General features: G+C 31.7%; 1 protein-coding gene across 2 annotated transcripts; it reads left to right on the top strand.

Moving 5' to 3' along the window:
* Positions 1-26,544: 26,544 nt before the first annotated feature.
* LOC127720461 (uncharacterized) lies at positions 26,545-69,979 on the top strand. 2 transcript variants are annotated; one of them, XM_052227045.1, is made up of 7 exons: positions 26,545-26,762; positions 49,196-49,741; positions 55,723-56,310; positions 57,830-57,928; positions 59,778-60,065; positions 60,884-61,078; positions 68,936-69,979. In XM_052227045.1, exons 2-7 carry the CDS (start codon positions 49,213-49,215, stop codon positions 69,751-69,753), a joined length of 2,517 nt encoding a protein of 838 aa, XP_052083005.1. In that variant the 5' UTR covers positions 26,545-26,762; positions 49,196-49,212; the 3' UTR covers positions 69,754-69,979. The 2 variants fall into 2 exon arrangements, with proteins under 2 accessions (XP_052083005.1, XP_052083006.1); XM_052227046.1 differs by lacking the exon at positions 60,884-61,078.
* The last annotated feature ends 2,110 nt before the right edge of the window (positions 69,980-72,089 follow it).

Here is a 72,089-nt window from a genome sequence, read left to right as displayed (position 1 = left end):
TAAAAAAAATTTGGCCATCAAAAGGGATAAGTTGAACGGCTATGCCCCCACCTGAATCCACTACTGCTGAAAGTGTTGTTAAGTTATTGATAATGTCAAAAAAGTAGTAATATCATAATTATTTATTGATATCAGAATCTGACTGAGAACTTGGTGAATATAAACAAAAACGAAAAAGTAGAATATGTTAACTTCAATAATTTATATCTGATTGCTATACTATACATGGATACATGGTTTCGTATAATATAAGAAAAATCCCTATTGATTTTGAGGTCGCTACGTGTAAGGTCATGGTTACTAGAAATAGAAATAAATTTTGGCCGAAAAGTTAGTTGCAAATATTGAGAGGATGATCCGATGATCCCTTTTAGTGGTACTATTAATGCCTGAAGTCAAGTTCATAGTTCCAAAAATGTATGCAGAAAAGTGGTTTTAGGGATGTTTAATAAAATAATACAAACGGAAGTGCAATCTTAATTGGAAAATACTATAGTTGCAAATATTGAGAGGATGATCCGATGATCCCTTTTGATATTTAGGTCACTTAGGTCAACTGGTCAAGATATTAGTTTTTAAGTATAGATTTGTGTTTACAGCATGTATAGATGCTACATCAAAAATATATATGGATATATGGTCACATATAATTAGAGTAAGATCCCTATTGATATTGACATCACTATTAATGCCTGAAGTCAAGGTTATAGTTCCAAAAAAATAGACTGAAATTTATGCAGAAAAGCTGTTCTAGGGATGTTTAATAAAAGAACCTTTGTGAGCACGCCCCCACATTGTCACTGGACAAACAAAATCTCACCAGATTCCTAAGTTCAAAGACTCAAAACTCTTCAAAAGTCAACTGATAAAAATTTTCTTGTGGATATGCACATTTACATATTATGTCCTCATTAACTACAAAGTTTCATGAAATTCTGTTGTGTGGTTTCAGAGAAGTTGCGATTACAAACTGTTGCAGTAGTATATTTCGGCCAAAATTCTAAGTTAAAGGGGCGTAACTCCTACAAAAAAATTAAATCTTATTTTGCAGTCGATATGCATATCTACATAGTACGCCCCCCTTTTTTTTTTGCAAAAAAAAAATATTTGAAGAAATTTTCTTTTTAATTTTTGAAATCTGAAATGATAACAAAAGAATTGCCCCCCCCCCCCTTTTTCCCTCAAGATATGGTCATAATCTCAATCCAAATTTCAAATGGAGTTTGTAACCATACTGAATTACCAATTTAGATACAACATAAAAGTCTTAAATAGATAATTTAAAAGCAGTGTAAAGGAGGTAATCCAACATTGTACAATTTTGTTTTTGGATTACCTCCCTTACACTGCTTTTAAATTGTCTATTAACCAGGAAACCCTTTTTTCCCCTTTTTGCCCCTAATTCCTAAACGGTTTGAGCCATAACCCCCAAAGCCAATCCTAACCATTCCTTTGTGGTATGGAAACTTGTGGTATAATTTCAGAGAGATCCATACACTTAAACACAAGTTATTGTCTGGAAGTTACAAAAATGCTTATTTTTGGCCCCTAATTCCTTAACTGTTGGTACCATAGCCCCCAAAATCTTTCTTTTGTGGTATTGAACCTTATGGATTTCAAAGAGATCCATTCATTTAAACTAAAGTTATTGTGCGAAAACCAATGTGTCTTCGGACGACGACGACGCCAACGTCATACCAATATACGGCCGCAAAATGTTTTTGCGGTTGTATAAAAACTTATCATTGACCAATGAATCATGAAATTGAGGTCAAGGTCAATTGAAACATGTACCCCTTACAATCATTCCATACACTACATATATGCTTAAAGTATCTGAGAAACAGAACTAATCATGTAACTGTAACCTTGATACTGTACCTGATCCATGAAATGAGGTCGAGGTCAGGAGAACTATGTCTGACAGACATGTATATGTTGCAAGGAACCTATATACCGAATAAAGTTATCCTATTACTCATAATAAGTGAGAAATTCCCATGACAAAAAACTATATTTGTGTTTAAGCAGTCACTGAACAATTAAAATGAGGTCAAGGACAATGGACATATGACAGACGAACAATTTCGTAGTATGAGGTATCTACATACAAGGTATGAAGCATCCAGGTCTTCTACCTGCTGAAAAATGAAGCTTTACAAAAAAAAAGCTTACACTGCCGACATCACCAGATAGTAATCCTAACATCTTGCATGCGGCGAAAGTGCATACGGCGACTTTCGCCGCGGGTGAAATAAAACATATGATGGACAGAAACCAAAGACATTAAATTACAAGCTCCTGACTTTGTTCAAGCATATACAGAATGTGGCAGGTTTTACTCAACCCTTTGCTATTTAAACTTGGACAGTGGTAAAACAGCACAACATAAGAACTTTTAAATTGAATAGAGCTTGACCTTTGATTATTAGATCGGTATAGAGTATGCGTAACAAAAAGACACAAAGTACCAATCGGATTTTCTCAATTGCCGATATATAAGACCTTGACTTTTGACATACCTACTTCAAAATCAGAAGGGAATCCGATGTTTGTCATCTCAAAGGTCATTACCAAATCTGACATTTTAAAGGTAGCGTTAAAAACCAAATTATTTGATAAATTAGTTTAAGATAAGAGAATCAACTGTTGACCTATTGACTTCTAAATTAATAGTGAGTTGGACATATGGTTAAAAAATCAAATCTGTAAATCTAACCTTTGTTCAAATTTCAATCCATCAATAGCTGCGGTGACCTTGACCTTTTACCCTAAAATCAATTGGGTCTTTTATCATGCTACTTTTTGTAGGGATATCGTATATGGCTCCAAATATTTTGTTCTGGAACCTAAGACGAGAGGATATAAAGAGCAAAAGCTCACCTTAGTACTAAGAAATCTAACAATCCAAGTAGTATCACTTTCAGTTCATGAAGTCACATACTTTAATATAAGTATATATATATATATGACCACTAAGTTAGTTAAATGTTCAATATTGTTAAATTTTTATTTCAAAATAATTTCAAACAATGAAATGTAAGCCATAAATATTGTCTTTTCATTCCTCATAAAATTTGATTTTATTTCTTGAATATTGGAACAGAGGTCAGTGGAATTTATGCATCTGATGTCATATTTTCCACCATATATGTACCACTTATTACAGATAATTTTCCTCTTCTTATCTGCATCTACAACACAGTAAAAATAAATATATTAGAGAAAAATAATTTTGATTCTTCATACATTATATCTGTTAAACATAATCTAAATAATGAATTCTGGAAGTCAAATTTTAAACTCCGGTCTTTAAGCTGTTTTTTACTTGGACAAACATTTCCTTATCAACATGGCCTTGTATACTATGTTTATAGTGTAAAATAAACTGTGGACACAAATATATGTCTTGCCTTTGTGTAATTTTGATAGTATAATACATGAATGCAAAAATTGAAATTTTAATGCCATACTTTAACATGTAAAGTATACAAAACATTCAAAGTCAATAAACCATCACTAAGGGGGCATAGCCAAATTACTTCAATGGAAATGAGAAATGTCAATACTAATACAACGCAGCATACCAAAACCAATTGACCTATCATAAGTGGTTCCCTTAAAACTGAAATAAGCACAAACTTTAACATGTAAACTATACAAAAGTTTCAAAGTCAATGAACCATGATAATATAATCTTAATGGAAATGAGACATGCAAATGCTAATACAACTGCATACATCATTGACTAAATTAAAATTTGTGGTTCATCTTAAACTGACTTTTCACAAATTTAACATGTTAACAATGTTAAATTTAATAGACCATGACTGAGGGAGCAGGCCCCAAAAATTTACCTGGAAATAAGCTGTGCCAATTATGCTTATATAACTGTTAACCAAATACAATTAACCTTCAACTAGTGTTTCCCCTTGAACTGACCTTATCACAAAGTAACACATTGTTGAAGCTGCCCCAGCTGCCAACCCTACCTCAAAAAACGTTATGCCTTGCGTCTTGCCTTGTTGGTGCTATACAAAAACAGCATGCCTTATTAAAGTCTAACTTTTTCAACTTTGTTGAGTCGAGAGACAAAAGATACATGAAGGTCACTGAGCTTGATTGTGAAGAATGACACATTTTGTATGGATTTTACAGAGATAAACCATCATAATGTGAATAAGTGTTAAACACATGTAGAAGGTAAACTAAATGATAGCTGGTTTGAAATAAAATAGCGAGAAGATAACTCTCATAAAATGCTTTCAGAATATCAAAAGGAAAAATAGGGTCACTGTATGTTTTTTTGATATGATCAATCTCATGATCAAGCTAAACAAAAGTGTTTGGCGTGCTGTAGAAACAAAGGGTACATAAATTGTAAATAGGAATATTTTTACATTTTTTGCCTTTAAGTATATGGATTATCAAACCTCTAGTTTTATTATGATTAACTAATCCAACAGTGCCAAAAAAATCTATAGGCTTGAATAAAAGCTAAAAGGAGATTTTGGGTGAGGCAGCAATCCAACAACAAATATATTTAAGCCATCTAGAGGGTTACATATATTATTCAACAATAGACAGGTGTTGTCTTACAATCTATGTCAAACTCTTAATCCAATGAGATGATTTTTGTTTTTGAAATAAATTATACTAATGATTATTAAAAGGAGTGGTTAAAATTAGATAAGGCCCCTATTTTCTAGCTAAAAAGTCGAATAATTATGTTTTTAATGTCAATGATTGCTATTATCACAATGAATCAATTGCTCACTATGATACAAAATATGCATTCAAGGTCTGATTCATCATTCAGGAATTATCTAAATATTATTAATCATGTCAGTGCTGTGCATTGACATGAAAAATGACCACTACTAACTTGGGAGAGGAACATGAAAATTGGGATTTTGAGGCACATTGAAAAAGTGGCCATACATATATGGTCATATTTATTTTCAAATGATATTTTCATTTTCTATTTTAACCTTAAGCTAATTATACCTGTGCCCAGTTTTTAAGATTTATATGTACATGTAGTGATGTGTTATTTAAAAAAAAAACAATACAGGGGATGGGGACTTTTACATAAATTGTTTTAAGTCAATCATCATGATGTACATTGAAGTTTGAGAGACTACAAAGATGGGCTAAATTTATATGTAATTGTTTTCTTTCATTCGCTGCTGGTAAAGAATAAAACTACAGGTTTCAAAATCCCATTTTCTACTCTTACTTTCAGAAAATAATCAATCCATCAGATTTTGTATGTCTGCAGTTTGCTGTTTCTTTCTTTGCTCGTATAATAGTGAAAGCTACATTACAATACTATATACCTGAGAGTAACCTGTGGCTGACAGATGGTGAGGTCGGTCTGCCATGATAGTCATGTTCTGAAGTAAATCCGATGTGCAAATCCTTTACTGAAAAGCTCCGTTCCGCCTCTGCATTCTAAGTTGGTTTGATATTAATTCTTCTGCACTTTAAGTTTGAATTTAGCATAAAATAATGTTCAGCATCAAAAGCCGCTCCATCACAGATTTTTGTTTTTTTTTTTTGGTTTAGAGGATTCCCGCCGATTATTTTTGGTTTGCAGACTTCTCTTTAAAAGCCGAAGATTTTATTATTGAAAATAATCGGCGGGCTCTAGATAAAAAGCCGAAGATTTTACTATTGATAATAATCGGCGGGAGTCTGACTTTTAAAAGCCGAAGATTTTATTATTGAAAATAATCGGCGGCCTTTTCAGTCAAATCCGAAGATTTTATAATAATAATCGGCGGGGTTCTGGTTGTGAATTTTTAAAAGCCGAAGATTTTGATATTGAAAATATTCGGCGGGGTCTTTATTTTTAAAAGCCGAAGATTTTTGAATTGATAATAATCGGCGGGGCCGTGAATTCTAAAAGCCGAAGATTTTATAATTGATAATAATCGGAAATTTCTAAAAGCCGAAGATTTATTTGTATCCATGTATTTCTAAGAGAAAAATAATAATAATAATCGGGGGGTTCACTGTGGCTTTCCATACCTTCTAACATATTTTGATTCTAGAATTAAGCAAGTTCATTACAAATCTTCTTAAAATTTACATTAAGGTGTTGATAAGCGATTTCAAAATCTTCAACCTTGAAGTAGGGTGGTGACAAAAATATTATTAATCGAACATCTGGTGAAATGTTTGAACAGATAAAAAGTATTCTTAAAATGTTTTTGTATCTCAGGAACATTTATTTCGTCCTAGTTAAGCCGAATGTATTGATGCATTCAAAACCTATTCATATCTGTAATCGTACAAACAAAACAGTTGGTTAAAGTTTAAAAAGATAAGAAAGGTTTATTGAAATAATTTTGAATATAATAGACATTTATACTAAACAAAAAGTTTTTAATATCTTTGAAATGTTAGTTTGTGAATAACAAGTCTCTATCTTGTGGCCACGATAATCATTATGTTAAAGATTGCTGATTGTAGCTAACACGTAATTGTTTTCACATTTTTTAGCTCACCTATCCCAAAAGATCAAGTGAGCTTTCCTCATCACATGGCGTCCGTCGTCCGTCATCGTCCGTAAACTTTTTCTTCTCCTCTGAAACTTCTGTGCCAAATAATACCAAACTTGGCCTTAATCAGCCTTAGGCTATCTAGTTTAAAAAATATATCCGATGAACCCAACCATCAACTAAGATGGCCGCCATGGCTCAAAAAGAACATGGGGTAAAATGCAGTTTTTGGCTGATATCACAGAAACTTAAGCATTTAGAGCAAATCTGACATTGGAGAAAAACTGTTCATCAGGTCAGGATCTACCTGCCCTGAAATTTTCAGACGCACCAGACAACCCGTTGTTGGGTTGCTGTCCCTAAATTGGCAATTTTAAGGAAATTTTGCAGTTTTTGGTTATTATCTTGGATTATATAATAGATAGAGGTAAACTGTAAACAGCAAAATTGATCAGCAACGTAAGAGCTAGAAATAAGTCAAATGATCAAAATTCTCAATTGACCCCTTCTGGAGCTATTGCCCTTTATAGTCAATTTTTCGTAAATTTTTGTAATCTTTTACAAAAATCTTCTCCACTTAAACTACTAGGCCAAATATAATAAAACTTAGCCTCAATTTTCAATAGAGTATCTTGATTTAAAAATGTATCCGATGACCCTGTCATCCATCCAACATGGCCGCCATGGCTACAAATAAAGCATTTGGGTTTACTATAGAAGTCCAAGTGAAAATTGTAAAAAAAACAATTTCAAATTATCACAACTTGAAAACTAATGTAAATAATGATAAGGGGTCTTCAGTAACTATTGTAAGACTACAATTGCATGACCTGCTTATATTTAACTACGGGGCCAAATTAAACCAAATTTGGCCTCAATCAATATTAGGGTATCTTATACTATTTATTATGATTTTATCCTTATTTTACATTATTTCCCAAAACACAGAAGATACTGGTGAGCGACACAGGTTCTTTAGAGCCTCTAGTTTAATAACATTAATTATCTTCAAGAACATTGCAAATTTCAAACCAAAATACTTTTGAACTGATTTTTTGTTAAAGAAACCACTTATTTAAGGCAGTTTAACCTACCCCTCTTTTTACTGTGGTAGTCATGACATCCAAACCTTCATTCAGGTTTAATACACTAATCTAGCTCGTTGGTCGATATTACGTGAATATCTTTTTTACCAGAATTTCTCGGCCATGTTCCGTTCCTTGTTGTATTTGTTTTCAATCTGTTCTTAGGGTTTATGATTCATTTTTCTTGTATCTAAAGTAAAAAAATCTTGTAGGTTTTGGACGATAACATAGTGACAACTAATTTAAAAAGGCTCTGCAAAAAAGGTTTTAGTTAGTTTATAACGATTTTATTTGCTCATAGATACAAAAAGGATCGGACACATGTTTAACCAACTTATGAAGTCTTCTTCTTTACATAATATTACAATAACAATTATACAGAACAATGCACAGTTCAGTATATATATATTAAAGGTAATAGTAAAATGAGGCATTTGCACAGTCAGAGAAGAAAAAGAGAGAAAAAAAAAGCCTAACGCAATTAACAAGGAAAAGGATAGAGAATTGAGAAAAAGAAAAAAAAAGAAAAGAAAAAATATAAATAAAAGAAAAAAAAGAAAAAATAGGAAATAATACAAATACAAAGAAAAAAAATAAATGAAATTCTGTGGACACGATGTTTTTTGTTCAGTCATATCTTATTTGATTATACTACAAGGAATCTTTTTGATTTTTTTTATATATCTAAAGACTTCTTTAAAGATTTCACAGTTTTCCTCGTATGTTAAAGTTTGGCTACCCTCAGTGAGCAACTGTAGATTTATTGTCACTTGTAGACGATGAATGTTGGTTAATAGATCGTTCCTTATAACGGCGTATTTATTGCAATTAAAGAAGAAATTAAATGAATCCTCACGCGGAGCGCCACAAGCACAATATGGACTTTGTATTATATTTGATTCAAATAGGTCGTTATTTAGAAATGAGGCTGAACATCGCAGCTGTGTTAAAATTACACTCAATTTTCGCGGACCATACATGAAATGCTTAGGTACAGTCTTTGCTTCGTATGTATTATTCAACAAATAGTGTTTGAACTTAGATAGGGTATCAAGTGTACGGATAGAATTATCAAGTTTGTTCCATTCTCTGATGGACGAGGGAATAAATGCAGAATTTGTTCAGGAGAGTCGACAAAAGGGGACTATTAAGTCATTACCATTACGCAGTGGATAAACAGTTGTACTTTGTATAGTTGGGGGATATAAATCACATAAATATTGTGGAGCTAGACCATTGTACATATTATAAAATAATTGGAGTTTTCTTCTGTGCCTCCTACTGTGAAGGGGTTCCCAGCCAGTCTCTAAATATAAATATTCGGTTTTAGTAAAGATTGGCAGTCCTGTTACAATCCTCGCAGCTTGCAGTTGAAGTTTTTCTAATTTGTTTGAATAGCAAATACCACAATTGTCCCACACTTCGCAAGCATACTCAAATATAGGACGATTATATACCAGATACATTTTTTCTAATTTCTGTCTTTTCATCTTAAATTTTAATTTTCTACGTGCTCATTCCACTTTGCGTCCTTGGAGAGAGTTACACCTAAGTGTTTATGACTTGATGTGTTAGATATTGATCTTCCATTGAAAGAAAAACTTAAATTACTTGGAATCTTAGTATTTGAGCAAATCATTATTTCCGTTTTATCTGGGTTAAAGGACATTAACCAATTTTTTTACCAATCATTGAGTTTGTTTAAATCATGATTAACTACTACCTCTAAGTCTGTAATGCTTGCGGTGGAATATCCCAGCGACGTATCATCAGCAAAAAGTCTAGTCAGTGAAATTAAATTTTCGCCAATATCATTTATATACAGCAAAAAAATAAAGGGGGACCGAGAACAGAGCCTTGGGGGACCCCTCAAGAAACAATGGACAATGACAAAGACGAATCTCTAATAACTACTTTTTATTTTCTTTGAAAAAGATAATTTTTAGTCCATGCAAGTAAAAAAAAGAATACATTTTATATAGAAGTCCATTATGCCATACTTTATCAAATGCCCTTGGAAAATTACAGAAAACGAAGCAACTAAATTCTTTTTTTTTTCAAGAGAATTTAATATAGTGTTATAAAGTTCAATAAGTTGATGTACAGCTGAATGTTTAGGTAAAAATCCTGACTGATACATATAAATAAGTTTGTTTCTATGTAGATGGTTATAAATATGTTTGTAGACTACCCTCTCCATTACTTTTCCTACACCGCTAATTAGGGATATTGGTCGATAATTAGATGGTAGGGATGCATCTGCTTTCTTAAATATGGCAATTACATTAGCTATTTTCCATGAAGAAGGGTATTTACCTTGGGACAGGGATTTATTAAATATAATTTTAAGGGGTTATGCAATTTTTTGGGAGGATATTTTAAGCATCCTGTGACTGATTTAGTCTGGCCCATATGCTTTTTTAGGATCAAGAGTAAGAAGTATATCGACTATTTCACTCTCTGTTTTTTGAATATCACTAATTATACTTTCCGTTCTATTCTCAAATTGGGGCATCTCAACATTTTGTTCCTCAAGTTTTGATATTGACGCGAAGTATTTATTTATTAGCTCACATTTGTCAGTATCGTCATATACAATATGGTCAAAATTTGGCTCATGATTTATATTTTGAATTGGTGGAATTGCGTTATTCCCCTTATTAGATTTTATCAACATCTTCATTATTTTCCAGTAATTTTTAGGACTGGAATTATCCAGTAAAAAATTATCGAAATTTTTTTCAAAATTTTCTCGGGCAGTTTTTTCATATTATTTACCTTATTTCTTTGTTTTTTAAATCTTATTTTATCACTTTCTTTATTATTTTTTAGAACTGTTTTCCGTAACCTATCGCGAATTCTAATTTCCTTTCTTAATTGATTATTGAACCAAGGTTTGTCATTACATCTTATCGTTATTTTTTTTGTGGGTATACATTCCCTAGCTATTTCCAAAAATATTTTTGTAAATTCATCACACATATCATCGACGTCCTCAAAATGTCCTATCTTGTCACTCCAATTAGTTTCGTCCAGATTGTTATTAAATTTAACCAAATCTATTTTGTTATATTGCCATATTTCTCTTTTGAATGTAGTTGATGTTCCCTTTGGGCAGTTAATGTATGCAATAACTGCATCGTGGTCACTTATATCTTTTGAGATTTTTATAACATCAGAATAAGCGCATATAAGATTTTCACTCAATATAATAGGATCTAATAAAGTACTTGAATTTTCCGTCACTCTAGTAGGCTTATCAATAACATTTAGAAAACAAAAGGAATTCAATATATCAACGAGTTTGTTATTGTTTTCACAAAATAAGTTAGAATTAAAGTCACCGACCAGCACGATATTTTCGTTTATCTGGGTGGCCAACTCGATTGCATATGTTAATCTGTGCCAATAATCTGGGTCAGTCCATTGTGCTCGATATGAGTTGCATAGTAAGAAAGACTTGCCTTTGGCATTTATTTCAACCCAAATAGTTTCGTCAATGGAATTTTCTAGTTCATGTTTTCGTACCATTCGAATCTCGTCTTTGGCATATATAAGCAGACCACCACTCGCATTTGTTCTATCTTTTCGCTGTATTATATTTGAAAAGCATTCTAGAAAAATAGTACAATCGTCAATCCATTCGTCGAGATGTGTCTCGGTTAACAATAGAATATCAATATCTTCAGCAAAGTCATGGAGAAAGTCTATTTTGTTCCTTATACTTCGAATGCTAAGATTACAAAGTGAGATTGTATTGTCTAAAGTATTATTTAGTGAACTGCACGAACTTGATCTTTCTGGACCCGGATTAGTTTCAATGTTACCTACCATAAGTATGAAATTCAATACGAAGAGAAGAAATACTGCATTTACATTTGGATTTAAGCTTTGTAGACAGAGCAGGACAGCAAACAGGAACGAGCAACGCAGGTTAGTTAATAGTATATCTGTATACGAAGAAGGAGGGTGATTTACAAATCTTCTTGATTGTTTCGTATGAGCCTGAAACATTCCTATGGCCGCTCTATATGTCTCTAGGCTCTTACCCATTCGGTAACAAGACTATGACTAAACATCTTGGGCGACCAAAGTTATGTTTCATTTTCAGTGTGATAAACAAGCCATCGTGTCCACAGTCGTAAAAAAGAATAAAGTATGAACAAAACGTTAACTTAGTAAGTGAACTATGTAAACTTTACAAGTAAATCTACAAAAAGTTGAAAGAAAATTTAATACCATTTGGTATGGAATCAGGTGTTTTTGATAAATGGGATATAATCATTTTAGTTAAGTTTTACTTACGATACAATAGTATGTGTATAACAGAAAAAAAGAGGTTATTTACCAAAAAAAATAGCAGGAGTTCAATCACATAAATTTACAAACTTACTTATAAACATGCATACATTCATCCACATTGAATACATACTCACATTCAGACGTACAAACATACAAATACATAGATACATTAATCGTACTATTATATACAAATTTCAACACTCATATGGTATTGATGTAAGTCCAAAGCTCATTATGGAAATGGTTTTCGAAGGTTCGTGAAGATAGGCAAAAAAGGTCGAAGTGATGGGCAGGAAATTAAGAATACTACTAGAAAATGAAGTTATACTGGATAGGAACTGAAATTTAGCCTTGTAACAGGTTACCTGAAAACCCCCTGGACCCCCAAGAATCAGTATTTACAAGAGTTTTACTGTATTCTTATTTTTGCTCATATGCTTTGTCTATTGAGTGTCTATACCCCATTTTGTTTTTTCTTTGTTGACATAGTGGTTTGTATTATAGTGATAACGATTCTGGCATTTTTATCCATTATGTGTATTTTTTTTAAATTCCGGAATTTTACACACCTGAACCATTTTTGTTATGTGAACTACTCAATTTATTATTAGTAAACTATATTAAGTATACGGGATCCTTCATTTACATAGTGTTCACCTGACCTCGACATTATAAGCAGAGCAGGCGAGACACTTGTGATAACAGCATACTAGAGCTAGTGTGTGGGTGTATTTAAATAATTGCCTTATATCTGATGGTTAAAGTCTTACTTTTATCAAATCAAACAATTGTTTATTTTTTTTTTAAAAATGATGCAACAATGTTCAAGTTATGGTACTTGTGGAATATTAATTTAAATCTGACATTTGATCTTGTGTCTGGGAACAAAAAAAAACCCCAGAAAATCATCAAAATAGAAATTGAGATTCCTTCTTTCAATTGTAACATCGGTGTTCACTTGAGAAAATTAATCCTAGCATACTGGACCCAATTGGGTGCGTAATTTGTAATAGAGGTTCAATTTGGCAGGAAAAAAGTCATATTGGAAAGTGTCAAAATTTTAAGTGAGCTTTCTTTCATCGATCGGAACATTGCATTAAGATTGCATGAGAATAGGTCAAAGCAAATTGGAGATCCAGATCCAGTATCTTATGGACCTTGGATTAATGAAAGCCTCTCCATGATCCAAAAATCTTCTGACTCATTCCTAAGGATTGAAGAGTCTTTAAAAAATTCTGCCCACCAGTTCTTGGTATCATCTTGTAAAAGGTCTTTTATGTTGTTTATATATGCCTTTACTTCCTCCAGTTCTGGTTTATCACAGTCAAGTTCAATAACTGGTGGTGTTCCCTGAGGAACCAGCTGGCTCCCATGCTTGTTTTCTTTAAACAGTTTCATACAGAATCCTACTGGTAGCCATTCCACATCTTTAGGTAAAGCTTTAAACTTCATAGCAACATGTCTTGGTTTGTTTTAAGAAATTATTTAAATCACAAATAATAAAGCACTGAGTTTATAATGAAGATAAATATATACCCATAGTAAACCTATCGCTCCTATTGACCAAGAAAGTGACCAAATCATAAAAACTAAATAATAATAATTTAACCAAGACTAAAGATATAAAACCAAGGACAGGTCACCTGAATTAAAATACACTCCAAATGGACAAAATGTAGTTGACCGTAGAATCATAGTTACCAACGCACTAGTCTAGACCTGCATACATTTTATTGAGGTAACAAAGAAAACTTTGACAAAAATTTTGTTTGTACAATAAATGTTGTAAAATTTTAAGCAAACAGTAAATGGCTGAACAGCAAATGTAAAATTTCTTTCAAGCTACAACCATGACAACTGACCATTTTCAAGCTCCTTACCAAATATAAAATTATTGGCTTTAATAGAAGCTAAGAAAAATTTGAAAACCAAATTTCATGTATAATGAGTGTTGTAAACTTTCAAACTATTGGCAAACAGGAAGTAGCTGCACAGCAGATGTAATAAATGAATAATGTGTCCATGGGATACAGATGATGCCCCCGCTTGCTTATATCGTTACGAAGGGATATAACTTGAGAACGTTAAAGTGACCTCAGCCAAATTCGAACTTGATCCGAATTTTTTGGGTAAGAAGAATTTTGTATAAGTTTCATAATATTTAGTTAAGACAAACTAAAGTTCGAGAACTGACACCAATTTCAGATCGTAGACAGACGGACAAGCATAGCACTCAATTTATAGAAACCAAGAAAACTTGGATGAATTGTAATGTTGCTCCGTTGATTTCCTATTATAGTTTATGTGTTTTTTTTGGTTTTAGTTTGTTACCCGAATTTGTTTTTGCTTAATCGAATTATGACTATAGAGTAGCGGATTACTACTGTTGCTTTTATTTCTAACCAGTTTTTGTGAACGGAAAACTACTGGGTTGAGATGTAGGCTCACATTTTAACATTAAAAATTCTACAATAAAATTGAAACAAAGATCATTTGAGCTCTTACAGATAAATGTGTACAACTAGACAACCATTCTATAGAGTTACACTTCTTAGTTGAAGGGGGCAATTATTTGTTTCACCAGTCTAATTGCAGGAAAAATTGCATTTAAAAGGTAAGTTTTGAATATACAATTTTGACCAGCAACCATACACAAATGAGTAAGAAATACTAATACAAGTGTAAACATAGCAAATAACAATAAATATAGTCACATAAGTGGTATCTGTTTAACTTTATTCAATGTAAATGAGCTGCAAGTTATACTATTCATATTTGATTTTCCTGCTATTGGTGTATAAGACGAGACACGTTTCGTTAACAATGGAAACTGGTTAATAAAAAAAAGCTTAAACTTGTTTGGACTAGAACTGTGAAAATAATTGTATGAATTTCAAGATTATATAGTCGTCTCAAAAAATCATCACTGTACTGTCGTTATTGGAAGATGTTCATTGTTATTCTGCGGTTTAAATGTTGTAACGACTATTATTTTGTTTATTTGTGCGTTTCTCTGTGCTGTATTCCTGTTACATAGTATCGTCAATTTAGCGATTTTTTTAACATTTCCATATAAGCGAGATTTATAAAGGAAACAGTAGTATACCGTTGTTCAAAAGTCATATATCGATTGGGAGAAGACAAATCCGGGTTACAAACTAAAACCGAGGGAAACACATCAACTATAAGAGGAAAACAACGGAACAACAGAAACACTGAAGTTCAACTAAAACAAAGGCCAACATACAAAGAAACGAACTATTTTATAACATATTATAATATTTTTTAACAGCCATATTCCTGACTTGGTACAGGACATGGTGTGTTGAACCTAGTTTTATGGCTAGCTAAACCTCCCGCTTATATGGAAATGTTAAAAAAATCGCTAAATTGACGATACTATGTAACAGGAATACAGCACAGAGAAACGCACAAATAAATAAAATAATAGTCGTTACAACATTTAAACCGCAGAATAACAATGAACATCTTCCAATAACGACAGTACAGTGATGATTTTTGAGACGACTATATAATCTTGAAATTCATACAATTATTTTCACAGTACTAGTCCAAACAAGTTTAAGCTTTTTAAAAAGCCTTGAACTGCTTCGCTCTACCCTAATTTAAGGTAATACGTGTGCATGTGGTTGTTGATTTAGTATTGGAAATGTGGTATTTTTAGATATTGATTGATGTAAAATGGATGTCTTAGACTTGGAATATCAATTTTTGTATATATATTAAGGTGAACTTTTCTAAAATTTTAAACTGGCTGTTCAGTGTTGTACGTTAGACACCCATGTTTTTAAAAAAAAATCGATTTAGTTGTTGAAATTTATAACATTTACAAAACACGAATCTCGAGGTGTGCCTTTCTGGAGGTGTGCCCAGATTGGCAGAAGTTATAAAATACAGATAATGCATGTTTGTAAACATTGTATAGGATCTTTGTATAGCTAAACAATTCGTGCATATTACAGATTAACAAAGCAAATACACAGGTGTTAAAAATTGATATTTCAATATTGAATTTCAGTGTGCAATATTTGCATAATAAAACGAACATGAATTAATAAGACTTGATCGGAACTGAAATATACATAGTTAATTTTCCGGCATTTGATGTCTTATCCTGAGACGAGAAAGGTCTGTAATTCTTTATCTCATTTAAGCTAATAACTCTTGCTGTATCTCAGCCGAATCATGAAGCAACCAATCATAATCTTTATGTGATAAGTAATTATTTCAAGATGGCGTGTAAATCGACTGAAACTAATAGCTCCTCAAAGTGATGCGAAGCAACAAATATCATGATTATGACGGTATTGAAAGGCTATTTTAAATAAATGCTGTGACGACGTCATACTTATTTGGACTAACACAATACTTTATCCATGGAAAATGAAAATTAACTCGACTATACTGATAAATAAGACATATGTGAAATGTACCGAAAATACAGAATTCAAACCACAAACGATAAGACATAACAATATCCAACGAACCATCAAGAGAAACATCATAACTAAATATATGAATGTGGGATTATTAATACCGAGAAACGTCGTATAGCAATGCAAATTCACACTCGGCAAAACAATCATATTCGGGAATAGTTCACGTACGGTACTTAGCAGACAGACGACAAAGATGTTAAACCACAATCTAAGACGTGGTAAAAATGTCGTTAGTTAGTTTATACACAGACACATCGTATAGATCAACCAATTCATGATGGTGTCTCTAAAATTTACGGAGTGTCAATTTTAATCTTTCCTTTTCGTAACTCTGTTGAAGCAGTTTCTGCGTAAGGAGCACACACCTGTGTATGAAGTCCGTATAGTGTATACATGCACGAGCATAACGTATCAATTGGGATATGCAAACACCAAATGACGGAGCAGAGGGTATGTTACTGCTGAGAAATGGGAAATTGATAATTGGTAAGTTTAAATCATCCCGTTTGTCATAGATTTTAGTGGAAAGTCGTCAATATGTGTCAATATTCAGGAAAAGACCAAGGTTTGAATCAGTCCTTCTAGTATCAGTTTGCTGGGATATATGAGATGTAAGTACAGATTGAAATATGGGTTATTCAGTGATAGGACATCATCAATATATCTGAAAGTAAAACCAAAGAATTTTGCAAGGTGCTTTTTCTTTTTGTCTTTTAGAAGTTTCTGAATGAATTCTGCTTCATACGAGTACAAAAACAAGTCGGCCAGAAGGGATGCACAATCAGTACCCATTGGAATACCGACTGTCTGTTGAAATATCAATCCTTCAAGCTCAACAAATATATTGTCGATTAAAAAGTCCAGCATTTTGATAATATCATCTTCAGTTTATTTTGTGAATGAATCAGTGTGGTTCTTCACAAAATAAAAATCATTATAACACAAAACAAGTAATGTATATCTAACATTTCAATTTTTATAGAAAAAGCTCTGTTTAATGTGATGGTGGAGTCGATTTTTCAATTGAGCATGGGAAAGGTGTAAAGCGTAGAAAAATCAAAGGTCTTAATATTGCTGCAAAATTGCAGAGATTGTGATATAAGATTTAGCAGTAGATCTTTAGAATTTTTGAGAATTCAATATGATTGACACCACTTGTTGAATATATCTCATCACAATATTTTTGAAGGCCATCTTTTACTGTAGAAAGAATAGTAGTCAGCACTTTAGAAAGATGTTTAGTCGAACACCTTAATGATTCAGCTATGTATCGTTCTTTATACGGAGTTTTGTAAAGGTTTAGTATCCAGTATAATGACGGTAGATTTTCTTCGTTTTCTTTGATGTTAATTCCAAAAAGAAGGAAGGACAGATTTGTAATTTTGTAAAATTTCATCCTTAGTAAATGATGTTAAAGAATATGCAGTGCTGTTTATTCCAAGCTCTATAAACCCCATTTATTCTGTGCTTAATAGCAAGCCAGTTTTATAGTTTGTGATGTTAGTTGAGTAATCACTGTTATTTACAATAAGCACAAATCGTCCAGTTGTTCATAAGCGAGTTATCGCTATACTATAAAAGAATTACAAATCGTGTTTACCAGAAGAAATGAGGCTCAATGTGTCCACTAATTATGGCCACATATGGTGTTAACCACTCTCTTATATCTTACACCTTATTCACTCCTTTAACTTATATTTTGTTCATCCTTTGCTGAACCTTTTCTGCAAATTCAGGAATGGATCGTGTAGGCTTGTGTTTCAACCTCTTTGATATAATGAAAAATTACTGATCAATATCCTCATGGGTATGACCATCCATTCGGAAGTTCACACCAATTTAAAAAAAAAACAATAATTGATTAGTTTAACTAGATGTAATTATTAATCTGTAATCATTATCCACCAGCAAATAAAAACAAAACACAAAGATCAAACAACCATTCTAATGGTTTTGCATATGTGATACACTATCCCTTAATGACTGTCAGGTTTACAATGGATTATGTTTGAGTTTACAGCTATATTGGAAAATCATAAAGTGGTTACTAATGTTGTTTGGAATTTCTTACCATTCATTTATTGGGTGAAATGTAAGTTTCTGGATGCATTTATTGTGAACAATTACAGGCACATTGTTAACACCTGAAGCATGATTTTTATTTGTCTCAAGATTATATTTTCAGGCAAATTTTCTATTCTCAAGGACAACGACTCTTGCAACAACAGCTGTATAAAAGTCAGAAGGACACGTCATCTGTAACCTCTTACAACAGGAGTTTATACCAAATATCAACTTGTTGTGTTGAAGCATTATAATAAAAAAGAAATAACTTTAATCAATTTTTATGTTTAAGATAAAAACTTCTAGCATGTAAAGGAAAATCGTTTTTGGACCTTGAAAGCTCATATGGCAGTGACCATAATGTGGTGTCATTAATTTTTAACTGTAAAAAAAGAATTGACTGACACAGAACAAATATATAATAACAACAAGAAGGTTGAGTGGGATGGATTCTCCAAGAAATATGAGCATGATTTCTAAAGATATAGAAAAAAGTTACACACGACTAACAAACAACAGCTTACAAACAGCTGCAGAGTTCATCCCAGTCAAAACAAGAAATTTTAAAAATAACAAATTTGCATTACCATGGTGGACAGCAGATTGTACTTCATATGTACGGGATAGAAATAAGGCTCGTTATCATGCTTAGCACACAGGGAAGGATTTAACTTCAATAAAGAAAAAGAACAAATATGCAGAAAAATAATAAAACACACTAGGGAGATTTACTGTAACTCGCTAAACATTGATAGCACACAAGTGTGGAAACAAATCAAAAGCATGCTCAGCAAAGCCGCCAAAACATTAGGTTTACCTAATCCCACTGTAGATGGCAATGAAATAAAAGGAAAAGTCAGATATTTTAGCTAAAAGTTAGGCTACAATCAGCAGTACTTACAACTATACTGATAAATTGAAGAAAAAAACCAAAAAGAGTATAAAAATCTTTTGAAAAATTACCAAGACAATTCAGATACTTATAACGGACCATCTAATATACAAGTATTGAAGGATGCTATCAGTGACACACCTGATATATCACCTGGTAAAAACCGGGTAACCTATACCATTTTAAAACATTTTACTAACAAGTCTCTTCATGTTATGTTATTATTTATCAGCAGAATATGGTTTTTGCAGAAGCTACCAAGTCAGTGGAAATGTTCCATTATCTCTCCTATAATAAAATACGAGAAAAACACAACTGATCCACAATCTTATAGACCAATGGCTTTGACCTCAAACTTTGATAAAATTGTGGAAATATTTGAATTTGGATTGTAATTAAATATTTGACATATTATAGGTTTCTGAATAAATGTATTCAAAGAACTTGAAATTGGTTATATGAATTTGTTCAATTAAAGATTTCTTGCTGTTGTGCAATACTTAATAAATCTGTTGTCAGACTATAAACAAATAAAGTTCAATTAATTCTCAATGTCATATTAGAAATTTATGAAAATAAAAAGGGAGCTTACATCAATACATACAAACAATACACCAAAGTTTCATATGAATTGCTGAAAGCATTTTTGAGTTTTTGTCCGAAAACTGGAAAATCCCCCCTTTTTTATGAATAAAACCCTGCAACTCGGAAATGTAAAATCTAAAATTTATAAAAATCGAAAGGGAGCTCATGTCAATAGATATAAACAATTCATCACAATTTCTTGCAAGTTGGTGAAAGCATTCCTGACTTGTTGTCCGAAAACTGGAAAATCCCCCTTTTTTTAATGAATAAAACCTCATAACTCGGAAACGTAAAATCTAAATTTTATAAAAAACGAAAGGGAGCTCACGTCAATAGATATAAACAATTCACCAAAGTTTTATGCAAATTGGTTAAGGCATTTTTGAGTTGATGTCCGACATGTTGAAGACGGACAGACGGACAACGGTATACCATAATACGTCCCGTAAACGGGCGTATAAAAATGGTAAGCAATAAATTGGGTTGGTATTTGGAGAAAAACAATTTAGTTACGCTTAATCAAAGTGGATTAAGAAAGAATATAAACACCATAAAAACAGGTCATCAGATTAGATAATAAAATCTATAAATATTTTTTCTGTTGGAGCATTACAGCTATATGGTTACTTCATATATTAGTTTATGTCTTGCTAGAAATTGATTTTTTTGCTATTTATTTCAGATAGTAGTCATGTCTAAAACAAAACCTGGACAGTCTAGAAAAGGCAAGAATAAATGCCAAAGAACGGAGTCTCCATCCGCTTGTCTCCTGACGCAGAAGAGGCTGTTATAGCCAGAATTACTAACTCAGTTATCAAGTCGATGCACAGAAGTGGGTCGGTAGCGGAAATAGAGGAACATATTTCTGAAATTGGTGAGCAAGAAGGGGTGGAGATGGATGACTCAGGCCTAGATTATACATTCCATCTTTTGAACAGTGGGCAGCAGCTTTTTAAAGATTTATGGCAATTTATAATGAAAAATTCACAGAAGCCATTGCTTACTTGGTTAAATATGCAAAAATTGTCAGGGATTTGACTTCCACGCAGTCAAGTAAAAAATAATTAAAACAACACGTTATAAGTTTTATGCGTCCGAAGCATATACATTCATTTTGCCACTGGAAGCTGAACAGCTATCATTAAACTTCTTTTTAATGTATTGATATGTAAACTTTGCCTTTACTCACCAACAATATTTGAATGAGATCTTTACAAATCAATAAATGTCTAAGCAACTACTATTTAAGATTATGTTAAGTTTTAATCCATCATAAGAAGGTTTGGAATGCCATTCCTCGCACGATTGATGGGGATATGGAATCAGGAGGAAGAAGTTCCCATTTGAGCAATTTAAAAGTGCCTTCATTTCTTCCAAACTAAAACATTTGATCCTTTTTTTAAAAAACTGGTCCTTCTGAAACACCAGATTTGTTTATCTTTATATAGTAAATATGATTGATTGATTGATTAATTGATTGTTGGTTGCTTAACGTCCAGTTGCAAATAGTTCATGCATATTAAGGGCGAGAACAAATAACCAATAAATACAATAGGTAGGTTCTGTAATAGCGGCGTGCGGGAGAAATTTAGAGTGCCACTGGAAATGAGGGTATATTGGATAAGGACAGAAATTTGGCGTTGCAACAGGTCACCACGGACCCCTCAAGGAGTTGTTGCAAGGGTTCTTAATGTGCAAAGAGCGTGGCACTCTCTTTTCACAAGGTATCGGATTTAACATCCCCATTCTGACCGGACGTGGTTATACAGCCCGCACAGCCAAACGGACGCCCCACTTTGTCGAGGGTTTTACTGCCGGTTGAAGGAAGACCAATGGTGACCATACTTCTATTCCCCAGTCACCTTTGGGGAGTAGTAAATATGTATCAATCACTTCAGGGTCAAACAATCTACAACAAAAATCGCATGATGTAGGATAACATATCCTGAAAGGCTTAACTCGGTGCTAACTGACCATCAAGACAATGAAAATGTTGTTTTACAATCAAAATCTTTTTTATACGAGAGCAAACAATTTGCGTTCGTATATTGCTATCACGTCGTCGTCCGAAGACATTTGGTTTCCGGACAATAACGTTAGTATAAGTGAATGAAATTCTATGAAATTTAAACACAAGGTTTAATACCACAAAAGGAAGGTTGGGATTGATCTTGGGGGTTATGGTCCCAACTGTTTAGGAATAAGGGGCCAAATAAGCATTTTTCTAGTTTCCGGACAATTACTTGTGTAACAGTGTATGGATCTCTCTGAAATTGAACCACAAGTTTCCATACCACAAAGGGAAGGTTAGATTGACATTGGGGGTTATGGCCCAAACGGTTCAGGAATTAGAGCCATGTGAAAATTTAATGAAAACATAGTTTATATGTCCAATTGGTTCAGTTAGAGAAGATTTCTATTGCAATATTTGTGATGTATTTGTGACGTCATCAACTGAGATGAATTTCGTAAAAAAACATTATTTTAGCATAATTTGGCATCAACAGGTAACAAATTTTCAATTTGGGTTGGTGGGTGGAGAGGTGCTCATAGGTAATCATGAAAATGATTGAAACAAATCTTATTCCTATTTAGGACTTATGCATATATAATAAGTATAAAGCAGAACTACACTTTTTTAAACACTTTTTCAAACCAAACATCATAAATGCAATAAACATTTCACAAAGTGCCTGTCGGTCTTAAATATTGCTGTCATTTGTATTATACAATCAGTCCTCAGTTAACAAATTTACTAATTTATGATATGGCTATTTAATTTTCTTAATAAAGTGCAAATACGGTCAGTTTTGGTTGATGCGGTCCAATAATTTTGTTATACGAGCCATCCTTAGTTATCAAAAGTACTAATTTTTTGTGACCAGATTAGATTTTGAATAAAAAGAGGACAAACCGGCACTCTAAATTGATGCAGACAAATTTTTGTAGTACTTGTCTTCCGATATTGCTGTCATTTGTATTATACAATCTGTCTTGAGTTAAAAAAATACTGATTTATTATGCAGCTTTATACTTTTTTTACAATAAAGTGCAAATATGGTCAGCTTTGGTTGTTGCGGTCAAATATTTTTCATTTACAAACCAGCCTGAGACGTTAAAAGTACTATTTTTTGTGATCCATCAGTAGTTTGAATACAAAAAGGACATGCTAGCACTCTAAATGTTGTAGTCATTGTGTTCCAATATTGCTGCCAAAAATATTTTAAAAAAAAATACTGATCTATTATGCGGCTATGTAAGTTTTCATAATAAAGACTCCATGTTATATCTAGAATTCGAACAACTGCTACAGATGGCATGTCCTATGAGTAACCACTAAAATGAGCAATATATGCTCCATCTTTTAGATGCATTCATCAATTACCCTTAAATTAAGCAAAATACATGGTCTGTGCATATCAGATGCATATTAACAGCTCGACATTCTGCCTAAAATATACCTGGATCTAACCAGAACTTGTTCATAAAATAGAAATACACAATGTGTGTTTTATTATTTGTTTCAATGGTTGCAACGTAAAAAAATAATCGAGAATACAATTTCCTGGAAATGATAAACTCGTAACTTCCTTACCCATGTATTATTTTATGCGATATTAAAAATATTGAAAATTGAACTTGAAACTGAACAGCTTATAGATTTATTCTGTTCCTACTTTTTGAAGGCTGATAATTTGATTTCAGAAGAGTTTGAACCTTCACTGTCATACCGTTCTTACAACAAGGATGCATGAAGGACCCACGGACTGGCGAAAAGTAGTAAATTTTTCACTATTTTTCAAAAACCTTCTCTAAATTAACTTGATCAAATGGATTTAAAAAAAAAATTTCAAATGGTCACAACTTGAAAACTAATTTAGATAATGATAATGGGGTCTTCAGTAACTATTGCAAGACTACAATGGGATGACTTTTTTTTTTCCAGGGAGTGCAATTTTTTCAGGGGGTGGAAAAGGGGGGGGGGGTGTGCTAATTATTCTCCTTGATATGTTCCATTTTATATCTTTTCTGTCAGCATGCTTATATTGGGTGAATAACCCCCAGACCCAGTGGGTTAGTCGGGGTCAGCGGAACCCCTGTCCAACTTTTTTTTGAAGGGTGTTCCATAAAAAACATTAAAAAGCATTTTCAGTATTATACACGCCCTTGGTGAAATAAGTTTTGGAGCGGAGGAAGAGATTTTTTTTATTTTTTGTTAATTATCTTGAATATCATTATAGATTAAGATATACTGTAAACAGAAAAATGATCAAGCAATGAAAGATCTACAAATAAGTTAACATGACCAAATGGCAATTAACATCTTATTGGAGTTATTGTCCTTGAAAGTTATTTTCTGCAATTTATTGGTAATTTTTTTTAAATCTTTTTCAAAATCTTCTACTTTTAATTTAACTACTTGGCCAAATTAAACCAAACTTGACATCAATCACTATTAATGTATCTATATGATTTTAACCGTATTTTACCTGATTTCCTAGACCACAGAAGATACAGGTGAGCGACACAGGCTCTTGAGTGCCTCTAGTGTGCAAAATCTGAACTAAAACTAGTGAAACTGCCATTAGATGTTATAACACATCCAATGTATTTGTAGTCATAAACTTTTTATTAGGTATTTTCCTTTAAATCTTAAAAAAGTTCAATTATTTTACTGGGGTTATTTTGTAATATCATGGTTTTAGATTTTTTTAAATATAAACTGTTAATTGCAATTTATCACAAAATTCTGAAAAATAAATCAAACTATTTTGCAGACCATTTTCACTTTCTGATAATATTATTAAATCATCTGCAAATAGGAGATAACTTTGTCTGAATTGATAGATTTTACAAGGATACAGTTTTGCTTTTCAAATATATCTGACTCAAGTCATTAATAAACAAGAGGCTGTCAGAGTGATAGAAAACCGGATTTTCCTGCAGAGGTCGAACCCTGAACAGTTGAGCAAGTATGGACAATACATTTAAGCTTAAAACAGCTCTGAATTTGGATTGTGATTGGATATTTGACACAGCATAGGTTTGTGACACAAAATGAATGTGGTCAAAGAACTGAAATATTTGAAATTGGACATTTAAATACCTATTATGGTCCAATATCCAAAATCTAAGTACATATTAGAATCAGCATATCAAAGAACCCCAAGAATTCATTTTTTGATGAAATCAGACAAAAGTTTAATTTAGGAACCTTTGGACCGCAATGTGGACCAATTTGATAAAGGAGCACACAATCCAAAATCTCTCAATACATGGTTAGATTCAGCATTTCAAAGAACCCCATAGATTCAATTTTTGTTGAATCAAACAAAGTTTAATTTTGGACCCTGATATTTTGGACCAACTTGAAAACTGGGCCCAAAAATCTAATATTTAAATACAGGTTTAGATTCAGCATTTGAAAGAACCCTATATATATTTAATTTATGTTGAAATGTAACACAGGTTAATTTTATCCATAATATTTTCTATGCAAAGGTAAATAACTCAAACTGGATAAATAGTTCTCTAAAATAAGATATGATGCAATTTTTCAAATTATAATCAATAATTTAATAACAACAACCAGTGATGACTAAGTTCTCTAAAATTAGATATGATTTAACACTCAAACATTGTTAGAATCAGCATATCAAAGAACCAAAGAATTCAATTTTTGATGAAATTAAACAAAAGTTTAATTTAGGACCCTTTGGACCTCAATGTGGTATTATCTTATTAATAATGAAAAGAAATACAAGTTTAGATTAAGCATTTCAAAGAACCCTATATACATGTATATTCAATTTATGTTGAAACCAAACACAGTTTAATTTTGGACCCCGATTTGGACCAACTTGAAAACTGGGCCCAAAATCAGTAATCTAAATATATGTTTATTAATAGACAATATAAGCTTAGTTTTTAAAGGAGTTCACTTCATCAAAAAAATATATATATAGCATTCAGAAAATTAGTTTTTACAGAATAACAAACAAACTTGCCACAAAATTCTTCAAACAATTTACCAAAGAAAAGAAGAAAAAAATCCAAAATCTTATTTATCATTAATACAATGTCTTTTCAAAATCTATAAAACTTATCAGTAACAAGAAATAATTGTAACAGGATGAAATGTTGCCTTCATAGTAATTATTTTATAGTGACTAGTTCTCATATACATACATGTTTAGATTTAATAGAAATGAAATTTTATCTTTTTAATTATAACATGTTATATCATTTTGCTGTTATGTAATAATGTACTGAAATCTGGTCCATTGCCAATAACTGTAATTGTGTGTATTCAAATAAATTTTATGTATTTCTATAATCTGCGTAGATCTGTTTGTATAGAATTGAAAAAACGAAAGCATTTTAAGTTGGGTGTCGCTGAATATTTATCTATTTTGTTATATCATTGGTATACGTTTACAAATAAAATCATGAACACGAAAATAAAAAGCATTGTAAAGGTATAAATATTCTTTTAAATATTTAAAGTCCATATTGTTAACGGCAGTCTTTATTATATACAGTGATATTATATAAACTAGGGGTAATGAACCATTCATTTTCAAATGTATATAATGTAATTTATTTAAGTGATAAAAAGGTAAACATGGTTTAAAACGCACATTAACAATACGTTTGCACAGACAGTCTTCAAACATTCAGGAGCGAGTTAGATATATTGACAGTGTAACGTCAAACACATAATATTTTACCCGTTCTTGTTTGTAAATTTTACGTCCAATTACATACAAAAAATATTATCAAATGTTTACTGTGTATATCGACAACCACATTTTTGAAGGGAATATATTATTTAGATAGCAACATTATTGGACGATCAAATATATAGGTAAGTATCATTATACAAAACTCAAAAGAATTAACACATAAGTGAATCCAATTTAACTTCCGATTCGGTACAATTTCTCTGTTGTACATAGTGGAAAAGGCAAATACTGGATAGGAAATGCATTTCTCCTATTTAGTATAATTTATCTCTCTTTTGCTTCAAATGAGATTTGGCCTCAATATCGTCTGTTACTGCTTTAATTTTTTTTTTTATTTCAATCGACTTTTCGTTTTCGATTATTTAATTTATAACATAGAGGGCAACACACTTTGGACTAAAACTTATTTTGCAAATAACTCATGCAAAGTTATTCCTGAAGCTTATACTTGTTTAATGTTACCCTTTTGATCCTGAATTGTCATATAACTTGTTAGTATTTGGGTTTTTTCCAAGTGTGATATTAGTATCCGTATTTCTCAAGGGTTATCACAAATGTCTTTGGTTTTTTTTCAACGATGTATATAGCATGTATAAAAAAGAGAATAAACTAGCCGCATATATTTAGTGTACATATTCCTTTAAAACACGTAATTTAAAAACGTTAGCTATTGTAATATTTATAGATCATATTGTCAGTTATATATTTTAGTTTATTGAAGATCTTTGAAAATTTAAAGAGCCATATATGAATGTGTCAAAGCACTCATTTACAATGTGATGGTAAATAAAGACCTTGATACATTTAAACCTTAAATACCTTTATGAATGTCAATGTTAATGACTTAATAGTTTTTAATATACGTGGTTTTTACAAGACTATCATGAAATATGAATGTTGTTAGGGAACTGCTAATATGTATTTTACAGGTATTTTTTTATTTGATTTATTTTTTAATACCTAAGCCGCCAAACTTTTCTTTTAAAATGAAATATTTGTGGACAATACTTTCACTTGTGGACGAGTTTAATGAGAAAGTAGTATTTATCGTTTATAAGTCCAAAGCATATAAAGTTTACGGACGCCATGATGGCTTTTATACTGTTACTGAAAATCTGTGTTAGAAAGACCACGAAAGTGTTTCATTTATAGGTACAAAACCGTTCGCGTTTCTTACGTTTCCCGAGGGCTACCTTCATATGTTATTAGCAACATGATGGGAACCTGTGGTTGAGTTGATAAAATAAAGAAAATAAAAGATATCTTAAATTTTTTTTTAAAGAAAACATCCTTATGATATATTAATTTAAATTTTAAAAAAAATCGACGGTGTTGACCGTCTTTGTCTAGATTTCATATTTCGTTGATAACAAAATATTTGGAAACTAGTTAGGTAATATACATCTAGTCACATCGTACCTAGATAATTACCTCCCTTCTATCAAATCAAGAAACTGAAATTGTCAGATGATGCCACGCACAAAGCCTGAAAAAGATCTTGCCTTTGAATTATATGACAAAATGTTGATGACTTATAAATCAAAAAGTTCTTCCAAACTACTTTTTAATTTTCTTTCTTAAACAATAAAGCTTTAATTCCAACATTTTTATAATTGCAATTTTGTGGTATGTATATCATACTGTTTATTAACAACTGCGTGTTGACTAAATTTTAGATAAAACCAGTATAAAAAGATCGAATTATAAGTAAGTTTCATTATTGAATACCCATTAATTTATTTATTTACCAGAAGATTATGTTAACAGCAAATATAATTTTGTAATTTGCTTGAAAAGGGTATACTGCGTTGAAAATGCTTGTCGTCCTAATTAAATAAGGTTAACATGGTTAAGCTGATGTTATTTCAAATATAAAAACCTTATCCGGTATTTTATATAATTAATAAGGTTAATGAGTACCTTTTGTAATATATGGTACAAAGGTGTTTAAAAATTGCTTGCAATTTGGTTATTTTTGCAAACGGTTACCTGTGTCGGGAAAACTCAGAGGCCTGAAAAAAATCTTTGAAACACATGTTTAGTTTCTTAGAAGGTTTTTTTTTCTATTAATAATATGATTATTTTATGCTACAATAATTGTCTCAGTAGTGATTCAAATATTGGAGTATATCTAACATTATTAATTATGTTGAAACATTAATCGTTGCTGACAATTTAAAATACAAATGTTTGATATCAAAAGCTAATAATTTAAACATAATTATAACTCTGGAGAAATCTATTTCTTTCTTAAAAAATTGAAATCAAAATTTGATTATTTTCTGCTGCTTGTATATATCTTTATAATGATTCAACATTGGATTCCACCTTACATTATCAATTAGATTGAAGCAATATACTGATAATGATAATTTAGGAAACACTCAATACAAATATTAAATAGGAATATTGAAAATTTACAAATGCTGCGGGATACTACTGTGTATAGATACAGTTTGTTTCAATTAATTTTAACATTTAAGAGCCAAACAAGATCCTTTTTCAAATTGTTTATTCTACATTTTACATACAAATAGAAATGTTTAAATATAGTTCTTAACTGAAATCGTGTTTATACATATAAATAATCAGCAACTTCAATGTCAAACAGAGTGTTTCATCCAACAGTTTTGCGCATACTATTAGACGTGTTAGGAAAGTCAATACGATGTTGACGCTGATGTTAAATACCAATACCACTACAGGCTATAGTGGGGACCATCTCAAAAAGCACAAATTATCATTCATTATTGTTACCTGTATGGGTTTGTTTGATAATGCTGAGATGATTTTTAATCAATAAAATAGTAACAATTTATTCCGCAACACACGGAAGAGTATCCAGCAAAACAACACGAGCATTATTCTTGCATTGTGTCATAGTAGGGATCGATTAAGTTTAAGATCGTTGTTCCCCCATTTCTTACTATTTTGTTGAACGACTACAAGGAAAATCTACAAAGTGACCAAAATAAATGAATAGAAAAAAACACAGGAATTAAATCACATTCGAATCCGATTTTATACTCTACATCAATCTTTGTTCAAAACGTTCGTTTATTTGAAATTTATTTAAAAAATGATTGTCATATCTGGGCCTTTCTTAGCTTTTATATGCGGGAATGGTTTTGCTCCGTGTTGGGGGTCTGTCATACGGTGATCTATAGTTGCAAACATTTACGTCATTTGGTCTCTGGTAGATAGTTGTCTATTTTGGCAATCATACCGCATCTCCTTATTTTATATCATTTTCTATAATAGAGAAATGTGTTACACAGTAGCATAAAATTCTAAAAATAAACCAAACTAGAAATTTATGTACTTGACAATTAAAAAAAAGACTGAAACAAAAGCGTTTTCAATTTGATTATATTTTTATTTTATCTCGAAAGGTCACTGACAATTTTATATAATGTTAAATGAATTTAAATTCTTATTCACATAAAAAGTTTTGCCCTGACATTTTCCTTCTATCAACTTTTATCAGTTAGTTTTTCGGAAAAGAGAGGTTATCGAATTAAGTATTAAAAGATTACAACGTTTGGACATTATCAAGCATGTTAAATTTACGTTTCGATGAAGGGTCGGAAGTTTTTTTTTTTCTTGTTACCACGGCTTCCTCCACCAACAAAACAGAACACCACGATTAAATTGAGATATTGTTGAAAGTGGCGTTAAACTTTCATATGGAGAAGTCAATGTTAGTATCTTTGGGTCAGGAGGTTATTTTGAAAATGGAATATTCATTTTCACCTCTTTCAAAACAAAGTCTGCTAAATTAAATGTCGGGCATTTATTTTTTTTTTCGATTTGCTTCATTTTGTTTTGCCTTAGATTCACTATACACTCCGCTTTCTAAATTGGACGGTAAATAGTGATGGGTGAATTGGTCCATCCGTCCGTTCTTTCGTCCCTCTGTCCATTCATTGCATTCAGACCTAGAAAGTTGTAGATAATACAAATCACATATAGCTCATGGAAAGTGGTTTTCTTGAACATTAAAACTATTCGCAGCAAGAAAACCCTCTACTGTAGCTCCCTGCTTCTTAAAGTCTTATATAGAAATAGCACTGTATCCACTTGTGTCCACTTTTTATTTTCTTTTTTTATATATAGATATAACGAGTTCAGATTAGTACTAATTTGTTTAAGCCACACATGTATACGCGTTCCTGTATCCCCGGACACAAAATGCATGCTAACTATATTTTGCAACGGAAATAGGAAATATCTATTGTGGAGAGACAAACTAAGTTATTTAACTATTAAACATATTCTAATCATATCGCTTAATATATATATTTGGACTTGTGGCCGTAAAATCCGTCATTCCCATTCTTTACTCTTGCATATATTTTTGTTAAGTTTTGTTTTGCACTCTTAAATCAAACAAATACAAATTAATGTATGAATGTATGAAGATCTACGTAAGGCCAATGCACTTCTTAAAATTTGGAGTCGACGTTAACTGTTCGCTTCATGTTGTATCAAACACACCACAAATCTAAACTATTATACTACGCCGGGATACTTTTCAGTGCAATTGCATTTTGAGAAAGTCCACACTTAAATCTTGTATCGGTATTGGTATTTAACATCAGCGTTGTATTTAAACCCCTTTCCTAACACGTCTATTATAAAGCAAAATACATAACAATATACGTAATTGAAATTGCCCCAAATTAAGACACAAAAAAAAGATAACCCATCACAGATCTGCAATCTGCCTACATATAGGAAAATCGACCTTCGCAAATATAATCTTAATAGCACAAATGTTTTATAGTGTCTAATTCTTGCATTTTTAATTGCTTGTAGAAAGAAATGAAATCAAAACATTACTGACGTCGTTGTGAAGAAATGGATTTCTAATTACGGTTATTTTATAATACATTCTGCTATAATCATGAAACAAGTGATAAAAACAAACAAACTTTCTTTATGTGTACAGCCCTTGGATGGTGTAAACTTCCCAAAATAACGTGTATGGTGTAATGGTGTATGGCATATGGTGCAATGGTAGAAGGTGTATGGTGCTATGGTGTATGGTGTAAGGGGAATGGTGTAATGGTGTATGAGGAATGGTGTGATTGTGTAACGTGCGATCGGGAATGGTGTGAATGAATGGTGTATGACATTTCATTGGTTGAAACCGAAGTTCATTTTATTTTAATTTTTCGGATTGTAAACATAAACAATAATAATAATCCTATTGTTCTTTTTTCCCAGTAAAGCAAATTACTTTACTCGTTAGACTCTATGTCATTTATATTTAATATACACATATTAAAAAATCTTTTTTTTTCATATTCTTATTTACATCAAACAATGGCTTTAAAATTACACACTTGTGATCACATGCAGTTATCATAAAAGAAAGGATTTTATTTAAACTAGAAGGCGGATAGAAAGGTTATCCACGCATCGGAACAGTATTTTTATATCACGGGTTATCAACATCATTTTTAAAGTTGCTTCGTTCCCCACTTTGACAGTCTCTTTATAAATATTTTATCGTCATTCACCTATGTTTGCCTTGGATTTACGATTCTGTTTTCCAAAAAATGTTCAAAGGAAAATTGTACAGTGTTATTGCACATAAGGTGTTGTATAATTATGAACAATCTCGTCAATTTCGTTAGATTTGTCTTTACGGATTATAAATGATATCTTGAACGTCCGAAAAAATATACTTATGTGAAACGGAATGAAATATTTGCCACTTGATATTTAGCCACCAACAAAATCAACCAACCGACATAATATACTAACAGTATACTTTTCCTAGAAGAGAACTTCTCATACTTTTCATTATAAAGTACAAATGAAATCTGTCATGTCAGTCACACTGTTGGATGATGAGGTGGAATAGTTTTATTATACAAACCATCCTGAACTACTGAGTTTAAATCATCACACCTCAGCAAGCACGACTAATTTATGCGCAGACCAACCCATCACACAATAGCCCAAACGGAATCTGTGATGTACCCGTCCATATTCAGAAGTCATGGAAGTGGGAAATACAGATACTGATACTGACTTTAGTGACAGTTTTATATAACGAATACAGAGATGAAATGCTGGCACTCTAAATTAAAGCGGACAAGATTTTGTTATCATTGTATTGCAATGTTGCTGTCATTTGTATTATACATTCCATCATGACATCAAAATATTGCTGATTTACTATGCGGCTGCCGCTATATAGATTTACATAATAAAGTGCAAATATGGTCAGTTTTGTTTGATACTTTAAAATAGTTTTGTTCTACGAGTCAGCCTGAGGTATCAAAACTACTGAAATTTTCTTGCGAGACAATATTTTGAATAAAAAGAGGACATGCTGGCTATCTACATGTAGATTGATGGGGACACATTTTTGTTGTCATTGTGTTGCAATGTTGCTGTCATTTAATTTGTATAATGCAATCCATTCTGACATCAAAATATTGTTGTTTACTATGCGGCTATATAGATTTACATAATAAAGTGCAAATATGGTCAGTTTTGATTGATTCGTTTAAATAATTTTGTTATACGAGTCAGCCTGAGGTATCAAAACTTCTGAAATTTTGTTGCGAGACAATATTTTGAATAAAAAGAGGACATGCTGGCTATCTAGATTGATGGGAACAAATTGTTGTTGTCATTGTGTTGCAATGTTGCTGTCATTTGTATTATACAATCCATCCTGACATCAAAATATTGCTGATTTACTATGTGGCTATATAGATATACATAATATTAAAAGTGAAAATATGGTCAGTTTTGGTTGATGCTGTAAAATAATTTTGTTATACTAGTCAGCCTGAGGTATCAAAACTACTGAAATTTTCTTACAAGACAATATTTTGAATAAAAAGAGGACATGCTGGCTATCTAGATTGATGGGGACAAATTTTTGTTGTCATTGTATTGCAATGTTGCTGTCATTTGTATTATACAATCCATCCTGACATCAAAATATTGCTGATTTACTATGCGGCTATATAGATTTACATAATAAAGTGCAAATATGGTCAGTTTTGGTTGATACTTTAAAATAATTTTGTTATATGAGTCAGCCTGATGTATCAAAACTACTGAAATTTTCTTGTGACACAATATTTTGAATAAAAAGAGGACATGCTGGCAATCTAGATTGATGGGGACAAATTTTTGTTGTCATTGTGTTGCAATGTTGCTGTCATTTGTATAATGCAATCCATTCTGACAACAAAATATTGCTGATGTACTATGCGGCTATATAGATTTACATAATAATAAAATGCAAATATGGTCAGTTTTGGTTGATTCGTTTAAATAATTTTGTTATACGAGTCAGCCGGAGGTATCAAAACTACTGAAATTTTGTTGCGAGACAATATTTTGAATAAAAAGAGGACATGCTGGCTATCGAGATTGATGGGAATAAATTTTTGTTGTCATTGTATTGCAATGTTGCTGTCATTTGTATTATACAATCTATCCTGACATCAAAATATTGCTGATTTACTATGTGGCTATATAGATATACATAATAATGTGCAAATATGGTCAGTTTTTGTTGATGCGTTTAAATAATTTTGTTATACTAGTCAGCCTTAGGTATCAAAATTACTGAAATTTTGTTGCGAGACAATATTGTGAATAAAAAGAGGACATGCTGGCAATCTTAATTGATGGGGATAATTTTTGTTGTCATTGTGTTGCAATGTTGCTGTCATTTGTATAATGCAACCTATTCTGACAATAAAATATAGCTGCTTTACTATGTGGCTATATAGATATACATAATATTAAAAGTGCAAATATGGTCAGTTTTGGTTGATGCTTTAAAATAATTTTGTTATACAAATCAGCCTGAAGTATCAAAACTACTGAAATTTTCTTACGAGACAATATTTTGAATAAAAAGAGGACATGCTGGCTATCTAGATTGATGGGGACAAATTTTTGTTGCCATTGTATTGCAATGTTGCTGTCATTTGTATTATACAATCCATCCTGACATCAAAATATTGCTGATTTACTATGCGGCTATATAGATATACATAATAAAGTGCAAACATGGTCAGTTTTTGTTGATGCGTTTAAATAATTTTGTTATACTAGTCAGCCTTAGGTATCAAAACTACTGAAATTTTCTTGCGAGACAATATTTTGAATAAAAGAGGTCATCCTGGCTATCTAGATTGATCAGGACAAATTTTTGTTGTCATTGTATTGCAATGTTGCTGTCATTTGTATTATACAATCCATTCTGACATCAAAATATTGATGATTTACTATGCGGCTATATAGATTTACATGATAAAGTGCAAATATGGTCAGTTTTGGTTGATGCTTTAAAATAATTTTGTTATACGAGTCAACCTGAGGTATCAAAACTACTGAAATTTTGTTGCGAGACAATATATTGAATAAAAAGAGGACATGCTGGCAATCTAGATTGATGGGGACAAATTTTTGTCATTGTACATGTTGTTTTGCAATGTTGCTGTCATTTGTATTATACAATCCACCCTGACATCAAAATATTGCTGATTTACTATGCGGCTTTATAGATCTATATAATAAAGTGAAAATATTATGGTCAGTTTTGGTTGATGAGTTAAATAATTTTGTTATATGAGTCAGCCTGAGGTATCAAAATTACTGAAATTTTGTAGCGAGACAATATTTTTAATAAAAGGAGGGCAAAAATATTTCCAAATTTTTTAACCCTATATAAATTAACAGATTGACACACTCCCCATTTCGATTCTCAATTTTATAATTATAAGTGCAAATATGGTCAGTTTTGGTTGATGCTTAAAATAATTTTGTTGTACATGTTGTACATGTACCAGTCATCCTGAAGTATTCATTTTTGGCATTGTTTGTCGATTTTATCTGAAAACCAAGTTTATAAGATTTACGATACATGTTAAAACCGATAATAATAGCATTGTAACCAATATCGTTTTTAATTTATAGATAGGCAGATCGCGGATAAATTTGCATTACAAGCAAAGTTTTATGCGTACTTTATTTACAAATACATGTATATATATTTAATCTGTATTGTTTATATAACCATCATAGGTATGACCACGGAGATTTTAATTTTATACATTAATTTACAATATTGTGATCAAAATTCGTTTTTTAAATCAAATAAATAATTTTGTAGTCGCACGCTTTCTTTGAAATTTAATTGCATTATGGGTAATTTCGGATCGTGTAAATAGAATGGGGAATGGTGTATGGTGTAATGTGTAAGGTGTATGGTGCAAAGGTGTAACGTGTATGGTGTAATGGCACAAGGTGTATGGTGTAATGGTGTATGGTGAATGGTGTAATGGTGTATGGTGTGAGTGGGAAGTTTACACCATCCAAGGACTGTATACATGACATCATACAAAAGTTTATAATAAAAATGTTGACAGGGACAACCGGTGTAAAATATGCTTTTAAGCCTCGATATATACGAAAACCTAACATGTGACATTTTTTAACATATGAATAAATGTAAAATGTTAAATGACTTCAGCTTAACATTACTTAATTAATTAAGACAAGCATTTTAAATGCAGTATCCAAAAGCAAATCACCAAAATGCAATTGCTGTTAATATGAACCTCGGGTGATTTGAATACATTCATAAGGTCATTTAAACTTCTACGTATTCTGACAGGTTATCATCTTTAATATAGTCAACACGCGGTTGTTAAAAAAAACACAGTTTATTTTTTTTAATTGTTTATAATTTTACAGGAATTTTTCTTTATATGAATAGCGATATAATTACGTGTTTTATCGAGCGGCTTTATTCTACCATTCGGTCATTATTGATTTGGTTATAACTATGATGCAAATGAGGAGGTATAATTTATATACGACAGAATTGCAATGATGAACATTTGGGATTCAATTTTCATTGTTCAATAAAAGAAAATTACACATTTAATGTGTATTAGATCTAAATAATAACCTACCCGAAACAACGATGGTAACATCACATTTTTACTGTTTTTTGTTGCTCTGTTACTATTTTGTTAAGTGGTTGTTTAGACTTGTTTGTCTTATCGTTGTTTTTCAGGTTTTTACTGTTCCAAATATCATTTATTGTGATTATAAAATAACATAAATATATTACTCCATTATCGAAAGCAGATTCGCAGATCTCAATCAGTCGCATTAGAGATCAATCTAACCTGTACCGAAACATCGGCGAACAAACTGCATCGTAGACTTCAGAACTTAAACAGTAAATTATCCGTTGAAAATGAAGAAGCTAAGTTTTCAATTCCCTCAGGCATAGTTTACATAAGATAAATTTATTCATATAGTTATTTACGTGTGTCTTATACTTTCAAATATTTGGGTTTGAGCCAGCCTGATGAAAGTAAATACAGAAATTAAGCAAATAATATATTCATTTACAAGTAACCTCAGGATCTTTGCTGAAAATAATATGTATAAAATTCTATACAGTCCTGTTGCAAGGAATATTACAAATGAATGTGAATCATAACTTTTTTTCTTTAAATAAGTCTGTGGAATCTAGATACGAGATAAACTGGATATTTTTCACAATTGTTTGCTTTATAATAAATATAACCCTAAAAGATATCAAATATCAGATTTTATGTCTACACAGGAAAGGAAAACAAATTACCAGTAATATATATGGACTGTTTTGTATTGAATATATAGCTTCGGCTGCAATGTTGAAAAAACGTTATCCTACAACTATGCACAATAACACCAGGCATCAATGATAGAGAAAGTCAATACTCATAAATCAATATTTCTTTACAACATTATGACAAAACAAAAGTTAATCTAGCATAAAGTTGACAGTAAGAGGCATATTCGTATTTATGTATCGACGAGGAAGACAGATACCGGAAGATCAAAACCGAACGTATATTACAAATAAAAAATGTTATGAAACATTGAAGTCTAGTTCGACATGAAAAAATGTATAACAATTCTGAATATTCATTATAACAAACTTTTGCCCATATACATTCAAACACTAGTACACTTTATATTTACTGTTGTTTATAAATATATATATATATATATATATATATATATTGTTATCAAATGCCAATAATTCAAACTCATTAAAAACTTAGGGAAACGTATTTTTATACGAAGAAAATATGATATGAAATCGAAATAATGATTCATATATTGCATTACATAACACTATCAATTAAGTTAAAGATATATGTCGTTGGTGGTATTATTAAATGTTGAGAACTGTTGATATAAAGAAAAAGTACAATTATAGGGATCAAAGGCATATTACATTTGGCCAACATTAATAGAATATGGTAACTTTTGAAAACTTTTGTAACAAGTGAATTCCGACAGCAGATTTTTTTAACAGTAGCTTTTTAATTATTAGTATAAAACATTGGGAGATTTTACTTCAATAATCTTTGCAGATGATAGTTTCATATTCATTCTTCCTAAATAAAAAGAAAGATTTAAGTCTGACAAAGAGAACTATCTATTAAAACCAAGAATTGGTTTTGAAAAGATATTACAAAAACAGTAGAATAGAGGTTCCTTGATTATTTTGTAAAGATGTGACATAAAAGGAAATAAAGAGTTATCGGATCTTTCAGACAGGTGTCATGTCATTGATTGTTGATAAGTCTATATTTCGGTATATTTAGTTATGGTTTTTTCGTGTAAGTTGTACCTGCATATAAATAAACGCACGAATGAATAACAACACATTTTCGAATTTATGATCAGAGCGAATTAACGTAACATTCTAAGGCATACATTTGTGATTTTACTTTTTCAAACTAATTAACTACTAGTACCTGAATGAACTAAATATTAAATAAGCAGATGAAGTATGATTGCGTCAACGCGACAACTATCCCCGATACCAACGATACCATATGATATAGATGTTAGCAACTAAAGGTCGCATAGCCTTCAATAATAAGCAAAACCCATATCTCAAAGCAAGCTATAACAGGCCCAAACAAATGTAAAACAATTATGAATGTTCATTGCTACAATCTTTCATATATATATTCTCACAATATGTCTCTTTATATTTATTCCTCTAAGTCGAAAGTGGGATGCCCATTTGGCTGTGCGTGATGTTTATGTAGGCCTGTATTATAGTATATTAAGCTAAAATTTAGATCATATTCTATTGATTAACCGAACTTTGAGAATAGGAATGCGACTTCCTTTGTTTGTATGGGGATAGATTCCCGAACAAATGTACTTGCATCTAATAAAGCGACAGTTTTTATTACTTTCGTTGTGGGCCATATATCATTGGGAAGTCATATAATATATTGCTTTATCCGTAAATGTAAGTAAATACATTCCAAAATTTTAAATATGTTGAATAAGTATAAAATGATTTTAAAGTTATATCTTTTTATCGTTTTACCGAGTTTGATATGTACATGAGTTAAAGTTTTAGTAAAGTGACCTTTTGTGTGAATTTTAAAAACTGTCTTTTGTTCAAATATTTGAATTAGCTCTCGTCGTAATACAGCCCTTTTGTGCTAATGTGGCGGAAGGAAATCACAAATAAATCAATCAATTTCAACAAAAGATTTAAATGCCAAGTGACAGTTATATTAACGAACAATTATGTTTTATTAGCAATACTCGATTAGTTACCTTTAACTATAAACTTTAATTTAACAAAAGAATTACAATCATCTAATCAAATTGGTTTAGATCTTATTTCGTAATAAGACACCGTTATCAAAAATCCTTTGTTAACTGTATCTTTAAACCTATAACATAACTCAGCAAATGCTTATTGATACTCGAAACTGGTATTATCATGTTCTTGTTTGCATAAATTTACCATGTTAAAATTTAGATTTTCCACCTTACAATGTATGGTAATTACGAGTGTCTACCAAAAACCAATGTACAATGTAACTTTAAGTTACCATTTTGATATAGATGTGTTCAATTCCCAAGTGCAAACTAAATAAATAATGTCAAAAAGTACACAACGATATGTTTTTGAACTTCAGTATTATATTTGTATCTTATGGATTTGAACGATTGAATGATAAGTCAGTAAAATGTTTTCAGACATGTATTAGTTTTGATTATCAAACGTTTCGCTAGATGACTAATAACAACTGAGATTTTCAATTGAAAAAAGGACAATTAGTATAGTCACATCTTGCATCCATAGATCCTAGTTTGAAGTAGTTCATTGTGTCAGTATAAAGAGTAAAATAATGTCGGCAGAAAAAAATCACATTCCATTTAGATATATGTAATGTAAAAACTCAAACTTAAGACATTTCTAAGATTTGTTTCGTTTTGTATTAATAAAATTATAACAACAAGGTAGCCAGTAGTGATGTACAATTAGTACCCATTAAAATAAAAACTATTTGTTCAAATATACAGACATGTTACTGGTGATCGGGCAATGCACCAATAATAATGGAACGCAATTATATGGCAACAGTAAAAACAATCGATCTATCAATGTTTTTTGGTATATCATATTTCGTGTATTTGTTGTTGGAGAAATATTATTTTCAAATTTTAAGACATTTGTATCTATGATTATAATTTTTTGGAGATAATATAAAAACAATTATATAAACTATTATTGCCAATAATGCAATCATTCAGTAAAGACTGAATTACGTGATAATCACTGTTTCATGAGAAAATGTAGTCGATTTTTCAAAATAAGCGAGAGTACAAAAATATGATCTACAATTAAACTGTATTTAACAGATTTCAATGGCTGTGCAACCAATCCCTGAATGCCGATTGACAATCTTAAAGAAAGATATATGTTTTAATAGCAATACTTATTTATCGATCAACAGTTTCTATTATTACAAAGTTTAATTGAACGATAGAGTCACAATAATCCATTCAAATGAATTTACAAATTATTGACAAATAAGACACTTTAATGAAATATTATTTGTTAATTTTATCTTTTTTAAAAATAATCTATTGAATGTTAGTATCATATTTTCACATTTTTACACCTGAATGATGATGTGTCAACATTCATTTTGTTTTTACATTTTGACAGGAATTGCATTTTAACCCCTTATGTATCTTGATGATGGTGTATATCATGCTTGATACATTATTGGATAATAAAATTACTCAGTTCCGTCTTAAGTTCATGAAACGTAATTCACATGTCATATCGCTGTTTTCTCACATTGGTTATCTTTGTGCAATTCATATAATTAAGATACAAATGGTTAATTACAATATATTTGCAGTATTTGACGATATGGGTTTTTTTTTTAAATATGATTCTTGTTGGGATGGATCTATATATTTTCCTTCCTTTTTCTGTACTAGGACCGGTCGAAGCGGTTATTCAACCTGAAGTATGTTAACTTATACCAGTCCAAATAACTGGTTATGATGTACAGATTAGGACTGCATCCATCACGCTCACTTGTTGTCTTTCCTTAAAAATCCAATGGCAAATGTTCATGCATGGTTTTGTTTAAGTAAAAAGGAAAATCTCAACATAATGCCTGTTTGATATAAATCAAAATAATACTTCACACATTTCTTGCGTCAGAAGGACTTTCCTGGATCGACGTTTATCAGGGACGCTCAAACCCAAACATTTGAAAGCGAGGACTGTATACATACGCTGAAAATTTAGAAGCTATGTGATCGAAAGGGACCTAAAACAAATGGCCAAATTCGTCTTTGGTATACTGTGTCTGTTGGAACTTTAGATAATGTATAAATCATGTTAGTGCCGAGGACCGACTACTGAGCGTTTGATACACTCAGGGACTAACAGTCAACCAGAAGCGGTTTCGACCCAGCACTAGTAAATGAAAATAACAACTGACAAATGACATGCTTACGAAGTGGACGGATTTTCAAGAGAACGCTATATAATGTGAAAGATATCCCAACAACGTATTCTTTGCAATATCGCAGAATAAATATAGAGGTCTGGTAGTTGTCGTCTTATTACTGATTTTTTTCGGAATACACGCTTGTTGATGTCTTTTATTTTAAAAGTTTAAAAGAAGTTTAAATGTAATTTAATAACAAGTTAGTCTATAACAAATATCATTTTTTTGTTCAAATCGTCCAAAACGTTTAACATGTTTAAGTTTAAATAAATATTATAATCCGTAACATATAGTAGAGAACAGAAATGCATTTCAATCAATCATTGTTTTATTATAACAAGTATTATGAATTAAGTCCTCCATTGTTTAACATTCTGTACGTAAGGTATGGGTTTATAACTACTATTTCTGACAATAGCTTTTATGGCACAAAATACTTAAGATGTTTCTGTACGTAAGGTATGGGTTGTACGTTACCAATATTTGTTTTACAATACGTTGCTTCTGCACGGTAGGTCAACTGGAATTGAAAGCAATGTTTTTTTTTTCGGGTTAATATCCACTAGAAATGGAGGTTTTATTGGATATGGACACACATTCGGTTCATTTCAGGTCCCTCCGAAGTATTGTAACAAGGGTTCAAAAACTAGCAGAGTAAGTGATTCTTACATTTGATAATCATTTAGGGTCTTCAACCAAAAAATTGACCCAGGGTTTCCGCTTGCGGTCGCATTATTGCGAAAACAAATTAATATTGGCGAAAGAATTGTAACAGTTTGATCTGGTTTATTATTTTCGGACGTCTTTTTTTCCTTTCTCGGTCAACACTTGACTTTATAACCCTGAACTGGTCACACGTTTCGATTTTGAAAGCAAATCAGAAATCAACTGATTATTAAAAGGAGAATACATGCATTTGATAGTTTTAATAAACTAAATATAACTGTTTAATTATAACTTTACAATTGTTTTAGCGCTTCTATTTTACACATAGTTTTCACTTTATCTTTCAACGATGGTCCGAAAAAGAATTTTTTTTTTGAAATAAGCACAAAATTTAGAAACATCTCTGATTATATTGAGAGCCCTTCAACTGGACAGGAAGAATCTGTTAACTGATTGAGGACAAATTGAGACCTATTGATGGGGGCAGTAAGAAAGTGTAAATGCATTTGTAATATAGGTTTACAGTATGATAATGAAAAATGTGTATATATGATTACCATTTTTGAAGAAATATATATGCAAACACTCAGATCTAGGGAATTTATTGTTTTGTCTTTTGTAAAAATAGAACCACAAGATGTCGAGGTCTGTTGCGTTCACAATAAGTACCAATTTTAACCAAACTGTTTGCCTGTACCAAGTCAGGAATATGACAATTGTTTTCTATTTATTTGGGTATATAGATATTTGCGCGTTTGATTTTGTCAGATTTAATCGACTTCCTCCTTTTTGTATATGCTTTGGAGTTCTTCTTTTTAAAAACTTTTAATATATATTTGTCTACAAAATTCGTCAAATATTATGCTGTCGATGTAAAATACTAATATTTTGTTGATGTCATCCTCTGTGTATTTGTTGTTGGAACAATATAGTTTTTTGCAAAGTGTAAGAAATGTGTATCTTCAATTCCCATTATTTTGGTAGAAAATATAAAAATAGATACGCTGTGGGATCGCCAATGAGACAATCATTCACCTTAGATCAAGGGAAGTGAAACATTGTTTTAATGAGATGTAGTCGATTACAATTAGGCAGGGGGAAATATGCAGTAGTTAACAAAATATGCGATATAAAATATTTGGAGATAAAAAAATTGTACAAATTTATCTGTACTAAAATGATTGCAACCAACTCAAAATAGCGACAGTGCATCCCGGCTTCCTCCGCCAATATTAACTAACCGCCACGATATTTCAAGCAGTGCTGACAATGGCGTTAAGAACAAACAATCAAACAACAAATATTTTCTTCGGTGTATTTGTTGTTGGAATAATGTTCTTTACAAAGAGTAAGAAATTTGTATCTACGATTCTCATTTAGTAGATAATATTTAAAAAAAGTATAGATGTATAGTAGTCCTTTGTTAATTTATGTATCATGTCATTTTGCTTAGTTTCTTTTGTTACCTATTCTGAAATCGGACTCGGCCTTCTTTTAAACTGAGTTTTACTGTGCGTATTGCTGTGTGTTTGTTTTTTCTACATTGGCTAGAGGTATAGGGGGGTGGGTTTGAGATCTCACTAAACATGTTTAACCCCGCCGCATTTTTGCGCCTGTCCCAAGTCAGGATCCTCTGGCCTTTGTTAGTCTTGTATGATTTTCACTTTCAGTTCATTAATATGTTTTAGAGTTAAGTATGACGTCATTATTCACTGAACAAGTACACATTTTTGTTTAAGGGCCAGCTGAAGCGGGCCTCCGGTGCGGGATTTTCTAGCCGTGTTGAAGACCAATAGGTGGCCTTCGGCTGTTTTCTGCTCGTGGTCGGGTTGTTGTCTTTTTGACACATTCCAAATTTCCATTCTTAATTTTATGTATGCGCTACCATAGCTAATGCCACTAGCAATCAGTAGAGACTAACGGACGTGATAATCACTTTTTGATGGAAAGATGTAGTCGACTTTTTCAAATGAGCGAGAGTAACAGAGTGGAAAAAAATATGAGATATAGTTTATACTGTTTTAATTATAAAAATAAGAAGATGTGGTATGATTGCAAATGAGACAACTCTCTACAAGAGACCAAATGACAAAGAAATTAACAACTATAGGCCACAGTGCGGCCTTGAACAATTAGCGAAGCCCATACCGCATAGTCAGCTATAAATGGCCCTAAAAAGACAAATGTAAAAATAATTAAAGACAAGTTAAATAATTTCAATAATACGAGATGTGAAATAAAGTATAATTTAAGTACGAATAGTTAATATATTTTAGCAGTTTTTGACGGTCTGTATTTTTTAATTATGATTGTTGGGATTGGTACATATTTGTTCCTTCCCTTTTCGGTACTAGGACCGGTCGAAGCACTCGTTAAACCTGTCGCATATTAAGTTATGCCAGCCCAAAAAAACTGGTTATCATGTTAACTTACTGTAAAGGTTAGGACCACCCATCACGTTCACTTGTTGTCAAAATTAGTTGATTATTTATTAGCTTATTTTTCTATCATTAAAGTTCAATGGCAAATTTTCATGCATTGTTTTGTCTTAAGAAAAAACCAAAATTTCAACATTATGCCAGTTAATATAATTCAATAATATAAATCAAATAAATGCTTTTCAACTTTTATGCGTCAGAAACACTTTACTGAATTGAAGTTCATCCGGAACGCTCAAACCCAAACATTTGAAAGCGAGGACTGTATACATACGCTGAAAGTTTAGAAGGTAAGTGATCATAAGGGACCTAAAAAAAAGCCAAATTCGTCTTAAGTATACTGTGTCTGTTGGAACTTTAGATAATGTATAAATCATGTTAGTGCCTTGGGCCGACTACTGAGAGATGATACACTCAGGGACTAACAGTCAACCAGAAGCGGTTTCGACCCAGCACTAGTAAACAACTGACAAATGTCTTGCTTACAATTGGATGGATTTTCAAGAGAACGCTCTATAATGTGAAATATATTCCAACAACGTATTCCTTGCGATATCGTGGAATAAATATGGCGGTCTGGTAGTTGTCGTCTTGTTCCTTGAATTTTTGGAATACGCACTTGTTGATGCCTTTTGGTTTAATGTTTTTACAAGTTATAAATAATTTTACAGGCAGCATTTATTGCATAATACAAAAAAATGTCCGATAATATCTTTTATGGAACAAATACTTAAGAACTTTAAATGTAATTGAATAACAAATTTGGTCTTTAACAAATATCAGTCAATTGTATTGAAATGTTCAAATCGTCACAAAAGTTTAAAGTTTAAATAAATCCGTGACATATAGTAGAGATTATTCATGTAATTCAATCATTGTTCTATTTTTATGAAGCAAATCCTCCTTTGTTTAACATTGTGTACTTGAGGTATAGGTTTAGAATTAGATTTCTGATAATATCTTTTATGGCACAAGCTACTGAAGAATATTATGTACCTGAGGTATGGGTTAGACGTTATCAATACTTGTTTTACAAAATGTTGGTTCCGCACGATAGTTCAACTAAGATTTCAAGCAATATATAAATAAGAAGATGTGGTATGATTGCCAATGAAAAAATCTTAAAAAGAGACCAAACGACACAGAAATAAACAAGTATTGATCACCGTACAGCCTTCAACAATGGGTTAAACTCATGTTTGATTTTGTTAAATTCAACTCCGAAAAAAAAATATATAGCGAACGGAAAAACCCCGAGCCAAATGTTTTGTTTAAGACCCAAAAGGATTATTGATACTCATGTTTTTGTTAAATTCCACTAGAAAAAAGAGATTTATGATTGGGACAGACATTCGGATCATTTAGGTCCCTCCCAGAATTGATTAAAGGGATCAAAAACGAGCAGAATAGGTAACTTACTTCTGAGAATCAATAATTCCTTTCGGGGATTCAACCAAACAATTGACCCGGGGTTTTTCCGCGCGAGATCGCATTATTACATATTGCGAAAAAAATAATCATTATAGGCAAACCTTTTTTGCAAAAGAATTATAACAGTTCGTCGTAGTCATTCTTGTTAATAATTTTCACTTCTCGGTCAAAAAGTCAACTTTTTAACCTTGAATTTGTCGCACGTTTCGATTTTGACAGATTATAAAAAATAAATCCACGCATCTGATAGTTAATAGCAATAAACCAAATATAAGTTTTAACATTATCTTTCAACGATGGTCAGGAAAAGAAAGTTGTTTTATAACAAGTCCAAGTTTAGAAACATCTTTGATTAAATTGTTAGCCCTTTGACTGGAAGAGAAGTATCCTATAAACTGATTGCAGCAATTAAAACTCCGGAACAAACATAAAAGGGACAGTAAGAACGTTTAATTGCATTTGTAATATAGTTTTACAGTATGGCAATGAAAAAAAATTGTATCTATGATTATCAATTATGAAGCACGGCCAAAAAAATAATATTTCAATGAATGAATGAGATTCAAATATTCAAAGCTAAGACATCCTTTCTTTTGTTTTGATATAGATAGAACAACAATCTGTCGAAGCTGTTTGCCTTTACTAAGTCAGAAAGATGACAGTTGTTTTCTATTCGTTCGTTTGGATAGATATTTGAAGGTTTGATTTTGTCAGATTAAATGGACTTCCTACTTTTTGAATTTGCTTTGAAGTTCTTTTTTATCAATACTTTTTATACATATATTTACTTACAAGGCTAGAGAAATATTATGCTTTCGACGTTAAATACAAACATTTTGATGATATCATCTTCTGTGTATTTGTTGTTGAAACAATATAGTTCTTTGCAAAGTGTAAGAAATTTGCTATTATTTTACATAGAAAATATTAAAAAAAGGATATGCTGTGGGATCGCCAATGAAACAATCATTCATCCAAGACCAAAGGAAGTTAAAAGCATTGTTTAATGAGAAGATGTATTTGATTGCAATTGGGTAAGGGAAATAGTGTAAAATAATCAATATAAGATTTTTAGAGATACAAAAATAATACAAATTAAACTGTACTAAAATGATTGCAACCAACTCGAAAAAGCGATTTACAATAAAGAGACATTAATGTTTTAACAATACCCATTTATCAGTCATCTGTTCTTTTTATAGCAATCATTAAACTAAAGAGTCACAATAATCAAATCAAATACGTTTAAAAATAATTGAGATATGACACAATTGTTATTTGTTAACTTTTAATTTTTTAACCTATAAGAGACCTGAGTAAGTGCCTATGTATTATTGCTACTGGTATTATCATTACATTTGAAGATTGCTCTTAATCAAATTATTGTTGACATTAATTCACCGTGTTTAATTTAAAAATTTTCGCCTTACTATATCATGTTTGGTGATTACAAGTGTCCTTCTGATATTAATATAACAATACCATTGTGATATATACTACTTAAAGAAGCTATACTTTCATGGAGATTTAATAACGGTCAAACTTTGAGGGTTCAATTGTTTGTGGAAATGCTCGAAATGATCTAAAATTAACAGCATTCCTGTTTTAAAGAATGTTGAATGATTAAAGACAACTAAAAAATATGAAATACAAAATATTGGTGATTTCATGTGCTTTGGAAGGCTAAGCCGATCCTGCTTCACATGTGTCACTCGTCCTTATACTTGTTTCACTTCTTAACAATTTTTTTTGGGGTCCTTAGGTGGCCTGTTGCAAGTTTAAATGTCTGAACCTATCGAATATAGCGTCATTCTCCAGTGGCAGTTCAACTTTTTCCAACCTTCATCCCGGACGGCCTCTTTCAGTGGAACTACTAATTTTTTGTTGTTGTTGTTAATTTGCTTTCGTCCTGCAAAGGCATGCCATATTTGACATTAGACGTTAAGCAAACATCAATCATTCCTTATTCATCTTTCTTATTATGCATATGTTGACTTTATGCAGTCAGGATTCTACTTCGTCAAAATTATCTTCCCATTACGCCACGTAATTTTTGTAATCGTAAAAATAGAAGCCATTGTAGTGATGACGCGCTGTCAATTTAGCTCTTGAAAACCGATAAATTTATCCGCATAGTATCATTACGATCCTTAAATGCCAGTTGTATTTTAAAAGACAAATGTATCTACTAGCTATTGAGCATCATTAAATGTACTTTTATGCATTGGGTCAACTTAAAACTATTGTCTGATCGGTTGTTAAGGGGAATTTTCGAAAGTTCAAATATATTTTAAAAAATTCTAATTAATTATTTCGTGGAAGGGCAGAGTAAAAATTTCAGAGGTTGAAGACTAATTACCCTAGATAACACACACAAATAATTAAGTTTTTTTGAAGTTCTGCATTTTTAAGATCCAACAGAAAAGTTTGCCGTCTAGTACTTTTAGCAAAACATTTGTTATTCGAACACGATAACTCTGTTGTTATGAATCATAAGAAAGGTATTTCACTTGACCCATATATTTTATCTTTTAGTATTGTAAATTTTTAATGTTTTTGTATCAACCTACAGCTTAAATATTAAAAAAAATAGAATCGGAAGCGAGATGATGTATCAAATATTTTACTTTTATACGTTTTCAAGACAGAATAGTCAACTCAAACACGCCTGAACCTAAAAAGGTGTACTCGATTTTCTCTTTTCGATGAAATTATTGCCTATGTTGGGGATTTTTTCCCAAAAAACTGTCACCGGGGGCAGAGATTCAAATTGATGCATTGGGAAGATAAATCTGTTATCTTTCTTTGGAAATTTTTTCGGCGGAATTTATGCTCATGCACGAAAAAGATCCACTAGAATTTGCACCTACCAAAATCGACCGTTTGTGAAATATTTTCTATAATATCAAAGTTTACAAATATGTCGAAGCTTAATTCAATAATTTAAATAAAAACACATACATGAGATACATAAAATACTAGAATAGGCACATTCATTAAACTTTTAAAGCCCATAGAAACAGATGTAAACAATTAAAATTTACTAACTTCGTCTTTTTTACCTTCTCTTAACTAAGGATTCCATTTCTTTCGTTTAATCTCAACTGGGTTTCCGCCTGTATAAATAAAGCATTAAACGTCTTTGTTAAAATGTTTTTTTGGTATATATTTTAGACACAACAACTCTTAATATGTCATCAACAGAAAGACAAGCGGTGCTAGGCAGTTTTGTCATAAGACTATTTCCACAAGTCATGCAAGGTATATTAAAAGAATACATTACTTCAAGAGGATTGACAGAGAAATATAAACAGAAAGACATACGTGCCGTTCTAACGGTTAGTGAAATAGCATTAATGGACAAACTTCCAAATATGGTTGATTTCACAATCGAATTATGCTATAAGATATTACGTTATGAACATTTATTGCCTGAACCGAAGTGTAAGTGGGGAAATGTTCCAAGCGATGAAGACGTTGAAATCATCGATGATATTCAACGAATATTAAATGGAACGAATGAAATTATCAGAATGAAGTCCGACGATATTTCCGAAGACTACTATGAAGAAGTTTGTACTACAACACATGACGTACTAAAGAGGGTAGATAAATTCCTTAATCTGAATACCTGTGTAGAATTGTACCACGCAATTTGCCAATCGAAATTAAATCCTACTGACATAGTTTCAAAACTGAGGGAAGTCAAGCAGGTCAATGGTAACGTATATTAACATAATACTCGTTTACTTTCAAGCAGTTCAATGGTATATATATTAACAATATACTCGTGTACTTCCACAAGAACAGATTTTGTTGTAAAAAAAGCTTCAATATTTGGATACGCTACGATAGCTAAATATTTCAGCGTAAAAGCCAAACAAAGAAAAAAATAATCCCCAGTTGCATTGGTGCAAGAAAGGGTAGAGACGAAAGGGCAGACAACAATAACAAGCATTGCGTAGAGAAACGAAAACTGAGCTACAAGAACCTAACAAAAACGGTGTTAAACTAAGAAGGGTCAGCAGCTCCTGCTCTACTTAGACTCCTGTCATGTTATTGTGTTTAAATATAGTAAAAGGTTACATCCAGTGATAGGCACCCAATAGGCGGATTGGTCAATTGAAGTCTCTTTTTTAATCCTAATAAAAATGTTACTTGTATATTCTTTAAACCCAGCGCTTAAAATGAAAAGAAGGTTTACCAGGACGAACCATAATTGACTGTTATCAGTAGAGACACCGATATAGAAGAGCTCAAAATACAATTCCAACATCTTTAAAGCAAAGCTAGGTCAGGTGTGTGTGTGGGTGATCCGGAAGTGTAAACAGTTCTATAAACCACATAGGCATTAATGTAACAGCTTCCTGGTATAAAAGTAAAATGACAAAAATACCGAACTCCAAGGGAAATTCAAAACGGGAAGTCCTTTATAAAATGGCAAAATCAAGTTCTAACGGATGGAAAACAACTGTCATATACCTGACTTGGTACAGACATTCCCTTATGTTGAAAAGAGGGGATTAAACAGTTTTTTTTAACTAGCTAAACCTCTTACGTGTATGACTTTCGCATAGAATTCCATTATATTGACAACAATGTGTGAGCAAAACAAACAGACATATTAGGAAAAAACGTCAAAAATTGGGGAACAGCAGTCAACATTGTAATTTAATTTTAATCACTATATAAACAAAAATCTGATTCAACAAAGAAACACTAACTGACATAAATCTAACCTGGGCATTTTCTGCAGTAGAATGTATCAATTTGTTATCCGTTGTACTGCTTTTAACGATATCAGGTTTTTTGTAGATATGAATATGATTACAAGAAATGTATTTTATCCAAAGAAGAAACCCAAAGTATTGACGTTATCTGCACATTCAAGAACCCTTACAATAACTCTATGAGGGATCCGTAGGTGGCCTGATGCATTGCAAAATGTCTACCCCTATGCAACTCACTACTGCTTTCCAGTGGCAGTTAAAATTTCACGCCCTTCATTCGGGTTAACCTCTAAAACAGAAAGTTTCTATTATTTAAATGTTAAATGTTCCGATTCCGAGCTTGCATAACCTTTATATATCACTAGACCTAAAGCAATCAATCCAACGAAGATTGAACATCAATTTGAATAATAACTTATCCGAATAAATCTTTTTAAGTCTGTTGAAATAATGCCTCTTAAATAGTATTATATAAATTAGAATTATACTATCTTCCTTTGTAGATTCCCCTTTCCAATCTAGCAAAACCAATAAATTGAAAACAAAGCACAATCAGTGTACCTCTGGAAATTAAATATATATATGTCAACTGTGTATGCTCTAATAATGAGAAACTATCTATATGTGGGTAACAGAGTAAAAATAAGTCTAAGTAGATTATGGGAAAGCAATATGGTTACCTTTGTCTGCTTCCAAATGGCGTGACAATTATCGTGCATGAAAGTGGGGCGTCCGTTTGGTTGTGCAGAATGAGCAAGTACGCTTCATCTTCCGGTCAGAATAGGATGTTGAAAGCGATGCCTCCTGGAAAGAAAGTGCCACGCTCTCCTGACGTTATGAAGCCTTGTAACGATTACATGAGTGTCCTAAGGTAGCGTGTTGCAAGGCTTAATATCTATCCTTGGCCGATATATCCTCATTTACCAGTGACAGTTCAAATGTCCAGACTGTCATCCTGGACAGATCTACCTATTATACTTATTGTTAATATATTCTCGTCCTAAATGCATGAAATGTTTGCCACTGGACGTTAAGCAACCAGAGATCAATCAATCTACAGCATCATATAAAGTGTATTTTAAATCAAAAGACAATCTTTAGAGCACTTAGAAAAAAGTATACCTGCTTAACATAGACATACCTTTCAAATCAGCCAAAGGAACTTATTTTGAATTAATCTGACACACAGCAATAATTGTCCTTTTCGAGATTTGAGTAATTCAGCTTAACACGTGACGCTCTTGATAAAAAATACGATTTTTCGATTCCCGTTGTTAATTGTGCCTTTTTAGATGTGGATGTTTCTTTGGTCTCTTCTTACGGTGTGCATATATCACAGCCTGTTATTTATGCCTGTGTCTGTAGTCGTGGTTTAGATTTCAATGAACGTAATACATGTATTAATACGCCCTTATTTTGCATACTGTAAATCTTGCAAGAATAAAATGGAATATTTCAAAGGACTTTAATCATGTGTTCTCCAATTCCAACAATTACGTAACGTTTCCACTAGATCAATCAAGTAAACGTTTCAGTACAATATGTGAAAAACTTATTTTCGTTAATCCAGTAACACTGGAGTTTGTGTGCCATTTGTGAAACATGCTGAAATGTAACAGTAAATAGTTAAATCCCGAAATTTGATTGCTGTTTTGAAATATTTTACAGGAATTTGTATAATAAGATAAAAAAAATGTGGTATTTCAATCACAGTTATCGTAAACAGGTGACTTTTCTTAATTTTAAAATGAATATATGTTATTATTGCAAATGAAATTATCTACGAAAATGTGCTTAACTGTCGACTATGCCTCATTTCAATATACACAAATTAATAAAATAAGTAAGAGACACTTTAAACAGAGACGCATGTGAATTCATTTTAGTACTTGAAAAGATATTCATACTTTAATATAAATAACACATTTACTTCTTTTTCTTAAAGTAGTATGCTTTATTTGTATTAAATATTACTATTGTTACAAAAAAATAATTTCATAATACTTTTATCAGTTATTTTATATCCGAGTATTAAGTTTTCTAAGCTTATGATGTGATATCCCATTTTGAGTTTATAAAGAATTAATCTAATACTTTCCGAAAAAGTTTTAAAATATTTGCAGGTGATAAAGAATGTTCATAATTCTCTTCAACATTGCATATATTACATAAAGGAGTATCTACTATTTTCCACGTTTCTAATATTTGTTTACAGGGCAGTATCCAATGTAATAATTTACACCTTAATATTTTCAATTTATTATATTTTAAGTATCTAAATATAAACAGTATATTGTGTTTTATTTTCAAGTTAATATCTTCAACTTGCAAAATATTTCTCCACTTTACAAAATCTATTGGTGTTTCTATGTCAGATTGTTTGAGTATATTATATATATATATATCTTTTGTTGTTACGTTTTGTAACTCATACGTTTTATAATTCTTTCATACTATTTCCATTTTTTTGTAAAAATAAACTTTTGTTCGCTTTGATTTTTCTTCTATAATTAAATTTAACCATTGATTTGGTAATGGTTTTTTTTTACATTTTGTATATTATGAGAACCAATTACAATGAGATGATCGTTTGTTTGATATCAAATTTTGAGAAAGATTTCCATTATCATCCAGGATATTATTAATATATAGTATATTATTTTTTTAATCCATTGATTATAGATTAGACATTTACCATTTAATTTTATGTATTTATTTCTCCATATTATTACTTTCCTTATTTTAATAAAATTATTTAGAAATTTTTCTGTTTTACTATTTTCAATTTCACACCAGATTTAATCAATCTAAGTTAAAGAGTGTTGCATTATTTTTTAAATTATCTATATATTGTGTTTTATCTTTGTTCATATAGAAAATTAAGTATTTTCCCCTAGTTTATCAAAGTAGAACTGAGGAATAACTTTCCAGTTCGGTAACATATCATCATTGTTAACTAATCTGTTAAGCCAATTTATTTTTAATGATTCAATATATTTATTTATATCAAACATGTGGAATCCTCCGTTAGCATAATTTGCACAAACAACAGATATTTTAACCTTTTCTCTTTTATTGTCCAAGATTAAGTTAAATATTATTATGTTTTTTAAATTTTGATATATAGTCTTTAATAATATTGAATACTGATGCTAAGAAGGTTCAGTTTGGAGCTATTAAAGAATTTACAACAGTTATTCTGCATAAGATAGTAATATCTTTAAAACCAATCATTGATAGTTTTCTCTGATTTAGTAAGCTGTTTTTCTAAGTTTAGTTTTTCACATTCAATCTTGTTATGTCCAAAGTATACTCCTAAGCATGTTATTGGCTTTGTTGACCATTTTATCTCTACTACTTTTCAGATTTCCTAGCCAAATACCTTCTGTTTTATCTCTATTCAGTTCTTCCAATATACCCTCATTTTCCCGTGGCAGTCCAAATTTCCCCGACCTTCATCCCGGACGGCCTCTATTACAGTACCTACCTATTGTATTTATTGTTAACTTGTTCTCGTCCTGAACATGCATGAAATATTTGCCACTGGACGTTAAGCAACCAACAATCAATCAATCTCTATTCAGTTTAATACCAGACAAAGAACCAAATATCTCAATTATATTAAGGGCTAATTTAATTTCAAATGAAAATAATTCAGCTTTTAAAGACTGTTTGCGACTACTAATCAATGTCAATTTTAGAACGCACAAAATAGAAATAGTTGCTAACTTACAAACTGTAGCTATTTTGTAAACATAAGACTTGTTACAGACAAAACTATTTCACGAGTTTATTCTATTACAGAAATTAAATTATAGTTAAATTAAAATATTAAAGCAGAAGTTTATTTTTTTCTTATTTGGCTAGTACAAATTTTTACATTTTGAAATGGCAAAAGGAGTTACACATGCAGCAATTGGTTTCTTCAGAGTGTCCATTGTTTTAATTGCTAATAGACCTAAGTGAGCCTTTAGAGCTCGTTTTTATCTCAGTTATTGCTATAATTTACCTTTCTAATGCATGGACTTTGGTATTGCTTTATTTGGGGTTTGTTTCTGCAACTCTTCCTTAAACCCAGAAGGCATTTTTTGTAATTTTGGGTTCAAAATCTTAACCTTATAATGCAATTGTGCATGTCCTATTTTGTTTTCTAATCATAATATTTTTTGGTAGTTCCCTTACCATAACATGGACATGTTATTGCATTATTTTTAGAGAGTGCATATTTTTGTTTCTGCAAATCCTTTTTAGCCGTTTTTGTTAATAATCGATATTATTTTTGTTGCTTTCTTCAGAAATTATGCGAACATAATGTATAAATTGATATCCCTTTCTATTGCATAACCCCAAATCAAATTTATGAAAATTTTAAAAAATTCTGCACCTGCTTTTTTTTTTTATCTCAATTATTGAATGTGTTTACCTTTGATAATTATTTAGTCATGTATGCTAGCAAAACCTCTATTTTTGTTCAGCAATTTATGAACGTTAAACGGCATTTGTTTGTTTTAAAGTGTACCTATTGCACAAATACTTGTGCAACGAGTCTTGATAACTGAACTTTGTACTTCATTTTACTGCTACTGTGTTAATACATTAGCAGATACTATCTATAGGTATCACCCACCATGGAGCAATTGCTATGGTATATATTAACTCAAATCGGTTATTTATAAATTGAACAAGATTGCTACACAGCACCGAAATGTCTCCCTTGTTGAATACATTAGGAATGAAGAAAAATAGTGTAATAACTCCTATAAAAATTGTCAAATCAAACTATGAAAATTGTTTGTTAAACGGTCTATGAGTATTTATGTATTTCGAACGGACAGACAGCGTTACCATTTTCCAAGGTTTTTTATTTTTTTTTTTGTGGCCGGGGGGGGGGGGGGGATATTAAGTTGAAAGTAAAACTGAAAACAAAATTTACCTTTAGTATATCTCTATAACCTTTTCATTTACTTGCAGTGACACACAATGTTCATGAAGTTGATGAAAATAAGGAACGTTATTCAAGAATTTCACTGGTTGTCATTGAAAGTTTTCCAAATATGCTCAGAAATGTAATCCGATCAATTAAAACAGCAAGGGAAATGTACAATTTGTGCACACCTTTTCTTAGATACTTTACGTCTGATCAGCAAACTAAACTACAAGAGTTACAATCATCAAATTCTTATGATTCGTTGGATATTTCCATGATATACAGATTGCTTAAACAATTTTCGCTGATAAGTCGTCCAACAAAGAACTGGGGAGATGTTCCAGACGAAAATGATATAACATTAGCAGATGACGTAGAACGTATACGCTATTTTAGAAACAAAATAGCCCATATGTGCAGCACAAATATCGAGAAGGTTGAATTCGATAATTACTTCAACCAGTTTCTTGATATTGGTCGTAGAATGGATAAAATAACAATAAGGAGATTTGGTGAAAACTTCCAAAATACAAACTTTGAAAGTGAGATTATTGGACATAAGACGTGCAATATGGATATCCAAATGCAGATCAAATACAAGAACGCATTGAAGGAGCTTGAGAACATAAAATGTGAGACATATATCTAATTTTTTTTTTAAATCCTGTTGTATAAATGTGTTTCCTTAATTATTATAGAAAGTAAATTAACAAAACACCGAACTCCAAGGAAAATTCTAAACGGAAAGTCCCTAAGCAAATGCCAAAATCAAAAGCTCAAACACATCAAACGAATGGCGAGTTAGTGATTTTTTATGCTTATGGTCTAGTTTGAGCCATGTACTCATGAATTAAAACAATAAAAAAGACTCTAAGTCCTTACTTCCATTGACATATCAGATACTGCTATGCTATGAGAAGATTATAGCTGTCTATATTTTGACTGATTTATTCATATCTCAGTAATTGCAGCTTTTTTCCAGTCTTAAGAGAAGGATAAAAATAAACAATTAGATCATCACTTTACAAGGTAGATGTCGATTAAACTCCGTTTTCTCTTTTCGTGGCGTATTACAAGAAAGACATTTCTTTAAAAAAATATAAGATACAAGCTGTTCAACTCTGATAGTAAGTGAAATCTGTTGAAAGATCTTTTTTTTTTATAAATATGCTCAGAGGTATAATCCGATCAATTATTACGTTAATTAATATGTACAATATGTGTCTGAATCACTTCTCGTCTGATCATCAAACTGAAATACAACAGTTACAATCGTCAAATACTTATGATGCATTGGATATATCAATGATATACACATTGTTAAAACATTGAATAAGGGTTTTTTTCTTCTAATATTTGGGATGGAGCATCGTTAAAGAATGATTTATAGTCGAAATGCGCAGATGATGCAGTAAATTTGTATCTTTATTGTTTTTACGGACCATTTAGACCCATTCACCGTCATCGAAAGAAATATTTAAATTTTCTGTTTGTCTGCTGATAAAAATCTATTTTATTTCAGTGTATTTTAGAGTCTTTTTTTGTCCACTCCTTTTTAAATGTTTTCGCAACATTTATCTAAACGTGACGAAAAGCATGCTTAGTTATATGCAAGGGCAACGTTATACATTGTTACTGCTGATAAAAATGCTAATAGGCTTATCAATATTTAAATAAAGTCAATATTGTTCATTAGTCTAATTTTTTTTTGTTCATTTTGAACTTCGTGGTGTTTTGTAATTTGTTTATGTTTCAATACCTTATATTGTAGAAGATTTTTGTTTAAAATAAAGCCGCGTTCCAAATATTATATTATTTATTATTATATTCTTCTAGAGGATAATAAGTTACAAAGGTAACTTAAGGTTAAATGAAAACTACAATTTATAAATTTCCTGCTTCCGATGCGCTTTTCCGAATTTAACTTCCTCAGGTATGCTCAAAGCCGAATATCAGGTATTTTGTTATAGATTCCAATTTTTCAACGATATGATATGATATGGAATATCGAGTTATAACGAAGTTGCTGAAGATAAACATATTCAATTGTTAATCGACTGTTGTTTTGAAAATCATATCGACAAACTCTAAATTATTTCTATTGTTATAATGTGCTTCGAATTATTTTAAGTAATGTTTTCCATTTTACAGTGAGATTCGAAAAAAAGCCAATAAAATTTTTCTGGGGAGAAAGCTTTCAAAGAAGTTTGATGAATCTAAGATCACTTTTACAGGAAGAAAAGTTAGAAGGTAATTTTCCGAAATGTTTTGTATATTTTTAGTCCTGCTTGAAAAAGAAAAGGGAAAAGTATTAAGGTTGTGACCTATCTATTTTTCGTATCCAATCGAACGAAATATGATATTAAAAAAATGATACTCAAAACTGTTGGCATATCCTGCAATGTGTTACAAAAATTGCATCATTACAATTGGCTATTTGTTAGGTCAACGACGCCTTTCAAAAAACAAATTTCTCTTGATAACTGGGATTTGTAAGTTCTCCAATAAAATTCGAAACACTCACATGCTCTGAACATACTTTTTTGTCGAATTTGTTTCCTCTTTCAGGCGTACAAAAAGCTTGTGAACGTATGGTGTTAACAGTAGTATGTGTCCCTGATGCAATATTAACAATACTGTAAGGAGACCGAATCAAAGTGAAACTTCTGACATCGAAAATATTTCATGTAAACACAGATTATTGTTATCATAAAGGAAAATAGGTCTAAAAGCTCGTAAAAAATTCACATCGCTTGTTTTATTTTAATCAATATGATATTAATTATTATACTGCATTAAAATTTCTCGATTTGATAACAATCAGTATCCAATTGTCGCTCGTAATGGAACCTTTGATTATACGATAACACAAAAGAGAGAACGATGTGCAGACATGCAATTAAGATTTACGTTTCCATTTCTAATATATCCTAGTGCATTTTTGCCGTTTGCTTTCAATTATACATATTGTTTCTTTTAAACCGTTAACATCAATTATATCAGCAATCAAAGCCGGACTTTAGAGTTATTTTGAAACTACTTACTCTAGGGGCGGTGTGAATCGGATCTCGTTTAATCTAAATGTCTCTCCTCTTGCAAGTTTTAAAAGAGTTGACTTTTTTACCCTTTGCAAAGAAATTCTTCATTCAAAACGTTATTGTTTTTTATGTACATGTATGCCTAAACCACATATCTTGTTTTAGGGAACGATAAATTATACTTTAGTAAAAAAAAAACCCTCTTGATTCAAATAGAAAGTTCTTTGAAACTGACACTACTAAGATGTTTACAATCTTCATTTACAACAAATTTGTTACGTTTGTAGGATTTGTTTCAATAAACATTAGGTATTCCGATGGAAACTGTGCTCCTCTTCTTGCTGACTTGTTCCTATATTCATATGTGACTGAACTCATGCATGAGCTTCTTAAGATAACACGATGCTAGCTAGCATTATTGTTTAACTTCACATTCCGCTATAAATATAACAACCTCTCACTTAAGTTATTTAACAATTTGCTGAAGTATGATACGATAGTCCAGAGCTTGAATGTCGTATTATGAATTTCCGAAATGTTTACAGACCACATGACGAGTCAGTTGACTATTATGAAATGTCTGGCTTCACGGATGCCGACGGATATCATTAATTCTCGTAACCATAATTCCGTTCCTTTTTCCTCGAATGTGACATCACCGAATCAGAAAATCAATAATCTTGTATCCTCACGATCAAACGATTTTCTTTAATGCAACACATATGTTCGATAATACATAGGAAAGACCTTTTTTCAACACTCGAATGTACCCTACAAAAAGATGTTTTCATCTTTAAATTATGGTTCGTTCTAACATATTTATAACAGTATTCATAACACAAATATATCCTAACTAGAAGATTATAATGATATTCAAAATATTCACATCGTCTAAAATGTACAAATTGAAACAAATTTTCCATAATTACTCTACATTTGATAAAAACATATTTCACTTTTTGCAAGTACTTTAAACAGTACGTCTATCGGTTAATACGGCCAATTTTGGAAGAGACCTACGTTTAATTGTTTGTTTAGTTTTTTAAATTATTTTGTTGCAGGAAGAAAGAAAATCCGTATACAGATAATCTTTGAGAACCAATCTGATGGGGAGAAAAATAAAAATATACTTAATGCCCTTAAAGACGAGGTAAATGAAGGTTTAAGTGGAATAGAATTCATATCGGCAACAAAAGGGAGTTTAATTCTGAATGTAGATGTATTGCTGGAAATGATGGCAACAGATGAATTTTTGCAATCTACTATTTCTTCATTTGTTGAAAAGATTTCGGAACTTATTACACTCTCAACCACTGAAAGTATCGATATTACTTTGTCACACACTGAAGGTATATTTATTTCCAAAATTGATATGTTTAATGATTTATTCTTATATAACGTCCAGTTTCAAGTACATGTATTATGGAGGCGAGATAGAGTTTACAGTCATACAGCTTAGGTACTGAAAAGTCGAAAGACCGAAGAGAAAAACGATAGGGTTAGGGGAATTCGGACTGCCACTTGAAAATGGGTGTGTTTAATATGGGCGCCATTTTTGCCTTACCAAATATAACATACGGACCCATCAAACGGTTGTTTGGAGGGTTTCTTACGAGCTTAACGCGTTGTAATCACACCACACGAGGCGACGGAATTAACCTCTTCATTCTGACAAAACAAGATTGTGAATATACATGAATGAATGTAAGTGTATACCCCTGTCAAACAATTAATATTTGATTAACCCTTCTCCAGCTTAGTTTTTTTTCTCACAATAACGGATTTGATGAGTAATTGACATTAGGATAATGGCAATATATGCAGATAAAAAATGGGAAGTGTGTAGAGGCTATTTTCAGTGAAAGGTCTTGAAGGATGAACAATCACCATATAAAGGCAATTTCAAACAGAAAAGTATCATCTTTGTGAAGAATGCATACATGAATAGTATAAAGGATACCACAAATTTTCCAGTACCACCTTTTAAAAAATATATAAAATGTGTAAGCATGACATGGTTATCATGTCCAGACACAAAATTTTGAAAACGCGTATTTAGGAACTATTTCCAAAATGACAATCCTCCGTATTTCTAATTGATCAATATACTATAACCTTTAAAAAACTGTTTTACTTATTTAATTTTCCAATTATTGATGTATTCCAGAGTTTCCAACATGGACTACAACAATAGAGAGTGCATACCCAATTTACCTAGACTTTGATATTGAGGCTAACTTACTTAAAACCGATGATCAATTGAAAGAACAGTTAAGCAAAATATCTGAAAACATTTCGAAACATGGCAATGGAAGAACAACACACTCCGATATTTCTGCAACAGTCCTTCCTATAAATCTTGGTAACTAGTTTGTTGTTATTGGTTTAATATTTCCAAATATATAGTATTCGTGTGAGTACCAGGTGAAAAAGAAAAGGGTAGTTCTTAGAACCCATATTGGTCCTATTTTGACATAATAAAGGCAAAAAGTCATTATCATCATATAAAATATTATTAAATAAGAAAACCTCATTTTGTGTGTCGCTTCTCTTCCTTCCACAATAAATTAATCATCATGCCTCTGTGTCCTATAAGTACCGTGCATAGTCGCATTTGTCATCCTAGCTTATGATTATTCAGTTTGGGTTATTTTGGGAGGAAAACGAAAATAAAGTTGTCCGGACATTGTTTCCGTCATCGGACAGACTTTTAAGTCATAGACAAGACTTCAGTTTAGGACTGTTGTTTAAGTACTTTGGAACAGGACAATTATTTTCGCGTATTTCTGTATACTATGATCATACATATACTATAAATAAAGTGTATTTGCTATATTTACTATCAATTCCAAGTTTACTATCCTCGGCGGTCACTGATATATAATATAGAGACTAATTCTAAGTTTACTATCCACGGCGGTCGGTGATGAATTATATAGAGAGTCTCTATCAGTGACCGCCGTGGATAGTAAACTTGGAATTTATAGTAAATAGCAAATGCACTTTATTCATAGTATACGTATGTTCATATATACAGAAAAACAGAAAACAAAAAATAACGGATTTGGAAAATAGAGAAGGGATCAGTAAAAAAAAATGTCCTGTCACCAAGTACCTTTCCTGAAATTCTCCAGTCATAAAATGGTTTACAAAAATTCGCCCTACAACAGTTTTCATACTTTCAACCACGCTCTAAATGTCCGAGATTTCGCGGGTGTGTTCAAGTATAAAATAAGATTGAACGGTGTACATGATTGACTGCGATACTCCGGATATTATTCACTGCGGACAATGATGATCATAAAAAAAGGTGTTCGAAACACATTGATTACCAATGTGAAGCCACGTTGCATCATCATCATATATAATACAAGTATAGCATCACTTCCCAGTGGCAGACGATAACCCGTTATGTAACAAGTTCGACCAATATGACCAAACCTACCTATTGTATTTAATTTCATATTGTTTTCTACCAGAATTTTATGCATGAAACAGTTGCCACTAGACGTTACACAACCAACAATGAATCGGATATCCAATTTAACCTAAGATTAAGGATACTACAACCACTAGAAGGTGTTAGTATCCGTAATCAACGATATTTCACACGATATTTTCTTTGACAATGAATTGACACAAATGCACTACAAATGTAATGATTTCAAATAGTTAACTTCTCATTTTTCAACAGAACCATACCATCGGACTCGTCATATGGCGTTTACATAGGTCAATTATGCATTAAGCTAGTGCATATCCATTATATACAGACTTTATTTACAGGCGTGTGGTCCTAACAAAAAAAAAAACAGAACCAAATAAAGTTGCGGAAGAACGATTGAAACGGACACAAAAAAAGTTTTACGGTCACCATCACAAATTGGTTGACCGATACCTTACTTAATAACTATATAATATTGTAAGACATACTTAAATACAGGTTTTGTTTCAGTTTGCGATGATTGGTTGATTATGTCTTGCTTACAAACCTCTGAAAATAACTCAATTCATATTCAGGACGAGAAAAACGTTATATGGGGACGAAGTCCCCTATTCGGGTAGAAAAATCAATGAAAAAAAAAATAAAATCCAATCTACTAATGAACTCAAAATCGTTAATTTTTTTATTCATCTTTTTTTTTTTCCCGCATCTGCACAGAAATCTTTCCAGGTATCGTGAATCTCTCGGGATTTGAGTAAAATGTTATGAAGACGTACCTTATAACAAAAAGCAAATCAATAAAACTCCTAAAATTAAATATAAAAAATCACTATACTAATAAAATCAGAATCTTAAACGTTTTTGCTAACTTTTCCCAATAGTTGTCCCTAGCGGACGATGTAAGTCATACGATTTCCTGCAAATTCATATATATGGTTACCAAAAAGAATATGGACGACAACACAATACTAGCAATAAAATGTGTATCCTTTTGATTTATTGTTTACATTGAATGTGACGTCACAACTTAATTCAGTCTTAACAATAGGACCAACATCGGAAACGTTGCAGTATTTCTGATTCTTTTTCAACATATTCTGTTCAGTTACCTAAATTATTCCTTGGGTTCTCTTGGGAAACCCACCGCATATCAATAAGACAGACTATTGTATCTGTACAAAATATGTTTTGTTATCCGCTGACATACGGGCTTTTTTTTTAAACTAGTTATCTCACGTTCTTGTGTACAATCTTCAGAGCTTAAAATCGGCTTCTTATTTCATTTAATGTGTTTTTAAAACTTAGATACAAAGTTTACTAATAGATGAGCGTCTGGGTTGGGTTTTAAAGAATCGAGAAAAACGGACAAAATATGCTGAATAAATGACAAAAAAAAAAGAACAAAGAAAAATATGGAAAAATAGTAAAAAAAAAAAAAAAAATACAGTAATGGGGTTCTCAAAGATACAAAGAAAATGGGGCATTCAAATACAAAAAAAAATGGGGCACTCAAATTTAAAGAATGGAAAATAATAGGGACTCAAATATAAAGAATAGACCCTTTTATTAAAAAAAAAAATACGAAATAACTCACAGAACAACTTTCAATGAAAATAAGAAATAAGCATTGTATGACATACAAAAATTTAAATGAGGAAAATAAACAAAAAAATACATTTCATTGTTTTAATCATACCTCTAAATAAAAAATTCAAAAAACGAAATCACACGCACAGAACAAGATTTCTTTATTAGGGAGCTACCATTTCATTTTTAGGGGGAAGAGGGGGGGGGGGGGGGGGTGTTTACTAAGATGAAATGTGAAAAAAAAGGCTGGACAGGAGTTTTTGATTAAAAAAAAGGCAGGATAAGCAACTTGGCAAAAAAAAAGGCAGGATGACAATTTATGTAAAAAAAAGTCAGGATAAACTAATAAACAAAGGCAGTAGGTACGAATAGAGTGGAAAATAAAAATGCAGGACAGAGATTACAACGAAAAAAAATGCAGGACAAAATTTTTTTATCCTAGATTTAATAGTAAGAAGTGAGAAATTTGTGTTGTACCGTGATGCACAGAATATGGTGAAGAAACAATGAAAAATGTTCATGTCTAGCAACTTTTACCTTGTCACATAAATTTAAACGAATGGTTTAATGTAATCACCTGCTACATTCACTGCAGCCACTTGCAAACCTATTTCTCAATTGGCATACATCCGTAGGAGATATGATGTACATGTGTATATTGAATTATACAACCTTCGGTCAGAGCTTAAAGTCTGAAGCAAAAAAAAAAGACACTTTCTTGACCACTATTAGAGTGTTTCTTCTCTATGTAGAAGCAGAAACTATAACAATTATGCCCATTTCTATACTTTTGTACAGTGGGACGTTTTTCAGAGTTTAAAAAAATAAGGAGGTGTGGTGTAATTGCAAATGAGACAACCATCCATCAAAGTTCAAATAAAGTTGATGTAAACAATTTTAGGCAACCGTACGACCTTTTAAAAAGGGAAAAACTCATACCGTATCGTCGACTTTTTTTTTTGTTTTTTTTTTTTTGGCAGTCGTCAGTTAATTTTACTTGTTTTCTGTACGTTTTAAGAAGATAACTGTTATAAGCTATTCGGTCGTGACATTGAATAGTTGCCTTTCGGGGACTTGGCAGAAATTAACAAAGTGTATGAAAATGAACTCTTCGTGACTTTTCTAGAGGTTAACATATTTAATTGGTACATAACTTCACTTTCTCTTCCACTTGCATTTTATCAAACCTACAAGTAAATGTACCTTCTTGTCAAGTGATTTCAAGAAAACTATACTTTAATTTTATTTTGTGCTATATATTGATAAGTTAGGTAAGCCCTTTTCAACTGACTTTTAAAGGTTTTTTTTCATACAATATTGTGCATGTTCCTTTCCCAAATCAGGAGCCCGTCAATTGTTGTTTGTTGCTGTATATCATATTTGTTTTTCTTTAATTGATTTGTAAATAAATCAGGCCTAAAAATACTTTTTCTCGTTTGAATTGTTCTTACATATATGTTCTATTCATTGAAGACCAAAAAGACTTACTGCCGGAGCAGAATGTGTCACATGCAGACTATAAAAAGCAGGGAACTGTTTAAGTGTTAACTAGTTGCAGCCCGCAATAGTGTTGTTTTCTATTATATTGGTGTGTCTGATATGTCCGGCATCCAGATTTAATAGTACCGCATATCACCTTCCTCAGGAATAGATAACCTTAGCTGTATTTGGCAAAACTTTTAAGAAATTTCGGTCCTCAATGCTCTTCAACTTCGTACTTTATTTGGCCTTTTTAACTTTTGGGAATTGAGTGTCACTGATGAGTCTTTTGTAGATGAAACGCGCGTCTGGCGTAAATACAAAATTTAAATCCTGGTATCTATGATGAGTTTATTTACCTCCACATTACATAGAACTTGAGACTACTATGTCAGTGGTTATGGAAATCTCAGATGTAACCATGCAGTTTGAGAATTTCCCCTTCAGGTTAACTATGCAAGTGCAAGTGTTTGTTCAAATATCTCATAACTGTTGTACATAACTTCAACTGATGCAAAGTAATCTGCGTAGGAATTAGATACAAAATGTACATGTCGTAAAACAGGTGTCATTCTTTATAACTCAGTAATATGATATGCAAGCGGGGACATTATCTGTGTCTCATTGACACATTCCCCATTTATTTTTTTTTACAATTTCTGTATTTAGTCAATCTATTGTTGTCCATTCGTTTGATGTGTTTGTGCTTTTGTTTTTGCCATTTGATTAGGGACTTTCCGTTTTGAATTTTTCTGGGAGTATTATTGTGATTTAACTTTTTTTGGTCAAAATATAACACCTCTATAATTGAAAATGTAATATATCTTTTTACAAGTAATGTAAATCAGGGACGTATAACTAACATCTAATATACTTCCTTGTGTAAGTGCATCATATACTTTTTTGATTCTTTTGTAATTTTGTAAATGTCTTTCTTTTACCGAGACTTCCAAAGTGATTTGAAAATATTAACAAATGTATAATGTCAAATATAGTTTACTTCTGCATAAATAAACATGATAAAAGGCATATATTTTGATTTTAACACTTTATAATTAATAGAATTTAAATTTCATCAAAATCGTAAGATTATCCATCAATTTAACAGGCTAAATCCTTGCCGAGACGTATAATATTTCTAATATTATGTATTCTATATTTCTGTTTTTATGTATGAATCATATTTTTATTCAAATTAAGTTACTTTACCAATAGTTGAACTTATTATGACGTCTTGAAAGGCTTTTTGTTGTTGCTTTGACGCCTTTCCGAGCGCCTTCCTACGAGGCAAAAAGGCGTCAAAGCAAAAGGTAGAAAAACCTTTCAAGACGTCATAATTATTTAGACGATTTTCTCACCAGAAATCATGCTGAGAATTTCAAGAAATGTTTATATATATACATCTGCTGTTAACCGGATATAGTAAAGTATTCTAAAGGTTTTCCAGCTTCGTACCCTTTCACAGGTAACACCTGCCTCATATTAGTAAAAACTACGGTTAAATTATTAAATAAATCTACCATGGAAAAATGTTATTTGGGCTTTTACCTTTTTAGTTCAAACAAATTTTAAAAAGGAAGGGTACAATTATTACTTTTTACAGATCTGTGAAATACATTGAGAACAACACTCTGAATCTAAAAGCAAAACCTTCGGTAGAAATTGTAAACCCTATATTTTATAATATATCATATCATATTAAAAAATTAATTTAGTATTTGAACTATATTTTATTTTACATTATATAAATAAGCTACTTTTTCAAATTCATAATATTAATTCAACATTTGTCGATATTACAAGAAAGGGTGAAGTTACAGTATCTGTACGAACTTTACTGCAACCAGATGGACATGTCGACAATAAATCTTCAGTGATGACAGAGGCCAATTTATTTGAAAACCAAATGTCAGTTACAAAATGAACTAAAATAGACAAACAAGAATGGCAAAAGCGGGACAAGGAATCAGAGCCTTGCGTGACGGAGATATATTCCTGAATTGAATTTGAAATGATTTGCAAAATTTTGTAACATGAAACTTAAAAACACGCCAGTACCAAAGTACTATAAAAGTTGAATTGACTGAAAGAAGCTGACTAAATAAGGCGCTGATTTATCTTGTAGCCAATACAAAAATCAGTATTTTTATGACTTGTAAACTTCCTTTACATAAAAGACGATCACATTTGGATTACATTTTATATTTCGCTTACAATCAAGATGATTGATTTCTTGATCGACATCATATTTGTAACTTTTGGAAGACGTGTTTTTCAACAAACAATCGACATTCCAATTGAAACCAACTGTGTCCTTCTTGTTGCTGACTTATCCCTTAATACACATGATGCTGACTTCATACAGGAACTTCTTAGGAAGAAAGAATAGAAGTTAGCATTATCTTTTAAGTTAATTTTCCGCTACATAGATAATTTTCTTCCAATAAATAATTCAAAATGTGGTGACTATGTTGAAGGCATCTATCCTATCAAAATTTAGATAAAGGGTACAACTGATACAGTTCAGTCTGTCTCATATCTTGACTTACATCTAGAAATTGACGATAACGGTAGTTTGAAAGCAAAACTTTATTAACAAATAGATGATTTCATCTTTCCAATTGTGAATTTTTATGAAACAATATTCCAGCAGCGTCTTCATACGGAGTCTCCCAGTTGATACGATACTCCATGGCTTGTATTCCCTGTTGTGATTTCCTTGATAGAGGGTTGCTGCTCACAAGGAAACTATTAAACCAAGAGTTCCAAGTGGTGAAATTGAAATCATCCATTCGTAAATTTTTCTGACGTCATTACGCGTTAGTTGACCGTTATGGAATATCAGTTTCACAAATGATAGCATGTGTGTTCCTAATGTCGTACCTACAAACCATTCCCATTTTCCCGAATGTGAACTACCGATTCAGAATTATTGCCGAGTTTGTACTAACATGAGCAACACGACAGGTGCCACATGTAGATTAGGGTCTGTTTAACCTCCCGGAGGTCCTGAGATCACCCCAGTTTTTGGTGGGTTCGTGTTGCTTAGTATTTAGTTTTCTATGTTGTGTTTTGTGTATTATTGTTTGTCTGTATGTCTTTTGTCCTGTTTAAGCCATGGCGTTGTCCGTTTATTTTCGACTTATGAGCTTGATTGTCCCTTTGGTATCTTTCACTTCTCTTTTACAAGAAATTGAAACCTTAAACAGAAATGAATGACACGAATGACAACAAAACGTTACAAATGCAATATATGTATCAGAGATAGTTTATTATAAGATATACGGGTTCAACGAAAAAGTAACTCTTATATATCCTATAATCATAAATGTATACTTACATTTTGATTCAAGCAATAGTCTATTTGCCAATAACCGATTTGCGTATGATGTAATTATACACTTAAAACACACGTTCATCCCACTTTTTAAAATAAAAGTGATCCATACGCGTTTTAACAAATTTTGATTGAAAATAACTTTTGAAGTCATAAAAAGGTAACTAGGAAAAGGGATTGAATATCATAAATAAATATTTCACACAATATACACAAATAAGTTTGCTGTTGATTGGCAATGATAATTTATACATATCCTTAAGTAAACATCGCATACACATGCATCTCAAATTAAAGGCTATATGAAGGAATTAGCAATAGTTCTATTGTTGGTTAAAATATCAAATCAAATACCTCATTGACTATTTCAGAAAATATAGTAACCAAAGAAGAATCGTTTACTCAAGCTCAAACAGCAATCGGAGACAACATTCATGTCTCTGCCACTTTGCGCAAACACGTAGACATCAAATCCAAAGAAAATACATCTCAGAACATCAAAGACTGTATAAAAATAGGCAATATGTTACTGTTTACTGAAGATTCTGAAAACCAACTCATTATTTATAATGCAGATGGTACTTTGGAACGTACTTTTCATCTGGATTATAAACCGTGGTATTTAGCGGAGATCAACAGAAACACTGTGGCAGTATCGTGTCCAAGTGCTAAAACTGTATTGATAATAAACATATATACAGGCTCTGTCAGCGATAAAATTAAATTAGAGAAATACTGCTTTGGAATATCATACAATGATTATCTCTATGTTGTTGTTGAATTTGAATCACTTTATGTGATGGACTTAGCTGGCGAAGTAATACGTACCATAGATTTAGTCCATATCTGCCATATTACAGTGCACAAAAACATGCTGGTTTATATAGACAATACATCAATAAGCTGCTTATCTTTAGACGGAAAGGTTATTTGGAAGTTTGAAAATGACAAATACAAACGTTTACGTCGTGTGACAACAGATGATGAAGGAAATGTATATGTTACTAATGAAGATACTAACGTTGTATTAGTTGTATCTAAAGATGGACAACTGAAAAAAGAAATTCTCACTGAGTCGGATGGAATGGACATGCCAGCTGGAATTCATTTTGATAAAAAAGAAAACATTCTCATGATTTGTAGTGACCGAGATGCTTGGCTTTTTGACGTCATCAAGAACAAGAAATAAACTTGTAAATCTTATTCTTTTTATTTGTCGGATTTATTGCGTTTTAGTACATAAAAATGAATTCATCATAATTGATTAATAGACTTACCGTAGATAATAGGTATCCCATAATTGCTTATTTAGTTATTTTATAAGCAATCACTCATATTAATTTTAATTTATTTTCCAGTACTTTTTTTTATTAAAATATCTTGGTGGTGTAACAAACATCGCTTATTATTTACAATTTATTTCTCTTTACGACCAATTAAAGATGCAAGTCATTGCGATAGGAATTTGTAGTTTATGCAAGGAATCCCCCGCACTTTTTGGTTGACTGTGGGTTTTGGCTTAATCCTGCTTATAGATCCTTTTTCAATTTAATTTATACTTTTATTGACCAACATTGGCTAGTTTTGATTAGGTATCTTATCGAATATCAAGCGAAATAGTTGAATTAAAACGTAAAGAGGAGTAAATTATTTCGACAATGGTTAGCTTTTAATTGAAACAGTATGAATATTTTCGTGTTTGAATTTAACGGAGTTAAGGTTGTCAATATGTGAATATTAGATCTGTTTACTCTGCATATTATCAATCGTTTGATACGACGGGTGCCACATGTGGAGCAGGATCTGCATACCTTTCTGGAGCACCTGTTATCAACTGTTTTTATATGGGGTTCATGTTGCTAAGTCTTTATTTTTCTATGTTGTGTTTTTGTGTACTATTACTATAATTATTGGGTATTCCATTCCCCCCTTTTCTAAGGCGGGCGGTTTATAGTGATCGGGTATTCCATTTCCCCTTTTTCTAAGGCAGGCGGTGTAAAGTGATTGCGTATTCCATTCCCCTTTTCTCTAAGCCGTGCAATATAAAGTGATAAGGTATTCCATTTCCCTTTTTCTAAGACGTGCGGTATATAGGGATTGGTTATTCAATTTCTCCTTTTTCTAATGCGTGCGGTATATAGTGATTAGTTATTCCATCCCGTCTTTCTCTAAGGCGCGCATTGTATAGTGATTAGATATTTCAATCATTTTTGTAAGGCGTGCAGTATATAGTGATTGGATATTCCATTCGCCCTTTTTCTTTGACAGGCGGTATAGAGTGATTCGGTATTCCATTTCTACATTTTCTCTAATGCGAGCAGTATATAGTGATTGTATTTCATCCCCTCATTTTTCTAAGGTGGGTGGTATATAGTGATTGGGAATTCCATTTCCCCTTTTTTCTAAGGCGTGCGGTATATAGTGATTGGGTATTCTATATCCCCTTTTCTCTAAGGTAGGCTGTATATAGTGATTGGGTATTCCGTTTCCCCCTTTCCGCAGGCGGGCGGTTTATATTGATCGGTATTCCATTTCCTCTTTTTCTAAAACAAGCTGTATAAAGTTAATGCGCATTCCATTCCCCGTTTCCCTAAGCCGTGCTATATAAAGTGATTTGGTATTCCATTTCTCCTTTTTTGAGACGGGCGGTATTTAGTAATTGGGTATTCTATTTCACCTTTCTTGAGAAGGGCGGTATGTAGTGATTGGGTATTCCATTTCTCCTTTTTCTAACACCTGTTGTATATAGTTATCGGGTATTCCATTCTCCGTTTTTCTAAGGTGGGCGGTATAAAGTGATTGGGTATTCCATTCCCCCCTTTTCTAAAGCTGGCGGTTTATAGTGATCAGGTATTCCATTTCCCCTTTTTCTAAGGCAGGCTGTATAAAGTTAATGCGTATTCCAGTCCCCCTTTCTCTAAGCCGTGCAATATAAAGTGATCGGGTATTCCATTGCTGTTTTTCTAAGACGGGCGGTATATAGTGATTTGAGTATTCCATTTCTCCCTTTTCTAAGACCTGTTGTATATAGTTATTGTGTATTCCATTTCTCCTTTTTCTAAGACGGGCAGTATATATTGATTGGGTATTTCATCCCTCTTTTTTCTAAGACGCGCAGTATATAGTGATTGGGAATTCAATCTCGTCTTTCTCTTAGGCGTGCGGTATTTAGTGATTGAATATCGCATTACCCCTTTCTCTAAGGCGTGCGATATATAGTGATTGGGTATTCATTCCCCCTTTTTCTGAGGCGTGCAATAATATAGTGATGGGTATTCCATCCCCGCATTTTTATAAGGCGTGCGGTATATATGGATTTGGTATTCCATTTCCCCTTTTTCTAAGGATCGGCGGTATATAGTGATTGGGTAATACATTCCCATTTTTCTAAGGCAGGCTGTTTATAGTGATTGAGTATTCCATTTCCCTTTTTCTAAGGATCGGCCGTATATAGTGATTGGGTATTACATTCCCCCCTTTTCTAAGGCAGGCTGTTTATAGTGATTGGCTATTCTATTGTCCTTT

This window comes from Mytilus californianus, unplaced genomic scaffold (assembly GCF_021869535.1).
Source record: "Mytilus californianus isolate M0D057914Y unplaced genomic scaffold, xbMytCali1.0.p SCAF_11, whole genome shotgun sequence".
Lineage (NCBI taxonomy): Eukaryota > Metazoa > Mollusca > Bivalvia > Mytilida > Mytilidae > Mytilus > Mytilus californianus.
Note: the sequence above shows the minus strand (reverse complement) of the source record. Positions and strands in the feature narration are given on the sequence as shown.

Bases quoted from the DNA above. Each gene is read 5' to 3' on its own strand.
- LOC127720461 (XM_052227045.1), top strand. From the start codon at position 49,213: ATGTCATCAACAGAAAGACAAGCGGTGCTAGGCAGTTTTGTCATAAGA. The intron at 56,311-57,829 runs GTGAGACATATA...TCCATTTTACAG, and splicing joins GGAGCTTGAGAACATAAAAT to TGAGATTCGAAAAAAAGCCA. The intron at 61,079-68,935 runs GTAACTAGTTTG...TGACTATTTCAG, and splicing joins AGTCCTTCCTATAAATCTTG to AAAATATAGTAACCAAAGAA.